General features: G+C 43.5%; 1 protein-coding gene across 1 annotated transcript; it reads right to left on the reverse strand.

The window, feature by feature from the left end:
• Nucleotides 1–3,314: 3,314 nt before the first annotated feature.
• On the reverse strand, nt 3,315–55,711 carry LOC112250331 (forkhead box protein O3-like). The gene is made up of 3 exons (XM_024420388.2): nt 54,087–55,711; nt 5,075–6,559; nt 3,315–4,140 (listed from the first exon to the last, which is right to left on the reverse strand). Exons 1-2 carry the CDS (start codon nt 54,642–54,644, stop codon nt 5,108–5,110), a joined length of 2,010 nt encoding a protein of 669 aa, XP_024276156.1. The 5' UTR covers nt 54,645–55,711; the 3' UTR covers nt 3,315–4,140; nt 5,075–5,107.
• Between the last annotated feature and the right edge of the window lie 16,378 nt (nt 55,712–72,089).

Consider the following 72,089-nt stretch of genomic DNA (forward strand, 5'->3'; position numbering starts at 1 on the left):
GTTTGTTGGAAGTCACAGATTCCAGAAAACAATGGGGTTAGAAGATTTCAAGTTTAGGGGATCTACTGGGACCGCATACTCCGCATACTGAGAGAGCTGAGTGCACCACTGGTGTAGAACTTCAGTGAAGGGGTGGGGGCTGTAAAGAAGCAGTTAGGGGTCATGCACTAAATTTCAGGTAGCACTGCTACAGTAGATCACCTACCCAGCCATACACAAACACTCAGCCTCCGGGTGACGGATATACATACACACATTTGTTTGTACACTATTTTACAGGACTGCCAGGCCAGGGCAACCCTCTGAGTAACTACCCCAGACACAGAAGGGGTACCTGCGGCCCAGATGCTGCTACAATGATGGTTTCCTGGTTCTCTATCTGGTTCAACAAAAGCATTGCTAATAATAGCGTTGTGTCTTCCCTCCCACCCGGCAAGTAATGTAAAGTTCTTTCTTCAACTCTACCTTTCCGAGGCATCACAAAAAAACAAGGGTCTACATGAGTATATAAGGACATAGACTGAGTATATATATATATATATATATATATATATATATGCATTTCACATAATTCATTATGCATAAATACAGTACATGCATACAGAGGGGGTGCTGTATGCGCCATGAAGGATAACGAAGGATAACATATCCTTGTGAGATAAAAATCAATAATTGAGATAAAAGTCCCCAGTCACACACACTTGAACACACACTCGGGAGATACAGGAGAGACCTGTAGGAGCACCAGGTGTGTCTGTGAGGGGTGTGGGTGTGCGCGCATCATGAATTCCACATGAAAAGAAAAAAACTACGATGACAAAAAATGAAACGACAGGACCAAGTGAAGATTTTCCTCTTGAAAGGTCATAGTTCACAGGTTCACGACACAAGCATTACTTTTTTGCCAACAAAGGACATGTTGTTGCGTGTCCTACCATGGAGATGTGAGCTGGGGTAATGTTAGGTATGGGCTAGCTCCCTCTTCCCCCTGAGTGATGGTATATGCAGATACTAACATGCTCCTCAAGCCCACAGCGAAACAACAAGCAGAGCTAAAACACATATCCCTGCTCTTATTTTTTATTTTTCAATGTGTGTGTGTTGTGAAATTGGCTGCCAGCATCACCTACATGTACATGTTTCAAGTAATTTGGCAATATACACAGATAGCTTATGGTTTTGCTCAAGAAAAACAAAATGGCTGCCAGAGGGGGTGGAGCCTGACTGTACAACCTCCTGGCCTCTCAGCGCCACCCTGCTGTTGCTACTTCTATGGCTACGGCTCAGCAGGCCGCGTAGGTAAAACGCACGGATCGCCAGAGCCTGGACTCAAACACTGTTTACATCATAGCACCTGTTATGGTGTGTAAATGTACACAACGCAAGAACATAGGTATTCATTTTGGCTACATATGCTGTACTACAAGTCCTGGATGCAACCTTCCAATTAGCTAAGAAATAACGGCTAAACTCCCCCCTCCTCCTCGGCTCTTCCTTTAACTTGAAGCTTCCACTGCAGTGTACTTTACATAGATCCATGACAGATTATTTATTTATTTTTCCTTTTTTTACAGTTACAAAGTCTGAAGTTTACATACACTTAGGTTGGAGTCATTAAAACTTGTTTTTCAACTACTCCACAAATTTCTTGTTAACAAACTATAGCTTTGGCAAGTCGGTCAGGACATCTACTTTGTGCATGACACAAGTCATTTTTCTAACAATTGTTTACAGACAAATTATTCCACTTATAATTCACTGTATCACAATACCAGTGGGTTAGAAGTTTACATACACTAAGTTGACTGTGCCTTAAACAGCTTGGACAATTCCAGAAAATTATGTCATGGCTTTAGAAGCTTCTGATAGGCTAATTGACATAATTTACATTAATTGGAGGTGTACCTGTGGATGTATTGGAAGGCCTACCTTCAAACTCAGTGCCTCTTTGCTTGACATCATGGGAAAATCAAAAGAAAATCAGCCAAGACCTCAGAAAAAAAATTGTAGACCTCCACATCTCTGGTTCATCCTTGGGAGTAATTTCCAAATGCCTAAAGGTACCACGCTCATCTGTACAAACAATAGTACGCAAGTATAAACACCATGGGACCACGCAGCCGTCATACCGCTCAGGAAGGAGATTATGTTCAGTCTCCTAGAGATGAATGTACTTTGGTGCGGAAAATGCAAATCAATCTCAGAACAACAGCAAACCTTGTGAAGATGCTGGAGGAAACAGGTACAAAAGTATCTGTATCCACAGTAAAACAAGTCCTATATCGACTTAACCAGAAAGGAAGAAGCCACTGCTCCAAAACCGCCATAAAAAAGTCAGACTACAGTTTGCAACTGCACATGGGGACAAAGATCATACTTTTTGGAGAGTTGTCCTCAGGTCTGATGAAACAAACAGAACTGTTTGGCCATAATGACCATCGTTATGTTTGGAGGAAAAAGGGTGAGGCTTGCAAGCCAAAGAACAACATCCCAACCGCGAACGACGGGGGTGGCAGCATCATGTTGTGGGGGTGCTTTGCTGCAGGAGGGACTGGGGCACTTCACAAAATGGATGGCATCATGAGGAAGTAAAATTATGTGGATATATTGAAGCAACATCCCAAGACATCAGTCAGGAAGTTAAAGCTTGGTCGCAAATGGGTCTTCCAAATGGACAGTGACCCCAAGCATACTTCCACAGTTGTGCGGCAAAATGACTTAAGGACAACAAGTCAAGGTATTGGAGTGGCCATCACAAAGCCCTGACCTCAATCCTATAGAACAGTTAAAAAACATTTATTTTTTTAACCTTTATTTAACTAGGTAAGTCAGTTAATAACCTATTCTTATGTTCAATGACGGCCTAGGAACAGTTTGTGGGCAGAACTGAAAAAACGTGTGATAGCAAGGAGGCCTACAAACCTGACTCAGTTACACCATATCTGTCAGGAGGAATGGGCCAAAATTCACCCAACTTATTGTGAGAAGCTTGTGGAAGGCTGCCCGAAACATTTGACCCAAGTTAAACAATTTAAAGGCAATGCTACCAAATACTAATTGAGTGTATGTACATTTCTGACCCACTGGGAATGTGATGAAAGAAATAAAAGCTGAAATAAATCACTCTACTATTATTCTGACATTTCACATTCTTAAAATAAAGTGGTGATCCTAACTGATTAAATGTCAGGAATTGTGAAAAACTGAGTTTAAATGTAGTTTCCTAAGGCGTATTTAAACTTCCGACTTCAACTGTAGATACACACAAACAATTACCAATCTCTCTGTATAGTATTTAGCTAAGGATAACTGTACATCATCATTATTTTTATTATAAGTAATTTAAAAAATGGAACTAATCAATCAAACTCATGTAAAACAACAAAACCTGAAGTGCATGGCGTTATGTTTATGTCATCATCGCTCCTAAGGGGCTATGGAGTCTTGTCATTTTGGGAGGTGTGTGTGTGTGTACCATGTGTGTGTTGTCGCCATTTTAAATGCAGATATTGTCTCCTTCCTTCAATTGAATCAATACTTTTTTATACAAACAGGTGTGGTGCAGATACAGTGATGATGATAAACAGGAATTTAAAACAAAAATTAAATATTTAAAATCACTGAGTGAAAACAGAGGGAAGATGTTCAAGGTAACTCACCCCAGAAACCACTGTATTAGATTTCACACAACATTACTTTTTTTTTCATCTTTCAAACAGGAATTACTTCACTGTACATTACAACCTTGCTTGCCACATTTCCTGTTTTCCCATCCCAAGATCCCTTCAAATAAACAAAAGTGTCTCTATCTCTCTCTCTGAAATCTTTCCAATTAATTTTGTCCCAACTGGTATTTTCTCAAAGGAAGATTGCATAATTCTGAGATGAGCTTGTTGTGAAGATTTCACATAGTTTATTTTTTATTTGTTTGTTTTGCAGAAGGCTTTGAGTAACTGACAGTAGCGTCTTGTGAGTCTGTGTCTTTGAAATCATTCATGGTTGGTCAGAGTGGGAGCAAAGGTAGGTTTCTCTAGAGGAGGTCTTGTGTAAACAGAGGGTTTTTATTCCACGTTGTGCTGATGGCAGGTTTGGCAAAAAGGACATTTTGTGTCTGATCTTCTCATGCTTTACAGTTGGGACCTGGAGAGAGGGAGATACGGAAAATGACATCAGATCTGAGTGAATGGGATGAATTTATAATCATAATTCAATATCAGATTATTACCCAGCAAAAATGTCCACATTGGCACTATGTAGGCCCAAATATCGGCCCCATGTAAATTTCTTGTGGACAGACTATGTAAACATAAATGGTACCGTAGATAAAGGGTGATGTAAAGAGAGAGAATGGAGCTTTTCGTTCCAGTTCCAATACTTGTTCTCTCTTCTCTTAACACGTATGGACCCAGAACTTAATTCAGTATCTGACCAATTACGCAAGACTTCCCAAATTGGGCCAATGAGCCTTTGCTCATTGGCTCCATGTTGGCCCCCAAAGGCATTTGCCCAGTGTGGCCCAGTGTGGATGGCCCATATCTGGTGACGGCACCCCTCACTTTACCTGAAGTAAGCCAATCTGTTCCCAGAAAACATGTCTAAATTGGCACAACGTGGGCCCAATACAGGCATAAATATTGGGCTTGCTGATGCACTTTTTCTACTTAAAAAGGAATTTATTAAATTATAATTTATTTATTACAATTTAATAACTGTGTGGGCTAGCCTGTGTTGGGCTGGTGTAGGCTAGCCCATGTTGGGTTTGGTGAGGGCTGGACCGTGTTGGGCTGGTGTGGGCTAGCCTGTGTTGGGCTGGTGTAGGCTAGTCCGTTTTGGGCTGGTGTGGTCTAGCCTGTTCCCACCACCAAATACCCTGGGCCAATGGGGTGGTTTTTGCTGACTAACTGTAATCCAAGTGACACAGTCCAAAATTACTTTCAAGGAACATGACAAATCGATAAACATGCTTTCACTATTCTCTGCTAGACAGCTAGAAACAGACAGAAAATCACATATTCTCTCTCTCTGGCACTAATGGCAGTCCCAGATGTACACAGACAGTGACATGGACTCTGACCTGCTCCGCCACCTCCAGAGCGAGTCCTCCCTCTCAGCCAGGGACCCAGTTCTGAGGTCCCTGCTTGGTGCTGGTGAAGCTGCCAAGGTTGGCTCCGTTCAGGTTGGCCAGAGACTCAAAGTTAAAGTCCAGGCCATCTGCGTCCATCAGCTCATTTCTGATGATGGACTCCATGTCACACTCCAGGCTCCCATTAAACATGTCCAAGTCCAGGTCAGTGGGAAAGCGGTCGGGGCCTAGCGAGCAGATCCCACCACTGCCACCAGCGCTCCCGTTCAGGAAGAGAGACGAATCAATCTGCATCATAGAGGATCCGTTGGATCCAAGTCTCAGTGGAGAGTGCAGGAGCTGCTGCTTGGCGTTGGCCTCGTTGTTCAGGCTCAGACCCCCGTTCAGGGTCCTGAGGGAGCCCTGGTTGTGGTTGAGAGGGTGCAAGAGACCTCCCTGCCCTCCCTGTCCAGCAACCGGGGTCCCAAAGGACATCATGGGGTCGCTGCAGAGCATGAGGCCTCGCCGGGAGTTCTGGGAGATGACGGCGGCGGCGCTGGCCTGTGACATCAGCGGATCGGACTGGGTCATCATGACATCGCTGTGGCTGTGGCCCTCTGAGTTGAGCAGGTCCTGCAAGGTCTGGCTGCCAAAGCGGGAGATGCAGGAGAAGGACGTCTGCTTATTCTCCTGGATGGTCTGCATGGGGGCGGGCCGCAGGGAGGAACCCGCTGCGAGGGGCCCGAAGATGGAATTATTGTAGCCGCCGCTGCTTGCACCATTAGAGGGGGATGCAGCGGAGGGAGAGGCGGCTGAGGAGGTGGAGCCCAGCCCAGCAGGCTTGGAGCCAAAGCTGAACCCAGTGGATCCTCTCTGGGTGGTCGGTCCGGTTGGGTTGGGGGCCAGAGTAATGTTATCCAGCAGCTCATCCATCAGGTCATCCGCCAGCCCGTCGTTCAGGTTCATGGTTCCTGCCAGGTCTGCCAAGCGAGGCAGCTCTGCGGGTACTGCCTTCCCATTGGGTGTGGGGGCGTTCCCGGGCGACAGCACCCTGCCAGGGCTGGAGTATAGCATGGGCGACAGCGGCGGTTCATCGTCCGGCACCTCGTCCAGCTCTGGGTTGGCCAGGATGGGCGAGAGGCGCCCACTCAGCGTGCTGGCGTTGGAGTTGGTGCGTGAGCGGAAGTCTGTCCAGGCATCCAGGTCCTCACTGCTCCGTGATGTGGGGCTGCCCGGCCACTTGGAAAGCCCTGAGGGGCTGTCTCCGCCCCCCTCGCCTGCCGCCACTGCCTGGAGGGCCGCCTTCTTCTTGGCTGCGCGGCCGCGGGCAGACTTGGTGTACTTGTTGCTGTTGTCCATGGAGACAGCACGGCGCCGGGGGGCCTTCCCACCTTTTCCTCCCTCCGGGTTTATCATCCACCAGGAACTCTTTCCCGTTCCCTCGTTCTGGACACGGATGAAACGACTGTGGAGGGAGAGGTTGTGCCGGATGGAGTTCTGTCAGAGAGATTGAAAAGAAAGAGCGAGACAGAGAGAGAGAGAGAGAGAGTTAGAGAGTCCACTACAGTGCTCAAAATCATTGAAAAGTAATTAAGCAAACAATGCATGTAATCAGTATTGAGTATTCATGTTATTTTTCATTTTCCCATCAATGATTGTATGAATCATGTTCATTAACTCCAGGAACATTGATTTATAAACCACCCATTGAGTTTGTACTCAATGTTATTTGAGACGAGCGCTGCTAGAAGAATAAAGCTTTGACTGTTCGTTCCCTGCTGAATGGAACGCCACAGATAGCAACACATGAATAACATGCAGCAACAATTAGCGTTGATGTTCCTATTGTTCCCATTGTAGTGTGTGCATGTACACACACACACACACACACACACACACACACACACACACACACACACACACACACGGCACCCCCGCCACGACATTGTGTAACAGGCAGGTTTTGAAGTGTGTGTGTGTACTTGGCAGGGGTATTGTGAGTCATCGCTGGTGTGTATTGATCTGAGACAAGCTCCTTCATGTTCAGAGCAGAGTTGGGAGACACACAGCAGGTTGTGTTATTCATCATCAAATATTCAAACAGTTTGTTTTTATAGCAGGGATAAGCCTACATCAGGGATGGGCAACTGGCACCCTGTGGACCAATACCATTTTTAAAAATAATAATTTAAAAAAAAACTCAGTCGGGGTCTCAACTTACTGTTGAGAGTTAGAATAATAGAATACACAAGGTGCAATTCAAATGTTGGTTGTGCATCAGCAGTCACACATTTTTTAGATTGGTAAATTAGTCTAGCGGCAAGCTATCTAGACTTAGTAAGCATGGTTCGAAATACTGACTGGGGTGGGGCCCATTGATCATCAAACTATCATATTAAAAACGGCAAACATTTTCCTCCACCCTATGGCAAAATATGTAGAATTGCAGGAAATTAGCTGTAAAACGGCAACATTTTCTCTCCACCCCATGGCAAAATGAGTAGAATTACATGAAATTAACTTTAAAAATGTAAATGTTCTTTGCTGTCATGAGGGGGGCCGCTAAAATGTTTTGCTCACAAGATTATGATTTCATAATGGTACCAGTAAAATTAAAGGCACCATAATACCATACCACTCACAGCATCCACATGTCCATCTCACCACACACACACAAAGAAGATAACACCTATCTATCCGTGGCCATGTGGATGCTTCAGCTGACATTTTTTTTATATATATATTTTTTTACCTTTATTTAACTAGGCAAGTCAGTTAAGAACAAATTCTTATTTTCAATGACGGCCTAGGAACAGTGGGTTAACTACCTGTCCAGGGGCAGAACGACAGATTTGTACCTTGTCAGCTTGGGGATTTGAACTTGCAACCGTTCGGTTACTTGTCCAACGCTCTAACCATCGGTCAGAGCGTCAAGTGTGCGCTCCGAGAGCAAAACGAGATGGGTGGGGCTAAAGCTTAAGCGGGTGTGAACCATGCTGAATGGTTGTAGACAAAGAAGGGCTCTTCACTAGATACCAAAACATTCAAAGGCCATTTTCTCAAAAGTGAGTTTACAAGTTTATCAATTTCAAAGCAGAATTACTTTTCAATTGTTCCTCAAAAATACAGTGCAAAATATACCATTTTGTAGCTGTGAGCCTCTACCTTTATCCAATGTAAAAATTTATAATTTTGCTACATAAGACCAAATCCAGGTGGTGAGTCATATATCCATATAAACAACTTAAACACCATCCAAAACCATCCACCATCATATTATATCTTTGCATGTTTTTTCTCAGCCCCAAAACAGAACAGATTATTGGGTTTGACTCAGAGAGAGCCAAAGTCATTTGTTTTTTTGTGGGAATCCAAATATTGTTTTTCCCAACCAATCTCCTCTTTCCCTTCCTCTCTTACAGTACACTGACAACGTAGATTGTATTGTTATTCTGTTTGGAAAAATAGGAGAGTTGAGGGCAATAGCAGTACTGAGTATGCTTTAAATGCCAGGATGTCATATTAATTTAGGCTTTATTGCTCATTGCTTCATCTAGTAGAATATACACTATTGAGGAAGAGAATTGTCTTTTCACACCCACGTGTTTTTGACAAACGAACAAATAGCAGGGAACAAGCATGATTGCGCATTAGATGACGCCTTCTCAGTATGGATGAGTGGTAGGTTGACATTTGTTTCTTATTGCACACATTTTTAATAAACGGTAAGTTCTCAATAGTATGTACTATTAGTACACAGTATGTTGTTTTACTAAGTAGTAGGTAAAGTAGTAGTAGGCAAGACTTCGGCCACGGTGTGTATATGTGTATGTGCGTGTAGGTCTGTCCTATGAAGTAAGATGAGGAGAGATACCAAGGAAACCAGTGTTTACAGCCAGGCAGCCAGCCAGCCAGCCAGGCAGCATCTCCAGAGGTTTGACGTAAGGCTGCTTTATTACAGCAGCTAAAAACAAACAGCCCCAGAACATACACACTCCCACACTAAGTGTTTACAGCTGCTATGAGCTAAATGAATGAAGGAAGAATGCTTAAAGAATTCTTGAAATAACTAGATACATCAACTTATAAAGAGGGTGGGGGTGTGAGCAGAGAGTGGGATAACATCAATGGAGGGAGCGAGCGAGAGGGAGAGTGAGCAAGTGAGGGAGGAAAAGAGAGGGAACAGAGTGAATGGAATCTGAGGTTCTCTCCCCCTGTAAACATATATCTGCCAGCTCCTGACACTTAATACATTCTCACTCCTTCTCTCCCTTCTTCCCTCGCTTTCTCCACTCCTCCCTCTCTCTGCCAACACTGGAACTCTTTAATATTTCCTCTATTCCCCCCTCTCTCTTTTCCATACCACTAAAAAGTAATTGTTAAGAGAGGGTGTAATATGTGTATGTAAGTGCGTGGTTTGTGTATGTCTGTGTGCTTGTGACACTGCAGTGAGAGTACAGTATACGTACTACACTTGCTCCTCTGGGTTATTCCCAATGCCCATTAAGAAAAACGAGACAGTAGCTCTGATTCATATCTCTCTCTCTCTCTAACTCTTTGTCTCTCTTTCTTTCTTACACACACATACAAACACACACACCTAAACTAACTACACAAATACACCCTTTATCCCTACTACTGACACAACGCATAAATACAATGTATGACTGCACATGTATACACAATGCTAACAAACACTCATGGCCTTGAACACACACACAGCTCTCTACAACATCTCCTCAGTTGTCATCTCGTCCCCTTCCACGCCTGTTCCGTAGCTAATGTTTAACTGACAGATTCTTATGCATGTATGTATGTATGCATGCATGTATGCATGTATGTATTTATGTATGCATGCATGCATGTATGTATGTAGACACCAGCTGCAGCCAGAGCTCTGGAGCACAGAGGACTTTTTGTCCATCAGCAACATGTGGGAACAATTAATCACTGCCAGCAACCACGCTAGGAATCCACACACAAACACACACGCACACACCATTTTTAAGAGGCTTGTAATGAAATAGTAATATTATAGTAATACTGAGCTCTACAGTCTCTACCACCAGGAGTTGTTTAAGTTGGTTTCATCACCCAGCTAAGCCTCATATATCACTGTAGACTGACAGGAGAGCCTGGGTCATTCTGGCCTCATATGTGACTTGGAAGAAAAGGATGAGCGGTCTGTCCTGTCCTAAATCTCTCTGCCGGCCTCCAATCTCTCTACACCTCCCCGCCTATCCAGTATTCTAACCCCCCCACCTTCCCTTCTCCTCCCCTGCTTTACTGTTTCAAAGCAAGCCTGAACCATGCCTTCAGCCACAGGGGGAAGTGCTCTCTCTTTCCTAAAAGACCTGCACTACCCTCCGAGGTTGTTACGCATGCACACACAGACAGAGCTCTTCACACCCTGTATAACAGGAAGTGTCCAGGTTGTGAGGTGAACATCAGGCTGGGAGGGGTCAAAGGTGAGAGTGCACTGAGGTCATTGGTAACTCCTCTTACACCATTACTTCGCCTCCAGACCTGCGAGCAAGCGCCAGGACCGTCTCCTAAAGTTGATTCAGCTGCGGGATCGACAAACTCCAAGCATTGATTATGCAAGAATGGGCTGCCATCAGTCAGGATGTGGCCCAGAGGTTAAATGACAGCATGCCAGGGCGGATAGCAGAGGTCTTGCAAAAGAAGGGTCAACACTGCAAATATTGACTCTTTGCATCAACTTCATGTAATTGTCAATAAAAGCCTTTGACACGTATGAAATGCTGTAATTATACTTCAGTATTCCATAGTAACATCTGACAAAAATATCTAAAGACACTGAAGCAGCAAATTTTGTGGAAATTAATATCTGTGTCATTCTCAAAACTTTTGGCCACGACTGTATAAGGAGAGAGAGAGATACAGGACTGGTCCTCTTAGGTTGCAGACCTGCAGGGCTAACAACAAAAAGTGTCACCAACAACAGGTAAAACACACACACACACACAATTCCTCACAAAGACCAGTCAAAAAAAAAGCCCATGATCTGGGGGATTTTCACATGTAATCCATAGAATAGTCCTTTGGAGGAAGGGTTGTTGACATATATTTGACATTTGTATCTAAAAGAGTTGTGCAAAAGAGGGATTAAGGAAAAGAATGGTTGTGTGAGAGAGGAGAGATACATGCTTTTTATGAGTGTTTTATTGAATTTTCTGGTGTATGTCCTATGTGTAATTTGTGTAATTGTAAGATGCAGGGCTCCCTTGCAAATGAGACCTTGGTCTCAACGGGACTCACTGTTAATATAAAAGTAAATAATAATAACAAAGAAGATTATGCGAGAGAGAAGATGCGAGAGAGACAGAAAGAGGGAGAGAGGGCTAACTGTACGTTTTTGACACGAGGTGGATTATAAATAAACTACAGGCCAGGCGCTGATACAGAGGACAGGAGAGTTAGGACAAAGTTATTCACACACACACACACACACACCTCCCAATTCCAGCTTCCCTGAGTTCTGGAGAGTGAAGAGAACATTCCATTCCATTCAACCAAACGTGCGCTTTCCCAGCCTGGGCTGGGCATCGCTCCACTTATTTGTGTGTGTTTAGGTTGTGTGTGTGTGTGTGTGTGTGTGTGTGTGTGTGTGTGTGTGTGTGTGTGTGTGTGTGTGTGTGTGTGTGTGTGTAAACTGTACATGGATCAAGAGGTCAGGATTGTGAAAGTGGTCACACTCTATTCTGGCATTCTCCTTATTTTCTCTCTCTCCCTCTCGCTCATTCTCTGTCTCTGCCCATTGCATTTACATTTGACTAATATACTACTGTCATGACCCTGGGGGTAGGTTTATGACAGTCATAAATACCTCTTCCCCCTTTTTCCTCTCTCTACCCTACTGATGTGACATTTGAAAATCCCTTGGTTAACAGAGATTCTGGCAACATCAGAAGGTGGGGTGAAATGAACTATATTCTGGTAATCCGACCAATTGAACATATGCGGTGGTACTTAATGAATATGATGTCAGTTCGGTTGTCACCTGAGACATTCTCATAGATGATAGGATGACAAACTCTACAGTGGAAAGTCTACATATCAGAGTTATCGTATTCACATGGAATTGTTGTTCAATTGAAATGTTTGAATATAAAATTATTGGTGAAAAGATTAAATGTAATTTTAGCTTCCAAATGAGAGATTTGGGCTTTCATAAATTTAGGGCTCTGCTCAATCAGTGGTGAAGAGACATGGGTTATAAAACTTTTCAGACACACTCTTCTCGCTCTACTATATAAAGCCTTGACGAAAATGTAACCTCCTGTTCCAAGTACGTGAGGTCTGCAGCCTCTGCGTTAAAAGGACTAACATGTTAACTACAGAACTAAGCCAACCTCAGCATGAGCTTTGGTTGCGAATGGTATGAACTTTGAACTCTTATTCACAACAGAAGTGATACCTCCTAGACGTTGAGTTAGCAACAGCAGCTGCAAACGCGGGCTAGGAAAGAACAGACAGAGTATTCCGTCTACCACACAACGACGTTACTACAGCGTATCCAATTGACCACCAGGGACATTCTTCAAAGGATAAAGGACTCGGTTTGGCAACACGGCCTTCCATTTTACCACCAACCTACCGAAGCGCAGCTCAGAGTAAATATTTATTGCATTTTTCTTTTCCAAATGGGCGGTAATTTAGAATGTATAAGATACTGTATTTACGATAGCACAGCTTCTCCCTTAGAATGTATAAGATACTGTATTTACGATAGCACAGCTTCTCCCTTTGTCCCTCAGTCTTCCCGCTCTTTCACTCAAACCCAGCCCCCTTTCTTTTGTGTAACCAGCTGTCATATCTGTTCCACCCACCAGGGAAGTTTTCCTTTATGACGTAATTTGTAATCAAGGTATGATTAATTCTTTGTATATGTAATTCTGTGTGATTAGTTAGGTATTTAGTAAATAAATAATTAAACCCAATTTTGTATTGCTGATTCAATTTGTTAGCCAGGGTTCGTGAAACTTTCAGATGAGACTGAATTATGTTGACGATTAATATTGACTGCTATTGATGTAAAATATTACTAGGTCTTTAAGAGTTTATTCGGAAGATAACAGCTCTATAAATATTATTTTGTGGTGCCCCGACTCTCTTAATTAATTACATTTACATGATTAGCTCAATCAGGTAATATTCATTACGGAGAAAGGATTTTATAGAATAGCATGTCATATCACTTAATCCGGCATAGCCAAAGACACGACACTACATTGACACAACAATAGTCCAACCCACAAATAAGCCCACACGAAATAATGTACACATGAACAGGAAACTCTCAAATTGTCCACAGGTCTCTGTCACTCCAACAGGGTGGGCCCCTTTCTCTTTTCACAGTCCACAGGACATGATCCTTTAAGAATCATGGATCATTCTCCTACCACTAAGAAGCCTGGCTAATGTGTGGGTCACACACAGTCATACATGCACACGCACACACACACACCCACTCTCCCGCCATTCATCCCGTCCTGAGCTCAGTTTTACATAAGGCCACATGCTCAAAGACCGTGTTTACCCTCCGTTTCCTCCAATCAGGACTGCTCTGAGAGGGGGTGTTGGCTGATCAAGCCCACCTTATCTAACCAATCAGAGCCCTAAAAATCAGTCATGGTCTGTCACATTGTCCTGGTGGCCCTCCTGTAGGTCAGTGTGTTTCATGACCCCAGTCACCTCGTTGCTGAAAACGTGCTTGACTTATGCTGACGTGAGTTACTGCATACACCCACACATGCATAAACAGAAATATCTACAGTGTGTGAATGTGTTCACAACATACACAGCACAGTAAACATACACAGACCGTATGAAACAAAAAGCTCCCTTACTTTAGATCCGTTCTGTATAGATCCCTTCTGTATAGTCTCAAATCTACCCAAAGCTGAGAGAATCAGCTCCCCTCAGCAGTAGAGAACATAACGCACGGTATCCTGTGCGTTCATTCGTGTACGGCTCAGTATAGTTCACTATGGGACGTTAGTTGGCCTTGCTGTGCTTTACCACCAGAGTTCCCGACAGAACGTCCCATAGCCAAGGCCCTACCACGCTTGCCAAGAACACACACAAGAAAGCATGCACGCAAGGATGGACGCACTCACGCACGCACGCACTCACGCACACACACACACACACACACACACAAAGCCTGCAGATCATCTCCACAGATATAGAGAGAGACAGAGAGAAAGAGAGAGGGGAGAGAGAGAGAGAGAGAGAGCAAAGCGAGAGAGGGGAGAGAAAGACAGACAAAGAGGCAGACCAACAGACATGTGCACCAAAACAAACAGATGGCTTGCTTCAGATGTAGAAAGACTCGAACAAAGATATATTTATTCTGTCTCTGGAACAGTATGTCTCCATTATGAGGCTCATCCAACGGTTCTCTTAGCAAGATCTGCTCAGTGGCCATCCACAACTCCCACCGTGTTTAAACAAGTCAATATCGAGAGCGGTATTTAAAGCCTGTTAACGTCTGATGTGTGTAGGGTGTGCCACCTCCAGATCTAGCACCATGGTGTGAGCTGATGGTGTGAGTATACAGCCTGTCCTGTTTACTAACCATCACACCATCTATTTCAACATTTCACATCTAAAAATAGAGAGCTCGATCAGAGTGCAAGTCAGCCTGGGTAATCATGTGATGGCCCTGGCCTATGAGTGAACTAAGAACACACACGTACAGACTGAGACAGAGAACATACTGGTCTAGAGAGAGAATGATAAACTATGTGAATAAATGCACTAACAAAAACAATAGGGAAGTCCATCAGAGGCACGCGGTCTCGGGAGTGTCGCACTGTAACCACACACACACACGTATGTGTAATTGGACTTTTCCACATGGATGGTTGATTAATGAGATCTGTGGAGCGTGTTTGTGTGTGTGTGTGTGTGCTCTGCAGATTCAGAGAAGCATGATGCCTACATGATTACTGTCTCATATGAGAGAGGGAGATGTAGATAGAGGGGAGAGAAGGAGAACATTTCATATTAGGAAAGAAAGGGGGTGAGGTTTCTGAAAGGAAAGAGGGAGGGAGAGGAAGGGGAGAGAGAGGAGGTCCTACAGCATCTCAGGGGGAAAGGGAGAGAAAAGAAGAGTAGGAGAGAGTTGTACAGTTTGTCTAGTCAGGAGAGAGGGCCTCTACCATTGAGGGAGAAAAGGAAGGTGGAAGAATAGAGGGAGAAGTGAGGAAATGCAGAGGTCAAAGAAGCGAGTCAGTCTGTGGGAGGGAAGGAAGGAGGGAGTGTTTTTTAAAATGTGTTTAGAGGTTTACTACCACTATAAACACTGCTCTGCCCTGGCTGTTTCACACGTCTGTGTGCGCCCCCTCCCTAAATACCCTCCTTTCCCCGTACCCCCGCAATGCTTCTGATTTCCTAACCGCTTCCCGAAAACGACAGCATTCCACCCCCCTGTGTCCTCTCATTTTTTCAACCATTCCCGGATATTAGGCCTTGTTAATGCCATCTCCCCCATTCACACACACATACTAAAACACACACAGCCACACACACAGTTAAAATATACAGCCTCAGTCACACACACACACACACACACAGTTCCGCAACAGTGCCATTCTCTGACCCCCTCTCTGCGTTTCAGCACGTACTCTCCATTCATCTTCATTATGTCACCCTCCCTGATTTATCCCTCCCTGTGTGTGTTTGTGGTCTTGTTCTTCTATCCTTGTGGGGACCTGAAATCCCCAAAAGTCCCAACAGAGATAGAATTTTCCTTGCTTTACTATCCCGTAGGGCCATTCCCTTCCCCCACAAGGATAGAAAAACAAGTGTGTGTGACATTGAGGTGTACGGACTATTTGATCCTGTGTTTCCGTAACACACTCTCCTCTCACCTACCTCAAGTGCTTTCTTTGTCCAGGTCAGATGGAAGGGTAGCAACAGCTGAAGTAAGGTATGCTAATGTTGGGTGCAGTTCAGTTCAATGACCTATATAACCTCCAGTTAGCTAGTACTGGAGGCAGTAGGCCAGCACTCCTCAGTTTAGTTGTCTCAGTATTTAAAACATGAATAAATCTATGTACACCAGTATGTATTTGACTGGTGGTAAGTGTAGCTCCACTGTGTAGGAGAATGCATTCTTTGACATAACATGTAGTGTATGCGTTTGACTGGGAGCGGTGTAGTGCGTGTGTTTAGGGGCTTGGGGTGCGTTCCTCTGATGCTTTAGCCGTGCTGGAGGCTGGAGGACCAGCTCATCTGGTAGAGATTAGTCTGGGGGCCCCTAGCTAGCTATCCTCTTGGGGCTCCGCTCTACTGTTACTGGGCCTGGTTCAGTCTAAAAACATCCTGGACGTACAGAGTACACGCACAAACTGAGAGACGCGCACAGCTTTTTCAGGAACATGGTAAAGACATTATATGAATGAGAGGTTACCATAACTAAAAAAAGTGCTGTCCTTGTTATCTGGTAGTTTTCATTCTTGCCCACACCTAATGGCTCATAGAAGAATTATCTCTGTGAATAAGTTTCATCATATCTCTTTGAAAGAGGGTTTATTTGAGGCACACTCAGGTTTGACTGGTCTAAGGCTTACTCTGTACATGTGAAATGTCACAGCTGTAATGGTAAAGGAATACTGCAAGCAGATACCCATAGACTTCCAGTCATTTCACTAACGCATTGGCTAGCATTCACTAGCATTGGCTCACAAATCTACCTCTTTCTTCATACTAGACACAGAGACATAAACATGGTATCCACGAGTTCATCTGACTCTGGGGAAGAGTTGAACAAAGATATTGCCAAAGCCAGGGAAAAAAATTCCCTTTAAGTGTCAGTAAGGGTCACTGATGGCTGACTGGTTCAGTTGATCTCAAACATGCCTGACCCTGACCTACATTCACCCCCTGCACAAGAACTTTCTGCTCCGTTTCAGTGTGTGTGTGTGTGTGCAAAGGCTCAATGTGTGCTGAGCTCAGCACTTTCAGGCCTGTCAGTTTCATTCCTCCCCCACACACACCAGCTGAGCAGCTGCAGGGGAGAGGGAAAACTTTGCAACAGCGAGCCTTTATCAGCAACACCCACGCACACATACAGCATTGTACATCCACGGCATTGTACATGCATACACACACATATATCCCGTTACTGTCCCAGCAACAGTGGGCCTTTTCCTTAGTTCCTAGGCTACACCCTTCTGAGAGGGTCACATGATTTCCTGTTCTACTGTGACCGAGTGCAACGAGGTGAGGTGACTGTGGCTACTCTATTCTTTTCCCAATTCCTCACCCCCTTTATCTCCATCTATCTCCATCCAACCCCCCAATTTTCTCCTCTCTCCCACCTATCACTCACTTCCTTCACCCTCTGTTCCATTCATTCACTCTCCTGCGTCCTAACTCCTCTCTTCTCCTCCCTCCCTCTCTCCTGTGGCTATGTGACTGAATCAGTAGGAGATGAAGGACAAGCTTCTCTCTAAGAGACCCAGTCTTAGAAGCAAAGCTATTGTTCCACGACTCCATGACCTACTTCAGTACTACATACAGTGTGTATGCGTATGTGTGTAGGCTATAAGGATCCATTTGCGTGTGAGCATATGTCTGTGTGTGTGTGTGTGTGTGAGCATATGTCTGTGTGTGTGTGAGAGAGAGTCTTAGCTAAGCTTATTAATGCCACATGACGGCAGAGAAAGCCATGTATTCCTGTTGTCGCTCCACTCTGCTAAGTCAGCTTATATCTGCACGTCTCTCCCTTCATCTCTCCATCCCGCTCTCCTGTCCTCTCTCTTTTTATAATCACTCCACTTCTACAGCCCACACAGATGCTACTGGACTCCATATTTATTGTTACTGCACAATGTCTATTTATTTTTTCACTATCTATTGCACAATCCCTCGGCACATGTAAATATCCTATTTTTATTCATTGAGCTTTTATTGTTATTTCATTGCACTGTGTACTCCATGTATATCATGTGTATATGACAAATAAACAAACTTGAACTTGATGTGTGGGAGTTTGTTTGAGAAAGGGTGCGTGTGTGTTAGTGTGTATCCCAAGGGAACTGTATTTGTCCCTCTTCACCCACACACTGAACTTAATAACCCCTGGGTAGAAGGGCTAAATGAGGGGTTATTCTGTCTCTGTTCCCCAGGATTGAGAAGCTTAGCCGGGGACACGGGAGGCCCTCTCCTCCATCCCTCTCTTAGTCCCTGCTCTCTCAGGCACCCACAGCTTAGTGACACTCTGCGTCATACAAGACAAAACACACATGCAGATGCAGCCTCACAACACAAACACACACTACTTACTGTTCATGGTTATTATGAAACCCCGGCACATACACACACACCACATATGGCTACACATGCGTTCCTGAACACACAGGCCCACACACACACACATAGGCAGGCCCACACACACTGCTGCCCCCTCCCTCCCTCCCTCCCTCCAGTAGAGCTCTTTTCCCCATACACAGCACTTTGTCTTTATATTGGCCCTCTATTAATAGACTGTATGGATCACACTGCCACTAGCAGCTTCCCTACTACCCCAATCTGCATCCATCATCCATAGCAAACAGGGCAGGCAGTGGTATTAAGGGTGTGCAAGTTTTATTTTCTGTTAAATAAATTAAAAAATTAAATTAAAAATTGCCCACACACACACACACACACACACACACACACACACACACACACACACACACACACACACACACACACACACACACACACACACACGAGAGAGAAAGGCAGAGTGAGTTAAGAGAAGGTAAGGACAGAGAGTAAGGACACTAGTCTACAGTGAGAGAGAAAGGGATGGATAAAGGAGTAGAGAAATCCAGAATGATTAAGTTTGAGCCCTATTATTCTCATTGCCTGTACACACACACACACACACACACACACACACATGTGACTCTGAAAAGCTTTGAGTCTCAAAGAGGTGTGTGCGAAGGCCTCGTAAACCGGAGACTGAAAAGAAAGAGTGTAAAAAGAGAGAAAGAAAGCGCCGACAAGCTTTTTGACTGAGAGAAGGCTTTACAGACAACAGCTTCTGATAGGTAGGAGCATGGGCCAGTAACCGAAAGGTTGCTGGATCGAATCCCCGATCTGACAAGGTAAAAATCTGCCCCTGAGCAGGGCGATGCAGAAGACGCATTTCAGTTGAATGGATTCAGTTGTACAACTGACTAGGTATCCCCCTTTCAACATAGAAAATAAATAAAAAACATAGACTTTGTTGCTGGAATGGTAACCCCTGAGTAAAATGGTAACCCCTGAGTAAAATGGTAACCCCTGAGTAAAATGGTAACCCCTGAGTAAACTTTTGGTTGTCCAGACTGGGTTCTCTTTTGCTTTGTTTTCCTACAGTCAGATAGATAGAGCCTCAGAGTAAAAGGTTGCAGTCTGGCCCGGTTGTATTTTACAGTAAACTGGGTCACTCTCTGGCTGACTAATAAATTGAGTGTGTAAAGTCAGGATAAAGTTACACGGCGCTAAGTGTGTGTGTGCCTGCCAGCCTACTGAAAAATACAATGCCAGCCACACTGGGGGAGGGGTCTGGGGGTGTGGGGTCTGTCTGTGTGTGTGTGTGTGTGTGTGTGTGTGTGTGTGTGTGTGTGTGTGTGTGTGTGTGTGTGTGTGTGTGTAGTGCGAACGACTCAGACAGGCAGGAATGTACTGTACTACATTGGGAAGGGGGAGGCATTTCATATGAAGTGAGTGTAATGTACGAGGCTAAATGAGGGTCTTTTTTTTTAGACTACCATGGGTACTGCCTAGGGACCGGAGCTGAGTAGGGCAAGTGTGTGTGTGTGTCTGTGGTAGAAGGAGTAGAGGTAGAAAGGAGAATTTGGGTTAGTGTGAATAATTCAGCTCCCAAAGCTTAGCAGTACAGCAGGCAGCAGCCATGAACAGTCAGTCTACCAACTCCTTCTCAGGCACTTCACAAGAGGAGGGGACTGTGCCATAAGGGGGGCAGGGAGTAAAAACGCCATGAAGGCCATCTGGATGTTGCTGATTGGAGGAGGCAAAAGAGATCCCTGTGTACAGAATGTGGGAGAATGGATGTTTTTACATTTTTTATTTAACCTTTATTTAACTAGGCAAGTCAGTTAAGAATTTTTTTAAATTTACAATGACAGCCTACCAAAAGGCAAAAGGCCTCCTGCGGGGAGGCTGGGATTAAAAATAAAAAATATATAAAATATAAATATAGGACAAAAACACACATCACGACAAGAGAGACAACACAACGCTACATAAAGGCAGCAACACATGACAACACAGCATGGTAGCAACACAACAAAACAACATGGTAGCAACACAAAACATGGTAGAAAGATTATTGGGCACAGACAACAGCACAAAGGGCAAGAAGGTAGAGACAACAATACATCACACAAAGCAGTCACACAACTGTCAGTAAGAGTGTACATGATTAAGTTTTGTATGAAAAGATTTGAGATAAAACTGTCCAGTTTGAGTGTTTGTTGCAGTTCGTTCCAGTCGCAAGCTGCAGTGAACTGAAAAAAGGAGTGACCCAGGGATGTGTGTATTTTGGGATCTTTAACAGAATGTGACTGGCAGAACGGGTGTTGTATGTGGAGGATGAGGGCTGCAGTAGATATCTCAGATAGGGGGGAAGTGAGGCCTAAGAGGGTTTTTATAAATAAGCATCAACCAGTGCATCTTGCGACGGGTATACAGAGATGACCAGTTTACAGAGGAGTATAGAGTGCAGTGATGTGTCCTATAAGGAGCATTGGTGGTAAATCTGATGGCCGAATGGTAAAGAACATCTAGCCGCTCGAGAGCACCCTTACCTGCTGATCTATAAATTATGTCTCCATAATCTAGCATGGGTAGGATGGTCATCTGAATCAGGGTTAGATTGGCAGCTGAGGTGAAAGAGGTACTTGTATGGTACAAGTACTTGTATGGTACAAGTACTTGTATGAGGTGACTACCTCAAGCTCTAAACCCTCTAAAGCTCTATAAACCCTCGGAGGTAGTAATCACACCTGTTGGGAGGCGGCATTCTTCTTACCAAACCACATGACCTTTGTTTTGGAGGTGTTCAGTACAAGGTTATGGGTAGGGAAAGCTTGTTGGACACTAAGAACGCTTTGTTGTAGAGCATTTAACACAAAATTCAGGGAGGGGCCAGCTGAGAATAAGACTGTATCATCTGCATATAAATGGATGAGAGAGCTTCCTACTGCCTGAGCTATGATGTTGATGTAATTTGACAAGAGCGTGGGGCCTAGGATCGAGCCTTAGGGTACGCCCTTGGTGACAAGCAGTGGCTGAGACAGCAGATTTTCGGACTTTAAACACTGCACTCTTCGACAGAGGTAGTTAGCAAACAAGGCCAAAGACCCCTCAGAGACACCGATACTCCTTAGCTGGCTCACAATAATGGGATGGTCTACAGTATCAAAAGCTTTGGCCAAGTCAATAAAAATAGCAGCACAACATTGCTTAGAATCAAGGGCAATGGTGACATCAGAGGACCTTTAAGGTTGCAGTGACACATCCATAACCTGAGCGGAAACCAGATTGCATACGCGAGAGAATACTATAGAGATCACGAAAGCCAGTCAGTTGATTTTTCCAACACTTGATAAACAGGGCAAAATAGAAATAGGCCTATAACAGTTGGATCAGCTTGATCTTAAATAAAGGACGAACCGTGGCTGCCTTCCAAGCAATGGGAACCTCCCCAGAAAGGAGAGAGAGGTTAAAAAGGTCAGAGATAGGCTTGGCGATGATAGGGGCAGCAACCATAAAGGAGAAAGGGTCTAAACCATCTGACCCAGTTTATGGAGCTCCTTTAGCACCTCGGACTCAGTGACTGCCTGCAGGGAGAAACTTTGTAGCAGGGCAGGGGAAAGAGAGGGAGAAGCATCAGGGATAGTCGCATTAGAAGGGGTGGGAGATGAGGAAATGTTGGAAGGGCAAGGAGGCATGGCTGAGTCAAATAGGAATCCTGACTTAAGGAAGTGGTGATTAAAGAGCTCAGCCATGTGCTTCTTGTCAGTAACAACCACATCATCAACATTAAGGGACATGGGTAGCTGTGAGGAGGAGGGTTTATTCTCCAGGTCTTTAACCGTTTCCAGAAGTTCTTGGGATTAGACCCACAGAGAGAGAACTGATCCTTAAAGTAACTAAGTTTGGCCTTCCGGATAGCCGGAGTGCACTTATTTCTCAATTGCCTGAAGGAGGGCCAGTCAGCCTGAGTGTGTGTGCTGAGCCTTTTGCCAAATGCAATTCTTGAGGTGGAGTAACTCTGCAAGATCACGGTCAAACCAGGGGCTAAACCTGTTTTTAATTCTAATTTTCTTGATGGGGGCGTGTTTAACAATACCACTGAAAATATCAAAAAAGAATGTCCAAGCATCTTCGACAGAGCTGATTCTATACCAATTTACAGAGGCCAGGTCATGAAGGAAGGCTTGCTCATTAATGTTTTTTAGCAAGCTTCTATGACAAATCAGGACAGGTCGTTTCACTGAGCAGCCATTACAATGGACCCAAAATATCGATGTTTTGTTCCCCAAGCCACTTAGTTATCACTTTTGACAAATGGCAAGGTGCTCCATCATGCTGGAAAAGGCATTGTTCATCACCAAACTGTTCCTGGATGGTTGGGAGAAGTTTCTCTCGGAGGATGTGTTGGTACGATTCATTATTCATGGCTGTGTTCTTAGGCAAATTTGTGAGTGAGCCCACTCCCTTGGATGAGAAGTAACCCCACACATGAATGGTCTCAGGATGCTTTACTGTTGGCATGACACAGGACTGATGGTAGCGCTCACCTCGTCTTCCCCGGGCAAGCTTTATTCCAGACGCCCCAAAGTTTTCGGAAAGGGGATTCATCAGGGAAAATAACTTTACCCCCGTCCTCAGCAGTCCAATGCTGAGTCCCTGTACCTTTTCAGAATATCAGTCTGTCCCTGATGTTTTTCCTGGAGAGAAGTGGCTTCTTTGCTGCCCTTCTTGACACCAGGCCATCCTTCAAAAGTCTTCACCTCACTGTGTGTGCAGATGCACTCACACCTGCCTGCTGCCATTCCTGAGCAAGCTCTGTACTGGTGGTGCCCCGATCTCGCATCTGAATCAACTTTAGGAGACGGTCCTGGTGCTTGCTGTACTTTCCTGGGCGCCTTGAAGCCTTCTTCACAACAATTGAACCGCTCTCCTTGAAGTTCTTGATGATCCGATTAATGGTTGATTTAGGTGCAATCTTATTGGCAGCAATATCATTGCCAGTCAAGCCCTTTTTGTGCAAAGCAATGATGACAGCATGTGTTTCCTTGCAGGTAACCATGATTGACAGAGGAAGAACAATGCTTCGAAGCACCACCCTCCTTTTGAAGCTTCCAGTCTGTTATTCGAACTCAATCAACATGACAGAGTGATCTCCAGCCTTGTTCTCGTCAACACTCACACCTGTGTTTATGAGAGAATCACTGACATGATGTCAGCTGGTCCTTTTGTGGCAGGGCTGAAATGCAGTCGAAATGTTTTTGGGCGGATTCATATCATTTGCATGGCAAAGAGGAACATTGCAATTTAACTGATCACTCTTCATAACATTCTGGAGTATATGCAAATTGCCATCATACAAACTGAGGCAGCAGACTTTGTGAAAATTAATATTGGTGTCATTCTCAAAACTTTTGGCCACGGCTGTACATCACATGGCAACAAGATCATATTGTACAGCAATTTCATCAGGTAAGATGAATACAAAGCCGGGGAGAGGTGGTTAGAATAGGATAGGAGGCCAAAAGTCTGTAGGATGTAGAGTTTAAGGAAAAATAACAAGCTATTCTCCCTCTCTTCTTCTGCTCTCTCCATTCTCAAAGGTATCTCATTCTATGCCCCTCTGCTTTCCTCTTTCAAGGGCTGCCCTTCTCCTCTACCTCTCTCCCACTCTGACAGAGAACGTCCACTGCAGTTCCTATAGTGTTAAACAGTTTATAGTTTTCTCCAGTGATGATCAGATTGCTGTGTGTGTGACAGACTGACTGACACACTGTACTATTGCACCCAGCAGTGCAGCAGGGCACAGCACATTGTGTCATTCCCCTCCCCCTCCTTCCCTTTACTTCACTCTCCTCCTCCTTCCTCTCTTCTCTTCTCTTAACCCCCTTCTTTCCCCCTTTCCTCCTTTTGCCTCAGTCTCTCTTACCTCAGTTTAAAAAACAACGAAGCTGGAACGCAGCCAATTAACACAACAGGCCAGTTCACAGAGCCGTGCAGAGGAATGGAGGATGGGGAGAGAGAGGGGGAACGAGAGAGAAGCAGAGCTTACATAGCTACACACTGACCTACATACGTTTCCACCCAGCTGATTGAGTCTTACGCTGAAGCCTCCGGCCAATCATGGGCGGGGAGAGAGTGCCAGCCAGCCAATTGCGTGGGCCGTTCTCCACGGAGCTCTCACTGTCTCCAGAGTCTGTATAGTCTTCAGTAATCACACACGGAGAAAGAGTAAGAGAGTGCGAAGGAGAGCTCTACAGATGAAAGAGGCAGTAAAAAGAAAGAGATTGAGGGGAGGGAGAGAGAGCGGTGGACAGAGAGGGGGAAAAAAAGAGACCTGGGAAGCTCAATGTGGCCCAGACAGACAAATATAAATGGATATTCCTCTCTTTCCCCCTCTCTCCTACGACACTAGTGAGACTGGCTGCAGACAGACAGATGAGGGCTAATTCGAGCTAATGCTAAAGAGTGGATTACCACCCTATATCTGTCCCTGTTCCTTTCCCTGCCCACAGACTAAGCTAAGTCTAGCCTTTTCTGGCCTAGCACAGTCTGTGTCCTGACCTCCCTGGGTCTTAGAGCTTTAACATGGGCCTTGAAGATCTTTAAGACACACCAAAAATATCAACTATTAAAAGAATGAGCCAAGAATAGTTTGGGCTCTCATTAAAAACAGTTAGTTAACATGGGTTCATGTACAGTATGATGACAAAGTGGTTTGGTAGGTTCCAATCCGAACACACACCATACATTGGTTTCTCCGCATCTATTCCTAGACCTTACTGAGTGTGCGTATGAGTGTTTGTGTATATCTGTGGACAGTCCATGGGTACAGTAAACAGGTTATGGCGTGTGCGTGCAGACTGTATTCATCCAGCTTGTTACATGACAAGGCTGTCTGTGTTTGGTGTTCAAAGTAAGCTGAGACTGACAACAGAAACTTCTGACTCATCTCACTGGGCAGGCAGGCAGGCAGGCAGGCAGGCAGACAGACAGAGAGAGAGAGAGAATTGCAGACAGACACTATACACAGATCAGTCAGCATAGAGCACACATCAAACAGCATGCTGGCTTGTCTCTGGATGGCATGGCACACACTCTACACAGTACCCACACAAACTCCTGAATGTTGTGAAACCACCACAAGACAGACGGGTACGGATGGTACTCAAAAGTTATACTGGGGCCCATCAGAGGTGGCACTATCACCTAATTGTAACGGCGTTCGTCTGTTGAAGGAGAGTCGGACCAAAATGCAGCGTGGTGGTTACTCATGTTCTTTAATGAAAAAAAATAGCGATACATGAAATAACTAAATAAATACAAAAACAACAAACGAAACGTGAAAACCTAAATACAGCCTATCTGGTGAACACTACACAGAGACAGGAACAATCACCAACAAAATACATAGTGAAACCCAGGCTACCTAAATATGGTTCCCAATCAGAGACAATGAGAATCACCTGACTCTGATTGAGAACCGCCTCAGGCAGCCAAGCCTATGCTAGACACACCCTTAATCAGCCACAATCCCAATGCCTACAAAAACCCCAATACGACAACACAATAAACCCATGTCACACCCTGGCCTGAACAAATAATTAAAGAAAACACAAAATACTAAGACCAAGACGTGACACTAATAACATCACCTAATAACATTGTTTGTCTCTCTTTGTCTAGGCTATTTCCCTCTTTCCTTTGCCCTGCCATCCCTCTTTCTGCCATTGTACAAATGTTTCTCTCTTACATGCTCTCCATCTCTTTCCCAAACTAAATATTTCATTGTTATTTACTAAAACCACGAATTAGACTAAAACCAACCTCCCTTTAAGCAGAGGCATCCTGTAATGCTGCCTGTGACTGGAACGAATTGCAAAAATCGCTGAAGTTGGAGACTTTTATCTCCCTCACCAACTTCAAACATCAGCTATCTGAGCAGCTAACCGATCGCTGCAGCTGTACATAGTCTATTGGTAAATAGCCCACCCATTTTCACCTACCTCATCCCATACTGTTTTTATTTATTTACTTTTCTGCTCTTTTGCACACCAATATCTCTACCTGTACATGACCATCTGATCATTTATCACTCCAGTGTTAATCTGCAAAATTGTAATTATTCGCCTACCTCCTCATGCCTTTTGCACACAATGTATATAGACTCCCCCCTTTGTTTTCTACTGTGTTATTGACTTGTTAATTGTTTATTCCATGTGTAACTCTGTGTTGTCTGCTCACACTGCTATGCTTTATCTTGGCCAGGTCGCAGTTGCAAATGAGAACTTGTTCTCAACTAGCCTACCTGGTTAAATAAAGGTGAAATAAAAATAAAAAATAAAAAAAATAAAAAAATAGCACTAAAACCAACCTCCCTTTAAGCAGAGGCATCCTGTAATACCAGTAAAACCAACCTCCCTTTAAGCAGAGGCATCCTGTAATACCACTAAAACCAACCTCCCTTTAAGCAGAGGCATCCTGTAATACCACTAAAACCAACCTCCCTTTAAGCAGAGGCATCCTGTAATACCAGTAAAACCAACCTCCCTTTAAGCAGAGGCATCCTGTAATACCACTAAAACCAACCTCCCTTTAAGCAGAGGCATCCTGTAATACCACTAAAACCAACCTCCCTTTAAGCAGAGGCATCCTGTAATTGAAGCTGAATGAGATTGCAGATAAATAAAGAGAACCATCACAATAATAGAGAGTGACGGACCAACAGGACCAACAGTTTTTTGATGAAGCTAGTGTGCTGCTAGTTGAATAGGATAGGTTTCATCTGGCTAGGCAGGGCAGGGGCTCCTCTGGCACGATATCTTGTTCTGTTCCTCTTTCCATTTACAAAGAAAAAAACAGGCCTCTTTCTGCCGCGGCTACCAAAAAGACACAAAAGTCGTATAAGAAAAGGGTGAGAAAAACAAACAGAATGAAGGGGAGAAAGTGAGGGAGGGAGGGAGAGAGCAAAAGGCCCACTAACCCATATTTAAAAAGAGACTACACTGTTGCAGTAAGAGCTCTCCATCAGGACTAACAACAATACACTATGCCACTGTGTATTGCCACTACTGTAGAAGTGCCACTTTGCAAGTGCCAGCTTCTGTATCATGGTAAAAAAAAACACATCACGACCGACCGACAGAACGACAGAGCTGGTCCCATCTGAGTCCATTAGAGAAGCCTTGGTATTACCGGGACAGTGGACAAGCTGGCCTAACAGGCTCCGTGTCTGGGTAGAACAACGTACAATGTGACTTGGGGCTCTGGAGCAATTTCATGCCCCCATAAGCAATGCACGCACACACCCCCCTCTGTGTGTGTGTGTGTGTGTGCGCGCTACTGCTCCATTGGTAGCACTGGTGCTCTCAACTTCAAAAAGTTAAGAGCACCACATGAAATTTAGGAGACCCAGAAATAATTGTTTTAATTGATTGAGATACAGCCTATATTGGGCCTATATGAATTCTATCTACATTTGAAGCATATGTTGTGCCCTAGAAACGGTCTCTTTAAAAACATCAGGTTTGTGATGAGGACATGCAAGATACCGGTCATTCATTAACTTCTATGATCATTGATTTCCTGAAGAAGCTATCCATTTTTCCTTTATTTCTGTGCCCCCAAATGTTTAAATATACTGGTAAAGTTACCAGGTTGTTAGCTAGCTAGCCAATGAGGTAACATGACTGAAAAAAGTTTAAACAAATGGTTAACGACGTCGACGTGCGAGTGTTTTAGACCTGCCCACAGCATGGCTTATGCAGTAGCGGTGCGTGGGTAAAATCATTGGGGAAGCCAAGCTAGGGAAAAAAAGCCAAATTATAACCTGTGTGTTGTAATAATTGCTTTGTAACCTGTTAGTTCTTATGCCTTGCCACCGTGATATATATGCCTATGGCCGAGACAAGAAGACACAATGGCAGAAAAAATTCAAACACACCTTTGTTTCATCACAGAGCAACATCTGTCCAGTGGAGTCCACAAAGCATTTAACAAACAGTTACATGGACTCCCGGTCGCGGACGGGAGCGAACCCAGAGTCTCTGGTGGCAATGCAGTGCACTAGACCACTGCGGCACAATTGGCCTAGCGTCGTCCGGGTTAGGGAGAGTTTGTCAGGTAGGGATATCCTTGTCTCATCGTGCACCAACGACTCCTGTGGCAGGCCGGGCGCAGTGCACACTAACCAGGTGCACAGTGTTTCCTCCGACACATTGGTGCGGCTGGCTTCCGGGTTGGATGCGCGCTGTTAAAGAAGCAGTTTGGGTTGTGTTTCGGAGGACGCATGGCTTTCGACCTTCGTCTCTCCCGAGCCCGTATGGGAGTTGTAGCGATGAGACAAGATTGTAACTACTAACAATGCCCTCATCAGACCACACACAGCATTGTAACCCCAATGCTGCTGTCAGAGAGGGAGAGGAGGGTGGAAGTGAGACAAAGCAATTATTTTCTGTGATTAGATGGCAGCAAAGCCATGTCTCCTGTCATTAAAGTATATTTTTCCCTCACACTCTCGCTCTCTCACACACACACACTCTCTCCCTTCCCTTTCTCTCCCTTGGCTGGGTAATGGCAGCTAGGTGGAGTGGTGTACATCGTAGAGACAGGCTCGGAAGAAAACAAATAAACCTCTTAAAACCCAGACTCATAGTGGCAAGACAAATTCTAAAATGGTAACTTAAATTGACTCAAGGACTAGGGATTGCTGGAACGTCGGCGTGTGAGTATGTGTCTGTGTGTGTACCAGGGGGCTATTTGGGGCCCACGCAGTAAGTGCCACTATTGGGTTAAACTCCAGATATTAAGCCCACCCTATACTAGTGTTAAGTTCACCAACAAAAAAAGTTACGAAAATATTAATCAAACAACTATTTTATTTGGCCATTCATGAGATGATAACTGACTAAATAGACCCAGGAAAAAAAAAACATTTGGTTGATGGAAATGAGACCAGACAAAATGATCTCTGCGACTAAAATCTGACTAGTAAGTGGACTGGACAAGATTTTTTGAGAGATTTTCAGTGTCATTCGTTTGGTCCAATCAAAAGCATACATGACATTAGCAGAATTGTAAAGGCTTTCTCATTGCAATGTTGGTATTGGTGGAAAATAAATTCCATGACCAGGTCATTCACAACTCACGAGTTACCTCTCTTCCCGGCAACCATTCACCAATCTGGCGCCAACAAATCATTGATGCAAATAAGGCATACCACGGCTACACCACGGTACAGCTCCAGGTAAAAAAAAAGGGCCTACGTGACATTTGGAGCCACTTTACCTAAAGTGTCAATTCAAATAAGACTGAATGCAATGTTTCCACGGGAGATGACAGTGTTTGTACCCACAAGATGACGGGGGAAAATATTAACTACCTCAAGAGACATCTGAAAGCACATCATCCCAAAATACAGTGCATTCAGAAAGTATTCAGACTCCTTGACTCTTTCCAAATTTTGTTACGTTACAGCCTTATTCATCAATCTACACACAATACCCAATAATGACAAAGCAAAAACAGGTTAAGACATTGTTGCAAATCTATAAAAAATTAAAAACTTAAATATCATATTTACATAATTATTCAGACCCTTTACTCGGTACTTGGTTCAAAATCAAATCAAATTTTATTGGTCACATACACATGGTTAGCAGATGTTAATGAGAGTGTAGCGAAATGCTTGTGCTTCTAGTTCCGACCATGCAGTAATATCTAACAAGTAATCTAACAAATTCACAACAACTACCTTATACTCACAAATGTAAAGGGACGAATAAGAATATGTAATATATAAATGCGGTAGATGGTATAGCATACAGTATATACATGTGAGATGAGTAATGTAGGATATGTAAACATTATTAAAGTGGCATTTTTTAAAGTGACTAGTGATACCTTTATTAAATCAATTTTTTAAAGTGGCCAGAGATTTGAGTCTGTATGTTGGCAGCAGCCTCTCTGTGTTAGTGATTGGCTGTTGAACCGTCTGATGTCCTTGAGATAGAAGCTGTTTTTCAGTCTCTTGGGTCGCAGCTTTGATGCACCTGTACTGACCTTGCCTTCCTGTGACATCGGGTGCTGTAGGTGTCCTGGAGGGCAGGTAGACTGTGATGAAGCACCTTTGGCAGCGATTACAGCCTCGAGTCTTCGTGGGTATGACGCTACAAGCTTGGCACACCTGTATTTGGAGAGTTTCTCCAATTCTTGTCTGCATATCCTCTCAAGCTCTGTCAGGTTGGATGGGGAGCGTCGCTGCACAGCTATTTTCAGGTCTCTCCAGAGATGTTCCATCGGCCTCTGGTTTGGCCACTCAAGGACATTAGACTTGTCCCGAAGACACTCCTGTGTTGTCTTGGCTGTGTGCTTAGGGTCGTTGTCCTGATGGAAGGTGAACCTTCGCCCTAGCCCGAGGTCCTAAGAGCTCTGGAGCAGGTATTCATCAAGGATCTCTCTGTACTTTGCTCTGTTCATCTTGACTAGTCTCCCAGTCCCTGCTACTGAAAAACATCCCCACTGCATGATGCTGCCACCATCATTACACAACAAGTTGGAAATCTCAAATTCATCGAGTGGTTTGGAAGGAATCAGTGACCGTGGCTGTGTGGTCCCAAATCTGGGATTAAGGGGCTCTTTTCCAAATGTAAATTGATAAACATTCAACATTGGACATGCTGTCAATGAAGCATGATTTGGTTATAATAGTTATATTGACTAACGTTAAGTCTGTCCTAGCTTGCTCATTGTCTTAATCGAAATTACGGATTGCCTCTTATCCGCTTGTCGTCCCCTTATGCTGTAGTTTGTACATCTCAATTGTCATTAGAAACCACATTTGTTTAAGCAAGTCAGGCTGTTTTTTTACAAGGCAGTAAATTAGGCTGAATTAACTGTTTCGCTGCCAGACAAGGCTCCGCTGATAGCCAGGTGTAGCAGTGTTAAGGTGTTGGGACAGCTTTATGTAGGCCCTAACAGTTTGTGGGCATTGTTTGTCACCGTTATAGTGCAATTAATGTATTGTTTAGTGTTGTGTAGTGGCTTTGCTGGTATTTATTCCACTTGCATTTTTTTTTGCCCCACCAAGATTTACATGCTAAAATCACCACTGGATTACAGTATAGCTACAGTATGTCAAGGGGTGTTTTTTAATCTGCTGCAGAGTAATGCCAATTTGGCTGTTAGGAAGACAAACATGCGATAGGCAGAAAAATATGCTGGTAGGACACGTGCACATGGAAGTCAGTGATTTCTATTTACTATAGGTTAATGAGGCAATACAAAATGTGATGTAATGGGCCTAACGAGTGACACCCAAGTCATAGACTGTTCTCTCTGCTACCGCACGTCAAGCGGAACCGGAGAGCCAAGTCTAGGACCAAAAGTCTCCTTAACAGCAGCCATAAGACTGATGAGCAATTAATCAAACGGCCACCCGGAGTATTTACATTGACCCCCCCCATTTGTTTTTATACTGCTGCTACTCGCTGTTTATTATCTATGCATAGTCACTTTACCCCAACCTACATGTACAAATTACCTCAACTAACCTGTACCCCTGCACATCGACTCAGTACCGGTACCCCCTGCATATAGCCTAGTTATAGTTACTTTTTATTATTTTTTACTTTAGTTTATTTGGTCAATATTTTCTTAACATTGTTGGTTAAGGACTTGTAGTAAGCATTTCACGGTAAGGTCTACAACCTGTTGTATTCGGCGCATGTGACAAATAAAGTTTGATTTGAATTGATCCCAGACTGTGTCAAAACTGTCTGTGACCAGGAGTCCCATAGGCTGGCGCACAATTGGCCCAGCGTCGTCCGGGTTTGGCCCGGGGGCTTTACTTGGCTCATCGTGCCAGCAGGCTGCCTTCGGTCATCAGTAGAACGTTTTTTTTTCATCCGACACATTGGTGCAGCTGGCTTCCGGGTTAAGTGAGTGGGTGTTAAGAAGCGCGGCTTCGCGGGGCATGTTTTGGAGCCTCTCGTGAGCCTGTTGGGGAGTTGCATAGATGAGACAAGATCGTTATCACAAAATTTGGGGAGAAAAAGGGGGTAAAAATGACAACAAAAACAAAAAATGGTGATGTGACTAAAATGTAAGGGCATTTAGTTGACTAAAATGGCTGACAGTTTGTCATTTTGACAATAACTAGACTAAATCCTAATATAAATGAAGACTTAATGATGTTTTAGTCAAAATGACTAAGACTAAATCTAAAAAGAGTTCAATAATTAACACTGCCCTATACCCATGCCAAACCATTCATTCTACCCCCCATATTCCCCTCCTCCAAACCCCTTTTAAAACACCAGCACCCACCAGTCTGTGTGTAATTAATCAAATATGAGAATATGCCTGTCTAAGTGAAGCACTGGGGTGAGGACCACAGGAGTGGACCAGGAAAGTAGAGGAGCGGAGCAGAGTCGACCTCAGCATTGCGTGACTTGTGCACATCACACTGCAGAGAGTTACATCACTCCAGACCAGGGATTTAAAATGACACATTATTCAGACCATCACCATGGCGCCACAGACTCGCATTACACAGACGCTACTTAGAGAACTGGGAGGGGGGGGGAGTGACGAAAGAGGGAGAGCGAGAGAGAGATCATAGCCAGAGCTTGCGTGAAAACACAAACACAGTGACAGGTTCAGAGGGAAAGGTAGTAATTTGAGGGTCATTAAAGGAGCCTGTGCTTCTCCTTATGGTAGGCCATGGTCTCTATCCTGCTCCTGCCCAGTAACACTTCCTGTTAAGCACTGCTTATTTCCGGTTTCATATAAACAAACCAGCTAGGGGTGGACTGTATAGTCTCCAAGACATATGTAAACGGGGTGAATTGGGTCTCACTTGGGTCTCACTTGTTGCAACTGTTTGAGATGCACAATTTGTACAATAGGGCCCTGTGCTGCCATAACCAAAATTAAGATGCATTCCCAAAATGCATCTGTGTGTGTGTGTGTGTGTGTGTGTCTACAGTGATGTAAACCTGGCACACACACACACACACACACACACAGTGTAAGATTTTCCACCTGCGCATGCCAGTCTAACCACATCCCTGTCTTTAGTGTAATCAAGGCATGATGGGAGTGATTGTTAGTGAGATCCTATCTGAAGCTTGGCTCCTCCAACGAGCACAGAGGGAACACACACACACACACACACACACACACACACACACACACGCTATTGCCATCCATTTTGGGAATGCATCTTAATTTTGGTCGAGAGCAACAAGATGGAATCGAGTCATGGAGATTAACAATGGGAGAGTAGTGCAAATACAGAGAGCTGTAGGAGATTTTTCTTCATTTATTAGAGGCTACAGCAGACTTCAAGGGCTCTGCTTGTAGTGAGGAGAAGTGCTATGGGGGACAACTTGTTTTTGCTCACTTCACTGTTTTACATCCAGCCAAATGAGGGGGCTAGCAGTGTGTGTGTGTGTGTGTGTGTGTGTGAGTGAGAGAGAGTGATAAGGAGTGAGCAAATTAGAAAAGGGGAGAGACAGAGACAGAGAGCGAGAGCGGGTAAGCTTTCCCTTCAGCCAAGAACATGCTCTTAAAAATGCATACAGTGATCTGAATTAATCCAGAGAACATTGAATGATTGAGACGCAGCTTTGAACAGAGCAGATCAGAAGAGTGTGACATGGGTTAGAGTAGAGAGGATAGAGAACATTGGCCTGACGATTCACACAAAATTATTAATCTGTTCTGTCATTTGCTACATACTTTAGTCTGAGACTACCATCATTGAAATCATTTGTGGTGACGATGGGTACGAGGGGCGTTGTACAAAACAAAGTCATCAGCAATTGGATCATCTCTAACCAATGATGACATTTCAAACCACCGCTTTACCCACGTGTGTTCTGGCCCAACCCATCAGTTTCTTGACCAATCAGACTGCCCCGAATGTGTTCGCATTCGTTGAAGGGGGGTCAGGGAGGTACTCAGCTCCAGACCCATTGTGGAGAATAAACTAAAGTACGAGGGCGTGGTTTTAAGCTGGAGAAAGGAGTCTGGGTAGCCAGGCAAGGGAAAATTACTGCACTGAACAGTAAAAAAATTACACTTTTTAATGCGCCCTCATCAGTCAGTTCAAATTGCAACAAATCGGAGATACTCACATGCACTGTACACAAAGAGCAAGAAAGAGAGAGAGGTATCAAACGGTCAGCTCTGTAAATGTCAAGCCCTCTCACTACCTGACCTGTCAATAAGAACTCATCATCAGTAAGATCATTGTCCCCGCCCCTCTTCAGCCATACACCATCACGACAACACAATGACATTATAGGCCTACTCTGCTACAGAAAGTTATTAACATAGATGTAAACTGTCAAATGGTAATGTAACATGCAGCTTGTCCCTGGGGCAGACAATTAGACGGCACCATTGATTAGAATGTGAAATAGAAAGTGGGTCTGTAATATAGATGCAGGCACACTGTTCAGAGTGTGGCACTATTCAGAGGAGAAGGAGAAAGAAGCCCTGGAGCAATTGGTTCCTATAAACACCCAGAGTCCCTTGTATTGGGGGTCATTGCCAAAGGGCAGCTGTAATACAGCAATTTGGAACAAAGCTTGTTAAATTTACTCTCTCCTCTCCCTCCTCTATTTATTTTGCTTTAAGGAGTCTTTACGAAGTTTCGTGGATGGTGCTCCCTCAGCCAGGGCGCATGCACGTGCAAATCCTATTTGTTTCAAACTAGTGGTTGGTTACATTTTTCTTACAACCTCGTTATACCTATACTAGCGTCCCATATCGTTGGTGGTTCTATGCTGCTGGTCTTATAGAAGCCATGACAATATGCTATCAACCTGTCACATTGCTAAATCACCACAGTAGCATTGCATTTCAATGCCTTTCAATAGAATAGACATTCATTGTTATTGCCTGTCTCTATGACTCCAGAATGAAATCCAGCCTGTCTTTTGTACACAAACACTGACAGCAAAGGGGTGCTGTCAGCACCATAACAACCGCCAAAGCATACTCCCGTCCCATCTTCACAGAAAGACATCTGATAAAGGCCTAATGGCTTTTGTTCATCCCCTTCTTCCATTTTTCTCCCTCCCTCTATCCCTCCCTCCCCAAGTGGCATCCTCCCCCCTATCTTGATAGGAGCACTAATAATTTTGGGGCTGGAGAATCCACACATACACCATGGAGAGGGAAGGGAAGTCCATTAAAATGATAATCACCATCTATCTCTGCTGGTTTATTGGGGTACGTTTTCATATACTGTGTGCCCCCTGACCAAATGGAGGTTGGAGGTGAGGTGGGATGCAGTCTATGACAGACATTACTGCAATAACACAGTAATAAATGACTGTAACAAATGAATGGATGAGTTATTGTTGAATTGTACTTCAAGAATGATGTTCCCTCCAGCTTAATACAGCACACACACACAAACTAATCCTAGAAAGTGGAAACTAGGTGAGTGTGTGCGTGGGGTGTTTTCAAGATAATTAACATGTGTCTGGACTGTACTACGCAGTGCATATGTAAGAACTGGAACATTGGGGGGGATTTCCTTCAAATACATGTGTGTATATGTGAGTTTTTAATGCATGTGTTTATTTAGCAACAGTGTATGTACAGTGGCTTGCGGAAGTATTCACCCCCTTGGCATTTTTCCTATTTTGTTGCCTTACACCCTGGAATTAAAAATAGATTTTTGGGGGGGTTGCAGTATCATTTGGATTTACACAACATGCTTACCACTTTGAAGACGCAAAATATTTTTACAGCTGCAAGTCTCTTGGGGTATGTTTCTATAAGCTTGGCACATCTAGCCACTGGGATTTTTGCCCATTCTTCAAGGCAAAACTGCTCCATCTCCTTCAAGTTTGACGTGTTCTGCTGGTGTACAGCAGTCTTTAAGTCATACCACAGATTCTCAATTGGATTGGGTGTGGGCTTTGACTAGGCCATTCCATTTAAACATACATTTAAACTTTTTCCATTTTCCTGCTGGGAAGGTGAACCTCCATCCCAGTCTCAAATCTCTGGAAGACTGAAACAGGTTTCCCTCAAGAATTTCCCTGTATTTAGCATCATTCCTTCAATTCTGACCAGTTTCCCAGTCCCTGCCGATGAAAAATATCCCCAAAACATGATGCTGCCACCATCATGCTTCACTGTGGGGATCTTATGCTCGGGGTGATGAGAGGTGTTGGGTTTGTGCTAAACATAGCATTTTCCTTGACGGCCAAAAAGCTAAATTTTCTTCCATATGGTTGGGGAGTCTCCCACATGCCTTTTGGCGAACACCAAACATGTTTGAACTCCAATCTCCGCTGTGGAGCTTTGCAGCTCCTTCTGGGTTATCTTTGGTCTCTTTGATTAATGCCCTCCTTGCCTGGTCCGTGAATTTTGGTGGGCGACCCTCTCTTGGCAGGTTTGTTGTGGTGCCATATTCTTTAAATGTTTTAATAATGGATTTAAATGGTGCTTCATGGGATGTTCAAAGTTTTGGGATATTTTTTTAGAACCCAACCCTGATCTGCACTTCTCCACAACTTTGTCCCTGACGTGTTTGGCGAGCGCCTTGGTCTTCATGGTGCTGCCTGCTTGGTGGTGCCCCTTGCTTAACCTCTCTAGGGTGTGGGACGTTAACGTTCCATCTAGCCAACATCCAGTGAGGTTGCAGAGCGCCAAATTCAATTACAGAAATGCTCATTATAAAAATTCAGAAAACAAAACATATTTTACATAGGTTTAAAGATTAACTGCTTGTTAAACCAACCACAGTGTCATATTTATAAAATGCTTTTCGGCGAAAGCATACCTAGCCCAGAACATACCTAGCTCAGAACATAGCCCAGTTGACAAATTATTATAAGAAGCGGAAGCGTTACAAAACTCAGAAAGAGATAAAATTAATCCCTTACCTTTGATGATCTTCATATGGTGGCAATCAGAAGACATTCATTTACTCAATAAAAGTCTCTTTATATCCAAAAACCTCCGTTTTGTTAGCGCGTTTTCTTCAGTAACCACAGGCTCAAACTCAGTCAAAACAATCAGACAAACCAAATCCAAATTGTATCCGTAAAGTTCATAGAAACATGTCAAACGATGTTTATGTTCAATCCTCAGGTTGTTTTTTATCCTAAATGATCTATAATATTTCAACCGGACAATAACGTTGTCAATATAAAAGGTAAACAAGAAATGCACGTGCGCCTGAAAAAAAACTCTGCGACACGTTAGGGTCCACTCATTCAGACTGGTCTTACTCCCTCATTTATAAGAATACAAGCCTGAAACAATTTCTAAAGATGGTTGACATCTAGTGGAAGGCATAGGAACTGCAAATGGAGTCCTAAGTCAATGGATACTGTAATGGCATAGAAAACTACAAAACCAAAAAAAAAACTACTTCCTGACTGGATTTTTCTCAGGTTTTCACCTGCTAAAGCAGTTGTTATACTCACAGACACTTTTTTAACAGTTTTGGAAACTTTAGTGTTTTCTATCCAAATCTACCAGTTATATGCATATCATATCTTCTCAAATCAAATCAAATTTTATTTGTCACATACACATGGTTAGCAGATGTTAATGCGAGTGTAGCGAAATGCTTGTGCTTCTAGTTCCGACAATGCAGTAATAACCAACAAGTAATCTAGCTAACAATTCCAAAACTACTACCTTATAGACACAAGTGTAAGGGGATAAAGAATATGTACATAAAGATATATGAATGAGTGATGGTACAAAGCGGCATAGGCAAGATACAGTAGATGGTATTGAGTACAGTATATACATATGAGATGAGTATGTAAACAAAGTGGCATAGTTAAAGTGGCTAGTGATACATGTATTACATAAAGATGCAGTAGATGATATAGAGTACAGTATATACGTATACATATGAGATGAATAATGTAGGGTATGTAAACATTATATTAGGTAGCATTGTTTAAAGTGGCTAGTGATATATTTTACATCATTTCCCATCAATTCCCATTATTAAAGTGGCTGGAGTTGAGTCAATGTGTTGGTAGCAGCCACTCAATGTTAGTGGTGGCTGATTAACAGTCTGATGGCCTTGAGATAGAAGCTGTTTTTCAGTCTCTCGGTCCCAGCTTTGATGCACCTGTACTGACCTTGCCTTCTGGATGATAGCGGGGTGAACAGGCAGTGGCTCGGGTGGTTGTTGTCCTTGATGATCTTTATGGCCTTCCTGTGACATCGGGTGGTGTAGGTGTCCTGGAGGGCAGGTAGTTTGCCCCCGGTGATGCGTTGTGCAGACGTCACTACCCTCTGGAGAGCCTAACGGTTGTGGGCGGAGCAGTTGCCGTACCAGGCGGTGATACAGCCCGACAGGATGCTCTCGATTGTGCATCTGTAGAAGTTTGTGAGTGCTTTTGGTGACAAGCCGAATTTCTTCAGCCTCCTGAGGTTTAAGAGGCGCTGCTGCGCCTTCTTCACCATGCTGTCTGTGTGGGTGGACCAATTCAGTTTGTCTGTGATGTGTACGCCGAGGAACTTAAAACTTACTACCCTCTCCACTACTGTTCCATTGATGGGGATAGGGGGGGTGTTCCCTCTGCTGTTTCCTGAAGTCCACAATCATCTCCTTAGTTTTGTTGACGTTGAGTGTGAGGTTATTTTCCTGACACCACACTCCGAGGGCCCTCACCTCCTCCCTGTAGGCAGTCTCGTCGTTGTTGTTAATCAAGCCTAGCAGTTGTCAAGCCTGTTGTGTCGTCCGCAAACTTGATGATTGAGTTGGAGGCGTGCATGGCCACGCAGTCGTGGGTGAACAGGGAGTACAGGAGAGGGCTCAGAACGCACCCTTGTGGGGCCCCAGTGTTGAGGATCAGCGGGGTGGAGATGTTGTTGCCTACCCTCACCACCTGGGGGAGGCCCGTCAGGAAGTCCAGTACCCAGTTGCACAGGGCGGGGTCGAGATCCAGGGTCTCGAGCTTGGAGGGTACTATGGTGTTAAATGCCGAGCTGTAGTCGATGAACAGCATTCTCATAGGTATTCCTCTTGTCCAGATGGGTTAGGGCAGTGTGCAGTGTGGTTGAGATTGCATCGTCTGTGGACCTATTTGGGCGGTAAGCAAATTGGAGTGGGTCTAGGGTGTCAGGTAGGGTGGAGGTGATATGGTCCTTGACTAGTCTCTCAAAGCACCTCATGATGACAGAAGTGAGTGCTACGGGGCAGTAGTCGTTTAGCTCAGTTACCTTAGCTTTCTTGGGAACAGGAACAATGGTGGCCCTCTTGACGCATGTGGGAACAACAGACTGGGATAGGGATTGATTGAATATGTCCGTAAACACACCAGCCAGCTGGTCTGCGCGGCTGGGGATGCCGTCTGGGCCTGCAGCCTTGCGAGGGTTGACACGTTTAAATGTTTTACTCACGTCGGCTGCAGTGAAGGAGAGTCCGCATGTTTTGGTTGCGGGCCGTGTCAGTGGCACTGTATTGTCCTCAAAGCTGGAAAAAAGTGATTTAGTCTGCCTGGGAGCAAGAAATCCTGGTCCGTGACGGGGCTGGTTTTCTTTTTGTAATCTGTGATTGACTGTAAGACCCTGCCACATACCTCTTGTGTCTGAGCCGTTGAGTTGAGATTCTACTTTGTCTCTATACTGACGCTTAGCTTGTTTGATTGCCTTGCGGAGGGAATAGCTACACTGTTTGTATTCGGTCATGTTTCCGGTCACCTTGCCCTGATTAAAAGCAGTGGTTCGCGCTGTCAGTTTCACGCGAATGCTGCCATCAATCCACGGTTTCTGGTTTGGGAATGTTTTAATCGTTGCTATGGGAATGACATCTTCAACGCACGTTCTAATTAACTCGCTTACCGAATCAGCATTTTATTCAATGTTGTTGTCTGACGCAATACGAAACATATCCCAGTCCACGTGATGGAAGCAGTCTTGGAGTGTGGAATCAGATTGGTCGGACCAGCGTTGAACAGACCTCAGCGCAGGAGCTTCTTGTTTTAGTTTCTGTCTGTAGGCAGGGATCAACTAAATGGAGTCGTGGTCAGCTTTTCCGAAAGGAGTGCGGGAGAGGGCCTTATATGCGTCGCGGAAGTTGGATCATTGCTATTCTAAGGTTTTTCCACCCCTGGTTGCGCAATCGATATGCTGATACAATTTAGGGAGTCTTGTTTTCAGATTAGCCTTATTAAAATCCCCGGCTACAATGAATGCATCCTCCGGATATATGGATTCCAGTTTGCAAAGAGTCAAATAAAGTTTGTTCAGAGCCATCGATGTGTCTGCTTGGGGGGGGAATATATACGGCTGTGATTATAATCGAAGCGAATTCCCTTGGTAGATAATGCGGTCGACATTTGATTATGAGGAATTCTAAATCAGGTGAACAGAAGGACTTGAGTTCCTGTATGTTGTGGCCACACCACGTCTCGTTAACCATGAAGCATACGCCCCCGCCCCTCTTCTTACCAGAAAGATGTTTGTTTCTGTCGGCGCGATGCGTGGAGAAACCAGCTGGCTGCAATGACTCCGATAGAGTCTCTCCAGTGAGCCATGTTTCCGTGAAGCAAAGAACGTTACAGTCTCTGATGTCCCTCTGGAATGCTACCCTTGCTCGGATTTCATCAACCTTGTTGTCAAGAGACTGGACATTGGCGAGAAGAATGCTAGGGAGTGGTGCACGATGTGCCCGTCTCCGGAGTCTGACCAGAAGATCGCTTCGTTTCCCCCTTTTACGAAGTTGTTTTTTTGGGTCGCCGGCTGGGATCCATTCCGTTGTCCTGGGTGAAAGGCAGAACACAGGATCCGCTCCGGGAAAGTCATATTCTTGGTCGTACTGATGGTGAGTTGACGCTGATCTTATATTCAGTAGTTATTCTCGACTGTATGTAATGAAACCTAAGATGACCTGGGGTACCAATGTAAGAAATAACACGCAAAAAAAAAAAAAAAAAAAAAAACTGCATAGTTTCCTAGGAACGCGAAGCGAGGCGGCCCGAGTAGCAGGCCGTTTAAATTGGGCATGCTTTTCATCCAAAATTCCGAATGCTGCCCCCTACCCTACAAAGGTTAAAGGTGTTGCAGACTATGGGGCTTTTCAGAACAGGTATATATATATATATATATATATACACACACACAGTGCCTTGCGAAAGTATTCGGCCCCCTTGAACTTTGCGACCTTTTGCCACATTTCAGGCTTCAAACATAAAGATATAAAACTATTTTTTTGTGAAGAATCAACAACAAGTGGGACACAATCATGAAGTGGAACAACATTTATTGGATATTTCAAACTTTTTCAAATCAAAAACTGAAAATTGGGCGTGCAAAATTATTCAGCCCCTTTACTTTCAGTGCAGCAAACTCTCCAGAAGTTCAGTGAGGATCTCTGAATGATCCAATGTTGACCTAAATGACTAATGATGATAAATACAATCCACCTGTGTGTAATCAAGTCTCCGTATAAATGCACCTGCACTGTGATAGTCTCAGAGGTCTGTTAAAAGCGCAGAGAGCATCATGAAGAACAAGGAACACACCTGGCAGGTCCGAGATACTGTTGTGAAGAAGTTTAAAGCCGAATTTGGATACAAAACGATTTCCCAAGCTTTAAACATCCCAAGGAGCACTGTGCAAGCGATAATATTGAAATGGAAGGAGTATCAGACCACTGCAAATCTACCAAGACCTGGCCGTCCCTCTAAACTTTCAGCTCATACAAGGGGAAGACTGATCAGAGATGCAGCCAAGAGGCCCATGATCACTCTGGATGAACTGCAGAGATCTACAGCTGAGGTGGGAGACTCTGTCCATAGGACAACAATCAGTCATATATTGCACAAATCTGGCCTTTATGGAAGAGTGGCAAGAAGAAAGCCATTTCTTAAAGATATCCATAAAAAGTGTTGTTTAAAGTTTGCCACAAGCCACCTGGGAGACACACCAAACATGTGGAAGAAGGTGCTCTGGTCAGATGAAACCAAAATTGAACTTTTTGGCAACAATGCAAAACGTTATGTTTGGCGTAAAAGCAACACAGCGCATCACCCTGAAAACATCATCCCCACTGTCAAACATGGTGGTGGCAGCATCATGGTTTGGGCCTGCTTTTCTTCAGCAGGGACAGGGAAGATGGTTAAAATTGATGGGAAGATGGATGGAGCCAAATACAGGACCATTCTGGAAGAAAACCTGATGGAGTCTGCAAAAGACCTGAGACTGGGACGGAGATTTGTCTTCCAACAAGACAATGATCCAAAACATAAAGCAAAATCTACAATGGAATGGTTCAAAAATAAACATATCCAGGTGTTAGAATGGCCAAGTCAAAGTCCAGACCTGAATCCAATCGAGAATCTGTGGAAAGAACTGAAAACTGCTGTTCACAAATGCTCTCCATCCAACCTCACTGAGCTCGAGCTGTTTTGCAAGGAGGAATGGGAAAAAATTTCAGTCTCTCGATGTGCAAAACTGATAGAGACATACCCCAAGCGACTTACAGCTGTAATCGCAGCAAAAGGTGGCGCTACAAAAGTATTAACTTAAGGGGGCTGAATAATTTTGCACGCCCAATTTTTCAGTTTTTGATTTGTTAAAAAAGTTTGAAATATCCAATAAATGTCGTTCCACTTCATGATTGTGTCCCACTTATTGTTGATTCTTCACAAAAAAATACAGTTTTATATCTTTGTTTGAAGCCTGAAATGTGGCAAAAGGTCACAAAGTTCAAGGGGGCCGAATACTTTCGCAAGGCACTGTATATATGTATATATATATATATATATACACACACTGAGATCATGTGACACTTCTCCATAATTTTTTATTTTTTGAAACAAGTTGTTTTTTTTTTGTTGTTTTTTTCACTTCACCAATTTGAACTATTTTCTGTATGTCCATTACATGAAATCCAAATAAAAATCAATTACATATTGTAATGCAGCAAAATAGGAAAAAAAGCCAAGGGGGATGAAAACTTTTGCAAGGCACTGCATGCATGCAGGAGTATGTATGTATGTATGTATGTATGTGTGTGTGTGTATGTATGTATGTATGTATGTATGTATGTATGTATGCATGCATGTATGTATGTATGTATGTATGTATGTATGTATGTATGTATATCTCCCTGCTCCACATCAGTGACATAACTGAGACTGAGAATGGGCCTCTGCTCTGCAGCTGTTGAGGGGGTCTAGACTCTGAGCTGCCTGGCTGCTTGTTGCATCAGGCTTAAGTAACACAGGGGCCCAAAGTTCACTGGAGCAGCACTAGGAACACAGACACACACACACACTTTAACCACACACAGTCACATGTACACACACACACAGAGAGAAAAAGGCACACACACACACTTACCTGTGCTTTAGGCATGTTTACAGGCCCTATTTTGGTCTGTCTCGCTCTCCCTTTGTTCTGCCATACCATAGCTACACTTAGCACACATTTCAACAGCAGCAAACTTTGTGAAGTACCTCAACTCCTCCATGGAGTGGAGTTGAAAGGAGACTAGAGGTTTTGAAATTAAACTCCAACTTGCTATGCATGATACATCAAACATGGAAATTCTTAAACCTTTAACTGTCCTCTATTGTTGCTGAAATCCATACTTTATCAAATACAACCACCAACTGTTTCCTTGTTGAGATTCAATTGGCACATGCACATTCGTGCTGAGTTGACATCTTAGAGCAACAACAATGAAGAAACAGTCGGTGGTTGTATTTGATTTTTTTTTTAAATTAAGTATGGATTTCAGCACAGCGACTTCAAGGAGTCAGAGGTTCATTTAAAAAAAAAACTCTATTCTGTGATCAACTCCATGGAGGAGTTGAGGTATTTGGCAACTCCAAACTAGACCTCTCCCTCCAGACAGGAGTCAAGCTGTTACATTCCCTGTGGAGCAACCATAGTCTACCCTGGAATTGTTAGCAAGAAAGACTGACTTTCAGTGGCGATTTTAGCAAGTAAATCTTGGTGGGGCAAACTCCCCAAAAATATACGTGGGATACAAGCCAGCAAAGCCACTACACAACACAAAACAATACAATACATGAATTGCACTATAACGGTGACAAACAATGCCCACAAGTTGCTAGATCCTACATAAAGCTGTCCCAACAGCAGAGCTTTCTTTTCAGCACCATGGAATGAATGCTTACCACCACTACACCTGGTTATCAGCAGAGCCTTACCTGGGAGCAAAACAGTTCAATCAGCCTCATTTACCACCATAGCTGATATGGCTGACTTGCTTAAAACTTCTTCAGGGTTGGTGGGTCCCCTGCGGGACAGTTGAGTTAACATATACTAATCGCATTAGCCTGAGTTTGTAAGTAACAAGAACATTTCCCAGGACATAGACATATGTGATATTGGCAGAAAGCTTAAATTCTTGTAAATCTAACCGCACTGTCCAATTTACATTAGCTATTATGGTGAATAACATGCTAATGTTTGAGGAGTGCACAGTTTTGAACATGAAAAGTTAATAATAAACAAATTAGGCACATTTGGGTAGTCTTGATACAACATTTTGAACAGAAATATAATGGTTCATTGGATCAGTCTAAAACTTTGCGCGTGCACTACTGCCATCTACTGGATAAAATCTAAATTGCACCTGGCATGGAAAAATACATGATTGCCTTTCTCTCGAATTTCAAAGATGGTACAGTTTTTTTCTCTCTGAATTATCTTATACCAGATCTAATGTGTACAAATGTGGTTTCTACTGACAATTGAGATGTACAAACTATGACATAAGGGAATGAGAGGATAAGACTTCCGGCGCCAACAGAGATGGCCGCCTCGCTTCGCGTTCCTAGGAAACTATGCAGTTTTGTTTTTTTACGTGTTATTTCTTACATTAGTACCCCAGGTCATCTTAGGTTACATTACATACAGTCGAGAAGAACTACTGAATATAAGATCAGCGTCAACTCACCATCAGTACGACCAAGAATATGTTTTTCGCGACGCGGATCCTGTGTTCTGCCTTACAAACAGGACAACGGAGTGGATTCCATGCAGCGACCCAAAAAAACGACTCCGAAAAAGAGGGAAACGAGGCGGTCTTCTGGTCAGACTCCGGAGACGGGCACACAGTGCACCACTCCCTAGCATTCTTCTTGCCAATGTCCAGTCTCTTGACTACAAGGTTGATGAAATCCGAGCAAGGGTAGCATTCCAGAGGGACATCAGAGACTGTAACGTTCTTTGCTTCACGGAAACATGGCTCACTGGAGAGACGCTATCCGAGGCGGTGCAGCCAGCGGGTTTCTCCACGCATCGCGCCGACAGAAACAAACATCTTTCTGGTAAGAAGAGGGGCGGGGGCGTATGCCTTATGACTAACGTGACATGGTGTGATGAAAGAAACATACAGGAACTCAAATCCTTCTGTTCACCTGATTTAGAATTCCTCACAATCAAATGTAGACCGCATTATCTACCAAGAGAATTCTCTTCGATTATAATCACAGCCGTATATATCCCCCCAAGCAGACACATCGATGGCTCTGAACGAACTTTATTTAACCCTCTGCAAACTGGAAATGATTTATCCGGAGGCTGCATTCATTGTAGCTGGGGATTTTAACAAGGCTAATCTGAAAACAAGACTCCCTAAATTTTATCAGCATATCGATTGCGCAACCAGGGGTGGAAAGACCTTGGATCATTGTTACTCTAACTTCCGCGACGCATATAAGGCCCTGCCCCGCCCCCCTTTCGGAAAAGCTGACCACGACTCCATTTTGTTGATCCCTGCCTACAGACAGAAACTAAAACAAGAGGCTCCCACGCTGAGGTCTGTTCAACGCTGGTCTGACCAAGCTGACTCCACACTCGAAGACTGCTTCCATCACGTGGACTGGGAGATGTTTCGTATTGCGTCAGATAACAACATTGACGAATACGCTGATTCGGTGTGCGAGTTCATTAGAACGTGCGTTGAAGATGTCGTTCCCATAGCAACGATTACAACATTCCCTAACCAGAAACCGTGGATTGATGGCAGCCTTCGTGTGAAACTGAAAGCGCGAACCACTGCTTTTAATCAGGGCAAGGTGTCTGGTAACATGACTGAATACAAACAGTGCAGCTATTCCCTCCGCAAGGCTATTAAACAAGCTAAGCGTCAGTACAGAGACAAAGTAGAATCTCAATTCAACGGCTCAGACACAAGAGGCATGTGGCAGGGTCTACAGTCAATCACGGACTACATGAAGAAATCCAGCCCAGTCACGGACCAGGATGTCTTGCTCCCAGGCAGACTAAATAACTTTTTTGCCCGCTTTGAGGACAATACAGTGCCACTGACACGGCCTGCAATGAAAACATGCGGTCTCTCCTTCACTGCAGCCGAGGTGAGTAAGACATTTAAACGTGTTAACCCTCGCAAGGCTGCAGGCCCAGACGGCATCCCCAGCCGCGCCCTCAGAGCATGCGCAGACCAGCTGGCCGGTGTGTTTACAGACATATTCAATCAATCCCTGTACCAGTCTGCTGTTCCCACATGCTTCAAGAGGGCTACCATTGTTCCTGTTCCCAAGAAAGCTAAGGTAACTGAGCTAAACGACTACCGCCCCGTAGCACTCACATCCGTCATCATGAAGTGCTTTGAGAGACTAGTCAAGGACCACATCACCTCCACCCTACCTGACACCCTAGACCCACTCCAATTTGCTTACCGCCCAAATAGGTCCACAGACGATGCAATCTCAACCACACTGCACACTGCCCTAACCCATCTGGACAAGAGGAATACCTACGTGAGAATGCTGTTCATCGACTACAGCTCGGCATTCAACACCATAGTACCCTCCAAGCTCGAGACCCTGGGTCTCGACCCCGCCCTGTGCAACTGGGTACTGGACTTCCTGACGGGCCGCCCCCAGGTGGTGAGGGTAGGCAACAACATCTCCTCCCCGCTGATCCTCAACACTGGGGCCCCACAAGGGTGCGTTCTGAGCCCTCTCCTGTACTCCCTGTTCACCCACGACTGCGTGGCCACGCACGCCTCCAACTCAATCATCAAGTTTGCGGACGACACAACAGTGGTAGGCTTGATTACCAACAACGACGAGACGGCCTACAGGGAGGAGGTGAGGGCCCTCGGAGTGTGGTGTCAGGAAAATAACCTCACACTCAACGTCAACAAAACTAAGGAGATGATTGTGGACTTCAGGAAACAGCAGAGGGAACACCCCCCTATCCACATCGATGGAACAGTAGTGGAGAGGGTAGCAAGTTTTAAGTTCCTCGGCATACACATCACAGACAAACTGAATTGGTCCACTCACACAGACAGCATCGTGAAGAAGGCGCAGCGCCTCTTCAACCTCAGGAGGCTGAAGAAATTCGGCTTGTCACCAAAAGCACTCACAAACTTCTACAGATGCACAATCGAGAGCATCCTGGCGGGCTGTATCACCGCCTGGTACGGCAACTGCTCCGCCCTCAACCGTAAGGCTCTCCAGAGGGTAGTGAGGTCTGCACAACGCATCACCGGGGGCAAACTACCTGCCCTCCAGGACACCTACACCACCCGATGTTACAGGAAGGCCATAAAGATCATCAAGGACAACAACCACCTGAGCCACTGCCTGTTCACCCGGCTATCATCCAGAAGGCGAGGTCAGTACAGGTGCATCAAAGCTGGGACCGAGAGACTGAAAAACAGCTTCTATCTCAAGGCCATCAGACTGTTAAACAGCCACCACTAACATCGAGTGGCTGCTGCCAACACACTGACACTGACTCAACTCCAGTCACTTTAATAATGGGAATTGATGGGAAATGATGTAAATATATCACTAGCCACTTTAAACAATGCTACCTTATATAATGTTTACATACCCTACATTATTCATCTCATATGCATACGTATATACTGTACTCTATATCATCGACTGCATCCTTATGTAATACATGTATCACTAGCCACTTTAACTATGCCACTTTGTTTACATACTCATCTCATATGTATATACTGTACTCAATATCAGCTACTGTATCTTGCCTATGCTGCTCTGTACCATCACTCATTCATATATCCTTATGTACATATTCTTTATCCCCTTACACTTGTGTATAAGACAGTAGTTTTGGAATTGTTAGTTAGATTACTTGTTGGTTATTACTGCATTGTCGGAACTAGAAGCACAAGCATTTCGCTACACTCGCATTAACATCTGCTAACCATGTGTATGTGACAAAAAAAGTTTTATTTTATTTTATTTGAAGAGGCAATCCTTAATTTTGATTAAGAGCAAGCTAAGGCTGATGTAGTCAATATAACTATTTGTTCAGCACTTTTGAAATGTACAGCAACAGAAATCAGAACAAGGGTCGTTCTTACAGTATTCTTCCTGTACACCAAGTCAGTACCGAAGGATAAGTAAAGGGAGCATATAAGCAGACAATGAAAGCTCTTACTATATTCAATGATGACATTTCTCTAAAACAGGCTATAGACCACATGGGCACCACCAAGTCAGAACAGTGGGCTGAATTATGGGGGGAAAAGGGACCAAATGGGCTACTAACAGCTTACTACATGACATACACTTAGTATTACTTTCTTAGCTACAGTATACACATCTCCCTGGCATATTACATCATTAATTCAGCAGTATACAATACATTTTTGGTGAGACAAAACCGCGACTCGTCTGTGAAAGTACTTTTTGCCAGTCCTGTCTGGTCCAGCAACTGTGGGTTTGTGCCCATAGGCGACGTTGTTGCCGGTGATGTCTGGTGAGGACCTGCCTTACAACAAGGCCTACAAGCCCTCAGTCCAGCCTCTCTCAGCATATTGCAGACAGTCTGAGCGCTGGTGGAAGGATTGTATGTTCTTGGTGTAACTCTGGCAGTTGTTGTTGCCATCATGTACCTGTCCCGCAGGGGTGATGTTCAGATGTACCGATCCTGTGCAGATGTTGTTACACGTGGTCTGCCACAGCGAGTACGATCAGCTGTCCTTCCTGTAGCGCTGTCTTAGGCGTCTCACAGTATGGATATTGCAATTTATTGCCCTGGCCACATCTGCAGTCCTCATGCCTAGTTGCAGCATGCCGAAGGCACATTCATGCAGATGAGCAGGGACCCTGGGGATCTTTCTTTTGGTGTTTTTCAGAGTCAGTAGAAAGGCCTCTTTAGAGTTCTAAGTGTACATAACTGTGACCTTAATTGCCAACCGTCTGTAAGCTGTTAGAGTCTTAACGACCGTTTCACAGGTGCATGTTCATTAATTGTTTATGGTTCATTGAACAAGCATGGGAAACAGTGTTTAAACTCTATACAATGAAGATCTGTGAAGTTATTTAGATTTTTTACGAATATATCTTTGAAAGACACGGTCCTGAAAAAGGGACGTTTTGTTTTTTGCAGAGTTTATATATTTTTCTATTGTTTGCAAACTGATTTGTGACACGTATTGATTCTAAAATAACATGAAAAACAGGCAACAGGTGGGGCTCAAAACATGACCGACGGGTAATCACTGCTGAATTTTTACATTTCCCAACCTACTCATAACTGTGTTCAATGAAAGATGGATGATCTACATGACTGCACTAAATGTGATTGATTATCTACATCAGGGGTCTCCAACAGGTCAACCACGAGCTACCAGTAGCTCACCTATGAGTAGCTTGCTAAACAATTCCAAAAGTACATGCAATTTGTCATGTGTTCCATACCAAACTGTCATAAACAAATCTCACAAGTAAGCTCTCCACAATGAATTTCAATAGAAAACTTTTAAAAATAGACAAGATCCTGGGAAGGTAAATACCTGTCCATTTATGGAAAAATTGCCCTGATTAACTCCTTAGTCATATATCAGTTTACTCACTTAATGGCGCTGCCTACTCCTGATTATTCATTTTTCAAATCATATGAGCAAAAAAATATTTTGCTTTATCTGGAACTCTAAACCAGGAAAAATCAAATGAGCCTATCTATATAATGAATATGAATTGGGTGGGTTGAGATTATTAAATATAAAAAGCACTAAACCTCTCTCTAAAAGCTTCACTTAATCAAAAGTTTTACTTGAACCCTTAATGGTTCTCAGGTAGATTACTAAGAAAAGATCATCCAGATTGTCATGTCTCATTTTCGATTAATTGAAAATGATACTTTTTTCAAAGTATCTGTCTTTTTCAAACAAGCATTGCAGAGCTGGCTACAATTTCAATTTCATCCACCTGTAAAGATAGAACAAATATTACAACAAATATTATGGCTGAACTCAAATGTGCTGTTTGATAAAATACCTGTATTTATGGGAAAGATGTTTGAAAAGGGTATTTTGTTCATAAATTATATTGTAAATTAGAATGGTAGTTATCAGAATTGTAGGGGAAGGTCTGCTCAATCCAAGAGTACACCCAGTTGATTAAAGCATTACCCCAAAAATGGAGGAGGCAGGTGGCAGCGGGAGGGGATGTAGGGAACTGGTCTGTCTGCCCAATATAAAAGGATCTGGCGGAGGAATAAAAACAGCATAAATAGGAAAGTATTCCAGTTTCATTTGAGGACCAGGATGTTGACAACTGTGCCATACAGATTGCAAATAGTTGCAAATAGTTGGGAAGAGATTTTTGATGTACCAATTCCATGGTACAGGGTGTATGAGTTGATATATAACACAACGCAAGATTCAAGACTTTTCTATTCGAATAGGATAGAAATTGTACGTTAAACATCACAGCATAGTTGAAAGATATATGGTGCAGAGAAATCCGAAGAGGGGGGCCAGCAGAGATAGGTGGGATGGGCAGAGGGAAGCTGAGGGTTGGGATGTGGAATTGGAGACAAGTGGGAGCGGAGTTGCTGTGCGGGAGATAGAATGATGGTCAAAGATTTTTTTAAATAAAGTCAAAATAAAACATAATAAAAAGTATGTTTGAATGACACTGAGGGGCAGTGTTTTTACAACTAATGCCGGTTTGCCTGAGGCGGATGCCGTGCAGGTGTTTGTACACATGCATATACACACACACTATCATTCAAATAAACACATACAAGAACACACACATACATGTAATAGTGCCAGCATGCACACAAACATATAAAGTAGGCATTGCTGTTATGATTTTTATTTTATATTTCTATATATATTTTCATGCATTGTTGTTTGCTGATTTCTCCTGTCTTTTTCTTTTTAGTTCATTTTCTTGGTTGTTGGTGCATTGGGGGGGTTCTTGGGGATGGGGAATAGAACTAATTGTATCTTATTTTATTTTTATTCTTTAGGGGTCTCTGGTTGAGGGACAGCTGGGGTGGGGGGAATCTTGGAGGGTTCATGTTCATGTTTTTTGGCCTGGTGGGAGATCTGTCAACGTGCCCTTGAGCAGGGCATTGACCCTGGATGCTTCTGTGTGTTGCTCTGAATGGGAGTCTATTGGATGACTGGTGTGATGTAGTTGTTGAGCGACTTCACTGCAAGTATATTTTATGTTTTGGATATTCAATTTTAAAAAAATCTCTAAAAAAATCTCACATGAAGCCAACACCGCATGCTCACAAACAACTGACATACCACCCCTGCTTAGCCACTATTGGCTTAAAAAGCCAAACCTAACACAATATTTGCCAATTAATTTCCAGCAATATCACCCGTCTGTATGTGTGGTGTGCGCATTTGTCTATCACTCCGTGTTAACTGCAAAGTAGGCTTACCTGGCAGAGGTACTGTATTCATGAGTAAGTATATAATTTGTATCTATTATTTGCTATTAGCAAACTTTGTGACATGAGCAGCAGTACAGAACCATCGCTAGACCAGCACATTCTTCACTCCCTAGACCCACAATTAAATGGCCAGATGCCTAATTAAAGGGGAATTACATTGAAAAATATATATATGTTTGTTTTCTGTCAGACCAGCACATTCCTCAATAGATACAACCTAAAACAAAATATATTCTGATCTGATTTAACCATCGACATGGAATTTCATTTTTCCTCTATGAACAATTGTAATTTTGAGAGCGAAAAACAAATACAAAACAAACAATCTAAAACCAGGAAAAAAAAAAATCACAGATTTTAAATTGGCCCCCTTATAGTTGTTTCTTAACCATTATTTTTTTACTGTGTATATTAACAGAAAACATAGTGCACTACTTTCTCTTGTACACAAAGAATCCAGGGAAGAGAAGAATGTGCCTACTTGAAAGATAGAAAAAAAAAAAGTGACATAAAAAAAAAAAAATGTAAGTAGCTCTCATGCTAGAAAATGTTGGAGAACCCTGATCTACATAATGCAAATATATGTTTTTTGGCACTCTATTTGCCTATGCATGTGTCAAGAGCCTTGAATGGGAAAAATGTATAATTGATATCCTTCATAAGACATGACCCAGAGTGAGTGACGTCATTCAGTGAGAGGAGAGAAACCAACAGGGATTATTAGGATCTGCTGAGCAAATCTACTCAACAAAGCCAGCTCTCCCATCTGACCTGTATGAAACCTAAGACGACAAACTAACCACTCTGTCCTGGACCCCAACTGACAGTGAAATCACAAACTGAACGCGGGTGAAGACACCATGGTTGCCTTGTTGAACACCTGCCACTAAAGCTGGTCTTTAGTTTCATTAGATGTTTTCCTAATGCCAGTAGCCATTACATGTTGATACCTTAAAGCTGGTGTCATTGGTTGGCTTATATTGAACTACATTGTCCTGGCCGGCTGATTGATCTGTGTGATTGAAAAGCAAAATTACAGAACTATAAAAGGCATAGCCATGGGAGATCATGTAGTAAAGACATCTGTCCATGCATCCTTCCTCTTCCAGTTTTTTTTAATGTCCACTGAAACATGAGTACCCTAGCCGCCAGGCCCTCCAAGCCCAATATTCCATGAGCGGCATGGCACATAGGCCTACTCCAGCTGCCCCCTTTGCCGCCTGAGCACAGATAACTCATCCCCTCGTGAGAATATATGGCCTTTTCGGTCAACGAGGCAACTTCCACGGGCCCCCGACACAGTGAGTTTTGATCCATGACATCATGTGTCCCATCCCTCGGCACTTTGCGACCATAGCGTCCCCATTGAAGGTAGTCTTACCCCAGGCTGTTCACCCGAGCCCGCAGCATTCCAAGTCGTTATGTAATTCCCCAACGGCAGTTTTAACAACATTGGCAGTAGGCCTACCTGACCCAGAGGATCGCAGGCATTAGCCTAAGATGTACAAAACAAATATATAAATATAATTTTGAACTGACTGTCTGGCTGGAGCTGGTGCCATTGACGTTGATGGCCATGGAAGTGGCATGTTGTTCCTCTTCGTCGTCCTCTTCCTCTGGTATAATGTCAGTGTCATTGCTCTCTGGTTTCCCAGCATTGGACTCGGGTCGGGGCAATGGTCAGGTGCACAATCATGTTTTGTTCTTTACTCTTAAATGTTGATTAATTGTAGGACTGTACAGCCTAATTGTATCCATCTCTGTGCATCGTAAACTCATTTGATTAAAGTCTCTCTAAATAAGCTACAGACAGTCCAGACTCACTTGCTGATACAAAGTTTTGTGTTGTTTTTTGTTTTTCTGAATTCCAAATGCGGGAAATAGAGAGAGAATGACAGAGTGTGTGTATGTTTATAAACAAAGCCAGGGAACATCCAAAAGCACAAACTCTCTAGACATGTGTTTCTTGTTATTGTTTTTGTTTTGATGACAGGGGAAGGGAGGAAGGGGGAATGAATGAGGAGATGAGGAAAACGTTTGTGCTTACCTTCCACCCAGCTGAGCTGTTACTGTCACCTTTGTCTTTGAAGTACGGCACACATCTCACCATCCACTCATAAATCTGAGACAGAGTCAATCTCTTGTCTGGCGTGCTGCTTATGGCTTTGGTTATCAGGTCAGCATATGAGAGATTCCCCCACGCGTTTCTGCGCGACGAGGACTTCCGTGCAGTCTGCGCCCCCGGGCTGCTGGTGCTGACTGTGCCAGAAGTGGCCGTGGGGGACTGGGAGGGGAGCGGGGAGCCTCCATTTTCCTGTCTGGACAGCAGTCCTTCGGCAGTAGGGCTGTTGCTGTTCTGGTCGTCTGCTCCCAGGCTGGAGCTGGTGCCATTGAGGTTGATGGCCATGGAAGTGGCATGTTGTTCCTCTTCATCATCGTCTTCCTCAGGTATAATGTCAGTGTCGTTGCTCTCTGGTTTGCCAGAATTGGACTCGGGTCGGGGCAACGGCCATGTGCACGATCGTGGCCGTTTTTGTGGCTCGAAGTCTGGGTCTATGGCCACGTCCAACTCAGTGTGAATGCTGGGGGCTGGAACCTCGGCCATCTCTCCTTCAGTCACTTGCACGTCCCTGCTGCCCGCTGATAAGGTCAGTAGATAAGTAGTGGAGAGTTGTCAAATTCGCATTCCATGAATGCGCGCCCCCGCCTTTGTTGCTATTCCAGACCAGCAGTGCCCAAGGGTCACTATCAACTTCGCGTGAATTGAGAAAATCCTCTAGTAGAGCAAAAAAAAGCACCGCTATGCTGATCGGGATATATTTTAATCGTATTACTCGTGGACCATTATAAAAGTCTTAGCACCATAACTATTAAACGATGACTATTCTCCCTGGCTCCATATGCAAGCCACAGCGACTTTACATTTGACAACCGCAACAGTTCAAAACGGGTTGCTGCATATTCGTCGTATTTCTCCTCGCCTGCATATTCGTCGTATTTCTCCTCGCCTGGAGCAATGTTGATAACAACAGTACAATGACTACAGTTCGTTCACGAGTAATCTACTGTGTAGCGCGAGTTCGTTCATCAATGAGCGGATTGCACATTCCTACCTTGCGCGTTCAAGATCAAATCCCGCATTGATGCAAGGCAAGTGAATACACCAATTTGAACCTCCTCGTCAATAGCCACGGAGAACCTGGTCAAACGTCATCACACTGAAGCTGTCCGCCACGGATAAAAGCGTACAGTCACTGCGCGCTAGGGTGATGGAAGCGATTAATTCCTGCATAGTCCTATCCCTCCTGTCATTGCTGCCATCTTGCCAAATTCCCTTTCACTCTCAAGTCCCTTTTAAAATGAGACTGGATACAGGAACGCTGCGTATTGTTGTCAGTGTGGATCGAAAAACGAAAAGGAACGGAAATTCGAATGCTATCTCCGTTTCTCAAAAAGTCGCCTTTACTGACGAACGCAGCTCAGTTGGTATGGAAAACGAAACGCCACATCATACTCGCGGTTACAGTAGGCCCGATCTCTTCTGCTACACACATTTCTATCTATTTAGCACATTCCGTCATGTGACAGCCCTCAACAAGCTCAAAGTTATACAGCAACAGCAGCAATAGTGGTGGCTAGATAAGACTAACGTTACCACTGTAAAGGCCACCCCTTCCGCCTTTTAAAGAGACACCCTCCAAGATACAGTAGCCTATGTGCGTGCAGGCATATTCAGGCAAGCAGTTTGTGGAAGGGACACATGTCCTGGCATGTTGAGGGATCCAGAAATAGACAGACAGATCATAAAAATATTATTGTACTATGATAAGAACACAAAAAATTCAACGGTGGATAGAGGACATTTACATTGAATTCCAAATAATTATATTGCTCAGTTTGTAAATATAATTAATAGACTAATGACAAAGGCTACATTATGACAATAATTGTTAAGGTATGGTTGACATATGTAGCATTATTTCCACTTCCGCTGTGGTGCACTGTTAGAATGTAACAACTGACATAGGCCTACACATATGTAACATATGTAACAATTTAGGCATATGTAAGTAGGTGTTTGTTTTCCTTGTGTTGTTCCTTGTTAGCCTATACTTAATTCATAACCTAAATTACATGCATTCTACCAAATATTATAATGAAATAGTGAAGTCTTTAAGTCAAGTTAAGTCATTTTATTTTAATGACAGTATCTTCAGTATCTTTTATCCTTAGTAAACCTTTAATCCGTGAGCATGGGTGTCAATCAATGTGGACAGCACGCGCAGAACACGCCCCCTTCAAACCAGATCGACCTCTTCAAACACATGACGTCATTCATAATGAAGAGATAAGGGAATAAATGCTATGGTTATCTGTCCTGTATGTGATACTTCGGAGTGGTTGCCCCTCCCCTCCCACCTCCAAGACCGTACCAAAACCGTACCAAAACACCAGCATTTGTCAGCCTCCATACGTCTTTGTTCCAGAGAAGATGTTGTGTAAAGTGCGCGTCCACCTTGCAGGGACACGCGCTCTCGATTTATGTACAGGAATGCGCGCATTCCACCTGTGCGCAGTTTTCATCAATTCATTCTTGGAACGGATGGCATTGATTAGGAATGGATAACAATCCTATATACTAAATCAGACAAAACACACACATCCTGCAAGGCATTGGTTGTGTTATGGCTTTGAATTTTACATGGAAAACATCTACACTATTTCATTTATAATTATAACAAACGAAGTACATACACATGCATGTATACTGACTATTTCAATTGACTGACTTCCTTCTATGAACTCAATAAAATCTTTCAAATTGTTGCATGTTGCGTTTATATTTTTGTTCAGTATACAAAATTAACACAAGAACGAATGCACAAATGCACGCAAGCTCACATGTAAACATGTTCCTTTTTGTTCCTCCTGTCCCAGCTATGTATATAAAGAGGAATGGCTGATACAGCAGTTTGGTGCCTGCAGTTAGCTACTGCAGTGGAGGGTTAAAGACACACTCCAGCTATATTTGAACCTTTCCTGTTGAAAAACAATATCCCAAGTATAAATACAGTAATGTACATCCACTTAAGGGTAAGAAAAATACATTTTAAGCAAAATAGTGTTTTTAGACAACTGCAAACTTCAAGGAGTATGCCATTCAAGGAGTTAGTCTGATGCTCTTATGTCATCGGCCTCCCCCCTTGCTTGCGAGAAGGGCTCTGACCCAACTTGGTACAATGTCTTTGGGCATCAGAGAAAGGAAAGGGACACAGGAGGTGGATGAATGAATGCTTCTGTAGTCTGTTCTAAGAGAAGAGAGAGAGAAAGAGAAAGAAAACAGGTGGAGAGATAGGTCGACACAGGTGGAGAGATAGGTCAACACAGGTGGAGAGATAGGTCAGTGACAGAGTTGCCCACCCGGGGTGTATTCAAAATGAACACATCACAGCAATGTCAGATGTGTTGCTTATTAATGTGAGGCTGTGTCATTCATTTCAGGCCAAGTACATGTATACTGTAGCTGTTTTAAGTACGTAGTTTCATTCTCTCCTGTCACTTCTATCCCCCTTCACCTGAGATGCATACAACAAGTCTCGCGGCTCGCTGCGAAGGCTCACGGCGAAATGTTTGTTTTCAACAGAGTTTGTTCAACGTTTTTAACTGACATTACTCACCATATCACAAAGACCTCCATTCAGTGCCCCTAAGAGAGCGAACACACCAACAGGATTGTCGGTCTACAGAGTAGGGGGACGTTTGTTTAAGTGCTCTCTGCGCTGTGTGTTATAGGGTTAACATACTGTCGGTCTACAGCAGGGATGGGCAACTTTGATGAGGGTGGGGGCCACAAAAAAACGGAACTCATCATGAGGGTGCCGCAGTGGCTCGTGGGTCCCCCACCTTGCGAGCAAAACATTTTAGTGGTCCCCCTCATTGATTTCCTGCAATTCTACACATTTTACCATAGGGTGGAGGCAAATATTTGCAGTTTTTAATATGATAAGCCCCACCACGGTCTAATCTTACTGTAAGATTAGATAGCTGGCCGCTAGACTAACTTACCAATTAGCTGATATGGGCTAATTCAGTGACTGCTGATGCACAACCACATTTAGAAATTGCACCTTGTGTATTATATTATTCTAACTCTCAATAGTAAATTGAGACCCCTACTGACTTCTCAAAAAAAAACTATTTTTTTAAAATTTGTCCGCAGGCCAACAAAAGAGGGGCCCGCGGGCCGCAAGTTGCCCACCCCTGGTCTACAGGGTACTGTAGGTGTACAGCAGGGGCCTACGCACTTAAAACAGCTATATTAGTGACTCTTTCTCCACCCCTGTGTGACATCCACCCTTTTATCTTGTCCCCTACTACAGTCAGTGGCTAGTGTAATGTTGCATACACAAAAGAGAGCTACCATTTATGTTTCTGCCTGATGTTTTCCCAAACATTGTAATGCTCTGATTGGATTAGAGCCCTCGGAAAAGACCGTGATGGATTTTCCCTTAATTGAGAGTTATGGTGGAATAGACAGCTAACAAACTGACAGTAACACACCAAGACACAAACACATGCACGCAGAAGGGGCATGCACACACACACACACACATACACACAATTCCAGTGGCCTCTAGATATGTACCAGGGAGCTGGCACAAATACGATGATCATATGATCATAACGTTCCCAAACACTACACAGTACACACACTTTAAAACTCAATGTACTACACTGCATTAATACTGTGACATTAATTGCACACAATTTTATGCCAGGTGGCTCAGACTACAGGAGTCTTGAGGGCAGGAAGCCCAAATTGCGTGTGGTTCTGTAGGTGTACTGGGCACTTCACTGATACTGCTTCACTAAGACAAGGTAGGTTGGCCCATGCTGGACAGGCTATTATGCGCTAACAGGATGACATCATTAGAAGCAATAATAACCAATCTTTGTCATCACTTACCCATCATTTGCTGCCATCTTGTGGTAGAAATGTATAAAGTCAGCCCAGCATTTCAGTCGGTTTCTCTCTTCAGCTCGTTCAAGCCATGCCTGCCATTTGAATGAACCCGGAGGCGTCCAACACATCTAACATAAGATACAAAGTAAAAATATGTAATTGTTTCATAATACATTTGCATTTGACATTTTAGTCATTTAGCAGATGCTCTTATCCAGAGTGACTTACAGTTAGTGCAACCACATATCACGGGCATAGAAAGTACATTTCTTCTCAGTAAAGTAGCTATCATTAGAGTCAGAGCGAGAAGGGGGGAGGGTCAAGATGAGGAAGAGGATTATTTAAGATAATGTTTGTCACTCTCATTCACCGGAAGAAAACCTTAACAATGTTAGATGAGGTAGTTATAAAAAATGTTTTTTTTTTTTTTTTTCGCTCAATCTGATTGGGTGGGCCTGGCAGGGCATTCCTATGCACCTGAGTTAAGTAATACCATGTTTTGCCTTTGCAGTTTCATCCCTAAAAAGGCACAAGACCCATTTATTTTCACCTTTAGTTTATTAAACAGTAGGCTCAAATAAATTACCTTTGGCATTTTTACACGGCAGATGGCTGGTTACATAAAGTATCAGCACACACAGTAAGTACATTGTTTATTTTCCAGTGGCACAATTCAATTCCAACCACAAGGGGGTGGTAGTTATCCACTAAGAAGGACACTTTTCCATCCCTTCAGCTCTCACCGATGTGGGTTGTCCCTTATTCTGCTCAGTTTAGCGAAGTATACATCCCTCTGTTTTAGGAAGATTAATAGTGGGCTTGAATGAGTTTCTCTTGTTTCCCTGTCAGTTCCTTTTTAGGTACGCGAGGAGGATGTCAGTAATAAAAGCCGATTTATGGTCATTCTGGAGTCTGCTTTGCCGTACTACATTTACTGTGATGTGGCCTCTGCATCATACTTCTTGTGCTTCGCGGAGCAGGGCTGTTGTGAAGGAAATTGTCAAGGAAGTGAGTTTCTGTTTATACCGGACACACCGCCCACTCCTACAGTTAACCAATCATGTGGAGCCCTCCACATTATTACAACATTTGGGAGGCACACGACAATGCAGTACAGACCTTGATTTGGCAGCGAAAGCCTCTGGAGGCACTGCAATTGTGTCACACGCAGACCGCATTTTCAAGTCTAGCATAAATCATCTTTTAAAACCTGTTAAACTGTCCACCTCTGGTGGAATTTTCTAAATGATGCATAATATTTTATACTACCCTCAAAGTAAATTTAGATTTCAAAACTATACGTCTCATAATGGAGTGTCCCTCGACTGAAAATTCCCCTAATTCCCACTTGAAATGTTGGAACCCTTGCTGTACACTGGATAAAGCCTATGAAGTTGTAGACATTGATTGCTATATTACATTTCATCTTAGTATAAACTCCAATAGTGCCTTTTATGACACCCACTATTTCTTACTCTTGGAGAGGTAAAAACTGTGGGATTCAGATAAAGGTGTCAAAAACAATTTGACTACTACAGAGCCTAGAAACAGCCGACCAAAACCCACAGATATTTAAAAAATATATACAGTGCCTTGCGAAAGTATTCGGCCCCCTTGAACTTTGCGACCTTTTGCCACATTTCAGGCTTCAAACATAAAGATATAAAACTGTATTTTTTTGTGAAGAATCAACAACAAGTGGGACACAATCATGAAGTGGAACGACATTTATTGGATATTTCAAACTTTTTTAACAAATCAAAAACTGAAACATTGGCCGTGCAAAATTATCCAGCCCCTTTACTTTCAGTACAGCAAACTCTCTCCAGAAGTTCAGTGAGGATCTCTGAATGATCCAATGTTGACCTAAATGACTAATGATGATAAATACAATCCACCTGTGTGTAATCAAGTCTCCGTATAAATGCACCTGCACTGTGATAGTCTCAGAGATCCGTTAAAAGCGCAGAGCGCATCATGAAGAACAAGGAACACACCAGGCAGGTCCGAGATACTGTTGTGAAGAAGTTTAAAGCCGGATTTGGATACAAAAAGATTTCCCAAGCTTTAAACATCCCAAGGAGCACTGTGCAAGCGATAATATTGAAATGGAAGGAGTATCAGACCACTGCAAATCTACCAAGACCTGGCCGTCCCTCTAAACTTTCAGCTCATACAAGGGGAAGACTGATCAGAGATGCAGCCAAGAGGCCCATGATCACTCTGGATGAACTGCAGAGATCTACAGCTGAGGTGGGAGACTCTGTCCATAGGACAACAATCAGTCGTATATTGCACAAATCTGGCCTTTATGGAAGAGTGGCAAGAAGAAAGCCATTTCTTAAAGATATCCATAAAAAGTGTTGTTTAAAGTTTGCCACAAGCCACCTGGGAGACACACCAAACATGTGGAAGAAGGTGCTCTGGTCAGATGAAACCAAAATTGAACTTTTTGGCAACAATGCAAAACGTTATGTTTGGCGTAAAAGCAACACAGCGCATCACCCTGAAAACATCATCCCCACTGTCAAACATGGTGGTGGCAGCATCATGGTTTGGGCCTGCTTTTCTTCAGCAGGGACAGGGAAGATGGTTAAAATTGATGGGAAGATGGATGGAGCCAAATACAGGACCATTCTGGAAGAAAACCTGATGGAGTCTGCAAAAGACCTGAGACTGGGACGGAGATTTGTCTTCCAACAAGACAATGATCCAAAACATAAAGCAAAATCTACAATGGAATGGTTCAAAAATAAACATATCCAGGTGTTAGAATGGCCAAGTCAAAGTCCAGACCTGAATCCAATCGAGAATCTGTGGAAAGAACTGAAAACTGCTGTTCACAAATGCTCTCCATCCAACCTCACTGAGCTCGAGCTGTTTTGCAAGGAGGAATGGGAAAAAATTTCAGTCTCTCGATGTGCAAAACTGATAGAGACATACCCCAAGCGACTTACAGCTGTAATCGCAGCAAAAGGTGGCGCTACAAAAGTATTAACTTAAGGGGGCTGAATAATTTTGCACGCCCAATTTTTCAGTTTTTGATTTGTTAAAAAAGTTTGAAATATCCAATAAATGTCGTTCCACTTCATGATTGTGTCCCACTTGTTGTTGATTCTTCACAAAAAAATACAGTTTTATATCTTTATGTTTGAAGCCTGAAATGTGGCAAAAGGTCGCAAAGTTCAAGGGGGCCGAATACTTTCGCAAGGCACTGTATATATGTTTTTCACAATTAATGTTTTTGATTTTTTAATCATGGGGTGGGGGTCTCCACATTTGTCCCCACGTTGGGGAATTGTAACAAAGACGCAGGGAGTCAGGAAGCAGGTGCAGATGGTGAGTTTAAACATGGAGCATTACAAAACAAGAGAAGCCTCATGTGGGCAGCGTTCCACACCTCTGTGAGCCGGAACTACTTGTCAACTGCAGGGGCCTCGGTCTGGCTTGGAGTCCATGGAGCCAGGGCCGGCTGATATCCCAGGTTACCCTGGAAGGGAGTCAGCCCGGGGGATGAGTGAAGGATTTCTTGCCGTATTCCGCCCAGGGAAGAAACCGAGCCCACTCCCCCTGCCTTTCCTGGCAGTGACTCCTTAGGAACCTCCCCAGCTCCTGATTGGTCCTTTCCACCTGCCCATTAGACTGAGTCCGGCACCCGGATGTGAGGCTGACTATGGCCCCCAGCTTCTCCATCCCAGACAAACTGAACAACTTCTTTGCTCACTTTGAGGACAATACAGTACCACTGACACGGCCCACTACCAAAACCTGCGGGCTCTCCTTCACCGCAGCCAATGTGAGTAAAATATCCCTAGCCGCGTCCTCAGCGCACGCGCAGACCAGCTGGCTGGTGTGTTTACGGACATATTCAATCAATCCGTATCCCAGTCTGCTGTTCCCACATGCTTCAAGAGGGCCACCATTGTTCCTGTTCCCAAGAAAGCTAAGGTAACTGAGCTAAACGACTCACTTCCGTCATCATGAAGTGCTTTGAGAGACTAGTCAAGGATCATATCACCTCCACCCTACCTGACACCCTAGACCCACTCCAATTTGCTTACCGTCCCAATAGGTCCACAGACAATCGCAATCACACTGCACACAGTCCTAACCCATCTGGACAAAAGGAATACCTATGTAAGAATGCTGTTCATCGCTTACGTCTTAGCATTTAACACCATAGTACCCTCCAAACTCGTCATTAAACTCGAGACCCCGGGTCTCGACCCCGCCCTGTGCAACTGGGTCCTGAACTTTCTGACGGGCTACCCCCGGGTGGTGAGGGTAGGAAACAACATCTCCACCCCGGTGATGCTTGTGCCAGTGGAAGCCACTCAGCTGAGGAGGAGAAAATAGGATTCTGTTCTATTTTTAAGCGGTGCTGTCATTGTTGACCAATCACAGTACAAAATGTAGCTTGCATGGTGATATATCAGCACCACAGGAGGCTGCTGAGGGGAGGATGACTCATAATGGTTAGTTTGGAGCGAATGGAATGGCATCAAAAACATGGACACCATGTGTTTGCTGTATTTGATACCATTCCACTAGCTAGCTGGCTAACAGTGTAAACTGAATTTGCTGGAAGTCATGTTTAACAATAAAATCATTATTTTCTAATACTTTATTTGGTAAATTATTTCTGTTGCGTGTACATATGTTTTTATGCATTCTTATGGTGTTATAGTGATTATTTTTTAGCACGTTGATAATGTTTACTTATTTCATTGCTATGGTTACCGGCAACTGTCGCATTCGGCGCGTTCAAGGGGATCACTTTTGTCAAGTTGGTGACCATTGTTGGTCACCACCTTTTAAAGTGTTGCATCATAGTTATAAAAATTCTCTGACTTGAGACTACATGTCGACTGCTAGAACTATAACAAAAATGATGTCATGCAGTTTTTGCTGACGTCTCCTTCAACTTGTTGCAATTGGAGCCATCATCTGCATTGTTGGAGGTACATTTGTCGTTAGGGTGTTTTTGTTTGACCCATGTGAATGTGGCCAAACACTTGAATGAAACAGGAACCAACTTTGCTGCGATACTAAAGCTACAGGGGATACAAATGAAAGTCACCAATGAGTTGTACACACTTTATGTTTTCAGTTTGTGAGTGTGTAATATGCGGATATAGAAAAGTTTAAATAGATATTTACACAGAAAAACTTTTAGAAACAATAATAGCTTTGTTGACATTGCTATGTTGATCTGAGCTTTGCTGTTGGAAAACCACTACAGTGTCCGACTTTCAGCTGTCACAGATGCACCTTCCACAACTTCACTCGTCGACTTTCGTCTACAGTCGGTTTCGTTAGGCTTACTGCTCGAACACACCCGTAGACTGAGGCGTTGTGTGTGAAGGCCACTTTGACAAGAGGGACAAGTTGTGTATTCGGCAGGGCACTAGGCGATACTCCTTTGGCTGTCTGAAAAGCACTTTAGTTCTTACCTCCCTGACTTGAATGTCTGTTGTGAGGAGTTTTGGCTCATCACGTTATACTCCAGTCTAAAGGGGTAGATTTGATTGATCGCTCCTGTACCAATTGTCTGTGTTTAGTGAGGTATTTGGACTTGTTTTATTGTACTTCAGCCCGAAAGAGAATTTGTAGTTGGTTACCTGTCCCCTCTATGTGTTTTCAGGTCTTTAGAAGTACTTTACTGTGATCCTCACTTTGTGTGTGCTGTGTTAAATCGGTCCCTTTGGGTCCAGTACATCTCCGTATGCATCTCAGTCAGTCTGGACTGAGATGGTCCTCTGAAACGTAAAGATCTCCTCCTCTGCTGTGAACAGAGACAGGCAGTCTCCCACATCCTACAAACAGGACCACAGAACAGAGTCATTAACAGAACCACAACCTCAAACAGTGGGGTTAACCATTACCAAAACCTCAAACAGTGGGGTAAACCATTACCAAAAACAATCGGGTTGACACAAACATTACCAAAAACAATCGGGTTGACACAAACATGACCACCAAGAGGGTTTAACACAAACACAGCCACAAACAGAGGGGTTAACAACACAACAACAGAGATGTTTATATCAAGGATTGTGTTTGTGGTCATGTTGTGATCTTGTTATGGTTGGATCGTGGTCCACCCCGCTCAGAACCAGGACGTCGAGTAGCAGGCGTTTGCGGTCGTCCTTCCTCCCTCCAGAGAAGCCTCAGCCAACAGCACCGCCCTCACCTGGGACAGAGGGACAATGGAATAGTAACAACACTAAGAATTGCAGTGAATCAGTGACACCTGCTGTGGGAGAGTGTGGATTTATAAAATGACGGGGAATGCTGTTACACGTACGGTACTTTCACAACAATACAGTACACCACAGTACAAATGTTGCTGTTTTAGAGCTCAGAAATTCTTAAAAGACAGGACAATGTCACGTTCTGACCATAGTTCTTGTGTGTTTTCCTTGTTTTAGTGTTGGTCAGGACGTGAGCTGGGTGGGCATTCCATGTTGTGTGTCTAGTTTGTCTATTTCTGTGTTTGGCCTGATATGGTTCTCAATCAGAGGCAGGTGTTAGTCATTGTCTCTGATTGGGAACGATATTTAGGTAGCCTGTTTTGTGTTGGGTTTTGTGGGTGGTTGTCTCTTGTGTCAGTGTTTGTACCACACGGGACTGTTTCAGGTTTTCATGGTTCTTGTTTTGTAGTTTATTCATGTATAGTTTTGTTATTAAAGAACCATGAATTATAACCACGCTGCGTTTTGGTCCGCCTCTCTTTCACCGGAAGAAAACCTTTACAGACAATCTATATCTTTTTCGACAAATATTTGTCTTCATATTAACTAAATTTGATAGACCAAAATATCAGCTATCATACCATGTAAAGGAACAACCTAATTTTTAATTTTATAAAATGAAACTAACTGGACACCATCAGACACCATAAAATTATTGTGCAACAAGTGTTTATTGGCCTTGATTGTTTAATACTAACATTATATGTAATACAAATCTCCAAACCTATTTTGTTTTGTTTTCTAGCACTATTAAATTCTCCATGGCTAATTTCGTTAGCATTTCTACATATTTTTATAGATTTAGAACATAAAACAACATTAATAAAGCCAACATTATCCATTAGGTCTAGCACAGCAAATACTTCAATAATTTAAGCATATGTTGCAGAACAGTGATTAAAATATTGTTCCGAATATGGACCAAAAACGATTGACTCCATCAGTGACGGAGTTGACAAGCCACTGATGGACGTGACAACAGATACTCAAAAGAGACATTTTTTGTCTCTAAAAATAAAACTTCAAATACAAAATTTGGAAAATATGGAAAATGATTAATTAGAAAATTCCCAATAAAAACATTTACCATTCTATCAGCTCTTTCAGCACTCTGACGGCGTTGACGTTAGACAAAAATCTGACGGAGTTAATGTTATTGTCACACCCTGATCTGTTTCACCTGTCTTTGTGCTTGTTTCCACCACCCACCAGGTGTCTCCCATCTCCCCCCATTATCCCCTGTGTATTTCTACCTGTGTTTTCTGTTTGTCTGTTGCAGTTTGTCTTATCCAGGCAAGTCCTACATTACCAGCGTGTTTCGTTGTTTCCTGTGCTCTAGTTTTTGTTTTCCTAGTCTTCCCAGTTCTGACCTTCCTGCCTGTCCTGACCCTGTTCCTGCCTGCCGTCCTGTACCTGCCAGAATCTGATTTGGATTACGACTCTTTGCCTGCCCCTTGTCCTTGAATAAACTCGGAGACTCGTACTATCCGCCTGCTGTGTCTGCATCTGGGTCTTAGCCTGAGCCTTGATAGTTTTACAGAGTTGACAAAAAATATAATTGTATTCTTCATTCAAGTGGTATAAACAGTAGCAATTGAGTTTCTCTCAGATGCTTTATGACTCTAAAACCTTGCGGGCGCTGCTTCAGGGTGAGCATGGGGATGTGGATAAACACTCAAACGCCTAGGCCATCTTGAGGTAGTGAATGGCATCCACTGGCTGGAACATACAGAGACAGGGATAATAAGCATAAACACATACAGATGTGTGCATGAGTTTACTATCAACACACTCACACACGTATAGTACAATATGTATGTAACCTTTGTGAACGTTGTATTTTGCCAGTATTGGGCTTTAACCCTGACCACGGTGTGCAACCCCCCAGTACATGGAGTAGAACGGGGAACAAGAGATGAAGGCTTGGCCCTGTAATGGTCCTTCACAAATACATTGTACTACCCAGTGTGTGTCATGCTATGGGAGGGTTGTATCTGTCACACACGTGCACACACAATTCTAATTATTTTTGTTTCTGTGTACACTCATACACTAGACTGTGGTATGACTTGGTGAAAGAGCAGCTATTGATGTTAATAACGGTCCCACTCACGCATGCATAAGAGTATATAGAAACACTTAAAGGCCAATGCTATTCTCTGCTCAACAACAACTGTCAACAATAGCCTGTAGTCATTGACATTGAAAAGAGCACAGAGGAATTATAATAGAAATGGAGTGGTTAGGAGGCGGGAGCATGGTCGAGTGAAGGGGGAACAGGAATGAGGAAGAGAAAAAAAGAGGTAGGCACAAACGGAAGGACACAGAATGAGACAGAAAAAGAGAGAAAAAGTACAATGAGTGGATGAGATGAGGACAGAGAGAGAAGGGGGAAGTGAGGGCAAAAAGAGAGAAAGAATAAGAAAAAAATAAAGAGATATGGTTAGAAAGAGAAAAGGTAGTAGAGAGTAGTCAACAAATGGAGAAGAGAGAGATACAACAACAAACAGGAGAGAGAATGGAGTTGGGAGAAAGAGAGAACGAAAGGCTGCCGAGTGGCGCGGTGGTCTAGGGCATGGCATCTCAGTGCTAGAGGTGTCACTACAGACATCCTGGTTCTATTCCAGGCTGTATCACAACCGGCCCTGCTTGGGAGTCCCATAGGGTGGCGCACATTTTTCAAACGTTTTTTATTTCACCTTTATTTAACCAGGTAGGCCAGCTGAGAACAAGTTCTCATTTACAACTGCGACCTGGCCAAGATAAAGATAAAGCCCAGCGTCGTCCGGGTTCAGTGTAGGCCGTCATTGTAAATAAGAATATGTTCTTAACTGACTTGCCTAGTTAAATAAAGGTTCTATAAAAATAAACATTCAATTAAGAAAGGAAGAGAGATAGAGAGCGATGAGAAAGCGTGATGAGAAAGAGTAATAGACATAGAGAGCAAATTGTTATGTAAGTAACTTACTCGATCACACAGTAGTTTGAAGGAACAGTCTGCGATGGTTCCACAGTGCCCTGCACCTTTAGAACCCTGGGACTTGTTACTACGGAAACACACACACATGCACACACTCTTGAATTGATACATTTACCCAATATATAGCATTATAGCTGTTAATAAACAGAAATAACAATAGCCACTACTTTAGCCTTAAAACTTCTTTGGGATAGGGGGCATCATTTTCACTTTTGGATGAATAGCGTTCCCAGAGTAAACTACCTCCTACTCAGTCACAGATGCTAATACTGTATATGCATGTTATTATTAGTATTAGTATTGGATAGAAAACCCTCTGACGTTTCTTAAACTGTTTGAATGATGTCTGTGAACTCAACAGAACTCATATGGCAGGCAAAAACCTGAGAAAAAATCCAAACAAGAAGTGGGAAATCTGAGGTTTGTAGTTTTTGAACTCAGCCCCTATCGAATACACAGTGGGATATGGGATATTTTGCACTTCCTAAGGCTTCCACTAGATGTCAACCGTCTTTAGAACATTGTTTCAGGCTTCTACTGTGAAGGGGGGCCGGATGAGAGGGGATTGAGTCAGAGGTCTGGCAGCAGCCTCGATCTCAGTCATGCACGTTCACATGAGAGGAATCTCCCGTTCCTTTGCTTTTCTACAGACAATGGAATTCTCAGTTTGGAACATTATTGAACATTTATGATAAAAACATCCTAAAGATTGATTCTATACTTAGTTTGACAAGTTTCTACAACCTGTAATATGACTTTTTAAACTTTTCGTTCGGCTGGACCTGAATGCGATTTTGGATTTGTTTACCAAAACCGCAACAAATCATGGAACTGGGATTCCTGGGAGTGCATTCTGATGAAGATCATCAAAGGTAAGTGGATATTAATAATTCTATTTCTGACTAATGTTGACTGCGCAACATGGCGGATATTTATTTTGACTGGTTTGGGCTCTGAGCGCCGTACTCAGATTATGCTTTTTCCGTAAAGTTTTTTAAAAATCTGACACCTTTCTAGTGCAGGCGTTCCGCTAGCGAAACCCTCGACAACATTCCGCTGAAAAGGAGGCGCACGAAATTACATTATTTTTTTTTTTAAATATGTAACTTTCGCACATTAACAAGTCCAAAACAGCAAATGAAGATAAACTTCTTGTTAATCTACCCATCGTGTCCGATTTCAAAAAGGCTTTACAGCGAAAGCACAACATATGATTATGTTAGGTCAGAGCCAAGTCACAAAAACACAGCCATTTTTCCAGCCAAAGATAGGAGTCACAAAAAGCAGAAATATAGATAAAATGAATAACTAACCTTTCATTGGCCGCTAGCGGAACCCCAGTCCTAGACAGGTTAATACAGTGCCTTGCGAAAGTATTCGGCCCCCTTGAACTTTGCGACCTTTTGCCACATTTCAGGCTTCAAACATAAAGATATAAAACTGTATTTTTTTGTGAAGAATCAACAACAAGTGGGACACAATCATGAAGTGGAACGACATTTATTGGATATTTCAAACTTTTTTAACAAATCAAAAACTGAAACATTGGGCGTGCAAAATTATTCAGCCCCTTTACTTTCAGTACAGCAAACTCTCTCCAGAAGTTCAGTGAGGATCTCTGAATGATCCAATGTTGACCTAAATGACTAATGATGATAAATACAATCCACCTGTGTGTAATCAAGTCTCCGTATAAATGCACCTGCGCTATGATAGTCTCAGAGATCCGTTAAAAGCGCAGAGAGCATCATGAAGAACAAGGAACACACCAGGCAGGTCCAAGATACTGTTGTGAAGAAGTTTAAAGCCGGATTTGGATACAAAAATATTTCCCAAGCTTTAAACATCCCAAGGAGCACTGTGCAAGCGATAATATTGAAATGGAAGGAGTATCAGACCACTGCAAATCTACCAAGACCTGGCCGTCCCTCTAAACTTTCAGCTCATACAAGGGGAAGACTGATCAGAGATGCAGCCAAGAGGCCCATGATCACTCTGGATGAACTGCAGAGATCTACAGCTGAGGTGGGAGACTCTGTCCATAGGACAACAATCAGTCATATATTGCACAAATCTGGCCTTTATGGAAGAGTGGCAAGAAGAAAGCCATTTCTTAAAGATATCCATAAAAAGTGTTGTTTAAAGTTTGCCACAAGCCACCTGGGAGACACACCAAACATGTGGAAGAAGGTGCTCTGGTCAGATGAAACCAAAATTGAACTTTTTGGCAACAATGCAAAACGTTATGTTTGGCGTAAAAGCAACACAGCGCATCACCCTGAAAACATCATCCCCACTGTCAAACATGGTGGTGGCAGCATCATGGTTTGGGCCTGCTTTTCTTCAGCAGGGACAGGGAAGATGGTTAAAATTGATGGGAAGATGGATGGAGCCAAATACAGGACCATTCTGGAAGAAAACCTGATGGAGTCTGCAAAAGACCTGAGACTGGGACGGAGATTTGTCTTCCAACAAGACAATGATCCAAGACATAAAGCAAAATCTACAATGGAATGGTTCAAAAATAAACATATCCAGGTGTTAGAATGGCCAAGTCAAAGTCCAGACCTGAATCCAATCGAGAATCTGTGGAAAGAACTGAAAACTGCTGTTCACAAATGCTCTCCATCCAACCTCACTGAGCTCGAGCTGTTTTGCAAGGAGGAATGGGAAAAAATGTCAGTCTCTCGATGTGCAAAACTGATAGAGACATACCCCAAGCGACTTACAGCTGTAATCGCAGCAAAAGGTGGCGCTACAAAAGTATTAACTTAAGGGGGCTGAATAATTTTGCACGGCCAATTTTTCAGTTTTTGATTTGTTAAAAAAGTTTGAAATATCCAATAAATGTCGTTCCACTTCATGATTGTGTCCCACTTGTTGTTGATTCTTCACAAAAAATACAGTTTTATATCTTTATGTTTGAAGCCTGAAATGTGGCAAAAGGTCGCAAAGTTCAAGGGGGCCGAATACTTTCGCAAGGCACTGTATCACTGCCCCTACTTTACACCCTCCTTTACTTTACTGCATACACACACACACACACACACGCACACACACACGCACAGGCACAGAGACATACACAGACACACACAGAGAAAGGAGAGAGAAAGAGGGGGATAATAAAATATGAAATGAATAAGGCTGAAATGGCCACATCAAACGGCGGCGAGGAGGGAGAAGGAGCTTTTCACTCCAACTCCAAAGAACGGGATGTTAGGCTTTAAACACAAACCTTAGCCTGTCAATGCAAGGTGGAATGAGTTTATCTGTGTGTTCTAACTCTTGTTCAGGTTAAGAGGGTTGCGATGTGTTTTATTTGCATACACTAAAAGACGAAAGGCACTTCAAATCTCCTGATCACCAATGAGCAGCGTTATTCATACTCTCTCTCTCTGTGTGTGTGTGTGTGTGTGTGTGTGTGTGTGTGTGTGTGTGTGTGTGTGTGTGTACAGGCAATGAGAATAATAGGGCTCAAACTTAATCATTCTGGATTTCTCTACTCCTTTATCCATCCCTTTGTCTCTCACTGTAGACTAGTATCCTTACTCTCTGTCCTTACCTTCTCTTAACTCACTCTGCCTTTCTCTGTCTCTCCTCTTCTCTATCTTCTGTTGCCTCTCTCATATTGCATGCAAAGTTGCAGAACAGTTGTGTGTGTGTGTGTGTTTTGTTAGGTTGATGTAAAAGTATCCTAGCTGCCATCACTCTGTGTACTTTGTACTCAAGGATTGTGTAAATGGGAGGTGTGTGTGTGACTCCATGGATAGACAGCTCATGAGAACCTCTCGTGTTCAAAGTGAGGTGCATCCACTCAGCACTGATCCTTCCAGTTGCGAGGGGGGAGAGGTT

This window comes from Oncorhynchus tshawytscha, linkage group LG05, assembly GCF_018296145.1.
Source record: "Oncorhynchus tshawytscha isolate Ot180627B linkage group LG05, Otsh_v2.0, whole genome shotgun sequence".
NCBI lineage: Eukaryota > Metazoa > Chordata > Actinopteri > Salmoniformes > Salmonidae > Oncorhynchus > Oncorhynchus tshawytscha.

What these genes read in the sequence shown, in the direction of transcription:
- LOC112250331 (XM_024420388.2), bottom strand. Translation starts at nt 54,644, where the DNA reads ATGGCCGAGGTTCCAGCCCCCAGCATTCACACTGAGTTGGACGTGGCC. An exon ending in ACAGCTCAGCTGGGTGGAAG is followed by an intron (nt 6,560 to 54,086) that starts GTAAGCACAAAC and finishes TCTCTCTGACAG; the next exon opens with AACTCCATCCGGCACAACCT.